This window comes from Rhamphochromis longiceps, linkage group LG15 (genome assembly GCF_057381845.1).
Source record: "Rhamphochromis longiceps isolate RC_006_pf linkage group LG15, R_longiceps_female_GT1.1, whole genome shotgun sequence".
Classification (NCBI taxonomy): Eukaryota; Metazoa; Chordata; class Actinopteri; order Cichliformes; family Cichlidae; genus Rhamphochromis; species Rhamphochromis longiceps.
Genome location: NC_140571.1, coordinates 5,959,948 through 6,032,036, shown reverse-complemented (window position 1 = coordinate 6,032,036; position 72,089 = coordinate 5,959,948). Strand labels below are relative to the sequence as shown.

Sequence of the window (72,089 nt, the reverse complement as noted above, 5' to 3'; positions counted from 1 at the left end):
TATCTGTTAGTGACTATGATAAATATGTTATAACTTCTTTCTAAGATCACAAAAAGCAAGTAACAAAATCTAAAGAAAATGCAAAAGACAAGGAAGTCGCTACACACAACATGGTTTAAAAAAGGTTACATTTGTTTTTAAAAAAAGATTGTCTGACAAAGAACAAAGACACAGTTCTATACACAGAATATACACAGTAGGGTTGATTGGGGGGGAATGAGAGAACTGGGGAAATGAGACGCAGGTGAAACTAATTAAGATAATGGCAAGAAGTCAAACTAAATCCAAACACAGGAGAAAAGTGACAACCAAAGTAAAATAGGAAATGAGTCACTAGACCACTAGAAACAGAAGAATTTGACAGAGGAAGATAAACTTGAGGAAACACAAAGGGAACAACTTAATCCTAATATAAGCAAAAGCTGGAACCACTGACTAAGACTAAAGTACTAATGAATCTACAGAAAAATTAAAATACAACTCTTACGAGCCGGCTCAAAAGCCACAACATAAATATGGATACTAATACTAAAATTTCACCGAGAAGAGGTTTTATTTTAAATTACATAACAAGTTGGCTAAAATAGCTGGTATCACTAAGACAAAGACTGGCGAGCGTTTAAGAAAGCCTGCCTCAGGTATGCCTTTATCCACACCTGACTAGGTGTGGTCAATAAACAACAGCTGAACACTCTTGCACTGCCACTGCAAAGAGATTAGAGGCTGCAGAGGGATGTAACACAACCAAAAACCAAACAGAGAATAGTAAATAACAGGAATTTAAAAGTTCAAAAACTAAAAACTCTAGGTACAAGAAATGGTGCCATGATGGTTTCAGCTGACATTTTCTTATTTATGTAAGAGCAAAGGATGGCAAAGAGGGAAAGTAGACCACAGATTAGTTGAGGGATGAGCCTGCTTCTGCATGAAAGGGAAGCTTGCAGGAAAAATTCACCTATGGTGCAGATTTTGATTATGGCCCTATACATAATGCGCCATTCAGTTTTTGAGTGGTGAAGTCACTTAAACCTCCAGCCATCCAAGACATCCTCTTTCATTTAAAGAAAAACAAGTGCATTCTAGTTTTTTTAGTATTTGCTCATAACGATTGGGCAGCAAAAGGTAGAGTAGGTTGTTTACTAATGTGAAAGAGTATGACTCAAACACTCCCTTCTTCAGCCTGCGTACCAAAATATCCTTGGGCAAGAGACTGAACCCCGAGATACTGAACTCTGATGTATCCATTGGAGTATTAGTGTGTGACTACTAGTAATTGCTTAGGCATAATGCTTGTGTGAATTTGTAAATGGTGCTTGGCGTTAGAAAGTGCTCAAATTGAGTAGAAAAGTGCTGTGTAAATACTAGTCCATTTAACATCGTCCTTAGATTTAAATATTGGCTGAGTTTTGTGTTTGTGACCTGTTTTTTTTCTTCTATGTGGTTGGGTATTAGTGCCACAAAAAAGGTGCTATGATATATGCTGACAGTGACATTAAAAAAACATCCAAGTCATTCATTAACTTTGTATCATAGAATGGAAATAAGTAGTCTATAAATCGAAAAGCAGTGGGGTAAGACTAGCAATCATACACTTTCTGTTCGCCACATTTATTCACATTTATGTTATTGGTATCTCTATTGACTAGAGACATCTTTTAAAAGAGGTTTTTACTTTCAGTCAGTATAAATAAAGCACAATTTTCACATAATTCCAATTTAAGTATTCACTCTTGCTTCATGATGAACAGGGAATTCGAGCTTTGTGGAGGTTTTCTATTATTTAAGAAACAGCAGGGAACATATTTGCTACATAAAGAGCTTTGACACATTCCTTTGGTGGTGAAATATATCCTCATACTTTTGTCTTGAACGAAGCACTTTGGCAAAAATCATTTGAGTAGCAGCCCATGGGAAATCTATCTTGTCATTTTTTCCCCATTCCCTCTCCTCTGCCTCAGAGTGTGGGAGGCGTGCAGAAGAACCTTGCATTAATGCCTCTTGCTTTCAAATGAAAGCCCATTGACTGGGGATGTGTCCTCAGTTCATTTGCTTGATATCTAACTCAGAAGGAGGGATGGGACGTGCAAAGATTAGTAGACAAGACAGGCGTGTAGCAAGGAGATCTATCTGATTCTGTTGACTCTGTGGGATCCCAATAGGCTGTGCGTATACAGAAACGGGGGACGGAGGGTAGAGACGGGGCGGTTGTTGATGTTTGAAAACATACACACGATATGAGAAAACATAAGACGCAAAGGCACTTACACACAGATAAATATTTATATGCACTTGCTGCAGCTGCTGAGCAACATAATATAGTTACAGTCCACACTTATGATAAACTACTAATTTTAGAAGTAGCACTGTGCATCATATCTGTAGAGATAAGCAGATTCACTTAGTAGGGCTGGCTTTGAAGCCTTAACTTATAGAAGTATGCATGTTTGTATATGTGTGATTCCCGCATGCGCAGACGTGTGCATTTGTGTGAAGAACAGCTGTGATACTATATGATCCATTTGGGTGCAGGTGGCATATATTGGCCAGATTTGCTTGTGAGTCGTGTGATCCCGAGCACAGCTGCGATGTGGCAATATACTCAGCACTGAGTTCAGCCACGACTATTCATATATCATCCTCACAGTTGGAAGATCCTGTCATTTGCAAAGATGTGCTCTGGTAACTGGCTCATCTTCAGACCCTCTTGTGTGTCATGTGTGCACTCAACACCAAAATGATGCCTCTGGGGACCCTTTCGAATAAAAGTGTGACAGTCTTCTGCAGCACCTTAACAACGAACCGATTTTTTAAATGTGTTATTTCGTTCAATTCTTCCACTCAAGAATGTTTTCCCAGTGCTTTTTAAAATATTTTTTCATAATATTAGAAATTCAATCAGTATCACAGTTACATGGAGGAACTAGATCAGGGGTGGGCAATCTCAGTCCACGAGGGTCGGTGTCCCTGCAGGTTTTAGATCTCACCTTGGGTCAACACACCTGAATCACATGATTAGTTCGTTACCAGGCCTCTGGAGAACTTCAGGACATGTTGAGGAGCTAATTTAGCCATTTAAATCAGCTGTGTTGGTTCGAGGACGCATCTAAAACCTGCAGGGACACCGGCCCTCATGGACTGAGATTGTCCACCCCTGAATTAGATGCATTTTGTGCATGTGTGAATGTCAATGCAACTGTGCAGATGTCTGGGTGGTTTTTCAGGGCTATGATGAAAATCTATGAGACGGGAAGAACAAGCCCTTTATTATTTTCTCACAGAGATTTATGCGCAATCTTGCACTGAAGCTCAGCAGGGCCTGAAAACGGAAGCCAGTAATCGCAGCCATGGATTTAGTACTAGAGTCGAAAGGTCAACAACTTCTCCATTGAAATATGATGGGTAACCTAGACCAAAGCAGGACACCTAAAATCTCAGGCATATTGTATTTTTGTGTCCATGCTGACAGCAAAAGCCATCATGTGAACTAGTTGGCTCTTCATTTTTTTAACATTGTCTAGAAATATTATTGAAAATAATATAAATGAAGTCTCGTACACCCCCCAAATCATCTGTAATATGTGTCTGTATTCATATTAGCAGTGCTCTCCTTCTCACTTACTACTCTTCCAGTAGTATATTTTGAAAGCCGCCGGGACAATTACTGAGTCACACTGACATGAAAATGTAATTATAATGTAATTAAATGATAATTAAAAATGCGATCATCATAATCCCAGCGGGATCACTAACTCTATATTTGCCATCATGTGACTAACTCGAGGACCTACGGGGCGTTTTAAGCCACATGCTGGCACTAGGGACTGTTGCCAACAATGCAATTAACTCTAAAGAAATTTCTCTCACAAAACACAAGTACGCATAAAACTGCTACACACAAGTATTTCTATACTTATTTAAATACATACATATATGATCTGATAATTAGATCATGATTTGCATGCATATACTGTATTTGTTACTATTTGCACGAAATGAACAAAGTCCATTTTTCTATAGTTTATTTTTAATAGAGAGAGACAGAACCAACAAAAAAAAATCAACAAAAAATACAGAAAAGAACACATTACATAAAACTTTGAAAACATTTAGACAACTAAGAATGACCTTTTTTTTTGACAAATCAAATATAACTGTGTAATAAAGTGTTTAAGAGGTACTAGCAACTAAAATGTTACGTTTAGGTTAAACCATGCACAGACATCCAGATCTTTGTGCATGGTTTGTGTTGTACTAAGCTGTCAGGCGAGTTTTTTTTTTTATCTGGAGCAACCATATAGGTTACTTTCTGATGAGTTAAATTACAGTACATAGATTTTTAAAGTTATTTTTCTTTCTTTGAGTTTGAGCACAAAAATAACTTTAAAGTAGATGATTTTCATTGTCATGGTTACAATTTTTAACAAGGTTCTGGAGTAGCTATTTCTGACTCAATATACTTCATTTTCATGAAAGTCGAAATAGCAAAAAGGTTTAAATATTGGATATTAAACACTTTAAATCACAACCAAGAATATACTAGTTACTGTAGGCTATTTCATCTTGCATTAATATCTTGCCATGCAGTTTCGCTATGAATCTCATGCTTTTGCAAACACCAAACACCAAGTTCTGTGTCAGACTGATGGATTTTTATGTGGCGATTCTTCCCCTTCCCGTGTGATAGTTGGATCCCCAACTATGAGCTACAGAGCAGCGATTTTGTTGTCACAGGAGGGAATGTTGGTCAGAATAGTCTTGTATGAAGCCCTTAAAATGAGAGAATAGGGTTGAAAGTGGTCCAGAGGTGCACCATGAGACAATTTGAGAGTAAGACTGGTCAATTTTAAGCATGTTAAGTATGTTTTGGGGAAAAACAAATGTGGTTTTTGCTATATATAACAAAACAAAAGTTTTTTCTATATATAACGATATTTGCACAGCCTCATCTGTAATCACTCGATCACGCAGACCTGGAGACTGGTCGAAGAGACCATGGCAACTTCTGGTCATGAAAAAAAAAAGTTTATTTCCCTACTGATTGGTCTTTGGTTGCTGGAGGTTGGTCACAAATAGTGGGCAGCACCAAAAACCTCCTTGTGATTGCTTTAATCACATTCCTGTGATCACCTGAAGTTTGCATGGTAGACTGACTTCATTTATATACTCCCTGAACTATTCACTGATTTTCAACCAGTAGTTTGAGAGCCTGTCATATAAATGTGTTGACAGAGGTATAGAAGACCACAGAAGAGTGGAGATGTGTTTCCAGTGAAAGAACAGCACCAAACATTTATACCATCCTGTTTTCTTGGTTTTGTTTTGTTTTTTTATGACTCATACCTCAGACAGTCAGTTCAGACTGGCTGATGTACAGAGTGCAAGTTGTAAAAGGAAGAATATGCTTCAAAATATATTTATGGACTTTTTCCCTTTGTTTTTTCTTCTTACCTGACCCACCCACACCCTTATCTCCCAATGGACAGTTTTATTTACAAAACAGACAACTGGCCAGAAACTACATATCTCATGGCTGCATTAAGTTTTACAACAGAAAAGTTAAGCGCACTACATTGTCTCCCTCGGCTCAATTATAGACTTTACTTGGACTCCGAGGGGTGATGTGTTGACAGCAAGGCCTTGAATTAGCGGAGGAAGTAGTCCTTTCAACACAGCACATATTTTTATCCTATTCTTCTCTATCCATATATTATTCATCACAACATATAACTGTTAGTCTGCACAACACTGCTGAATCACTGAATATGTATGTCTTTTGTTTTCTTATGTGCTGCTTAAAATGTAAATCAGCAACCTGTGGATATTTCAGGATATATTTAAATTTAAAACATCATTGTGAAGCATGGCAAAAATACCGTAGGCTGTTATTTTTTACGCCAAATTATTTTTAAAAAAGTCACAAAATGACAGTGTGTATTCATGTCCAGGTTAGCAACTGATAATAATATACTCAGACAGTCTTTTCGCACAACCAGCTGCCTTTCAGCTAAGTGGAATACAAATGTAGAAGTTCAAAACCGTTTGTGCCTTGTTTTTTAATTTTTTTAAATTCCGACCTCATGGCTTATCTGGCTCCTAGCATTACACTAGGAGCCATGTACCTAAATCTGTCATCCCAAGATAACAGCAGCAAAGTTAGTTTTAGTTTTTAATATTTGCGACTTTTTATATACACTAATAAATGTGTACATCCCTGTGCTAAAGTTTTGATCCACCTCTTATGGTGTTTCCAAGGAAACGGACTCATTTTTGAAAGTGGTCTTGAGCAGTATATGCATTAGTTGCTGTTTTTCTGAAAAGTAATGCAGCATTTTACTAATGTTAAGCCACACTGATGTATGAGCCATTCAAGCATAAAAAAGGCACCTTACTCAAAGGATGAACCAGTGTTCTGTTTATAAATAAGAGGCAACTTCTCAGAAGTTCAATTTTAAATTCTCCCTTCGGACACTTTGTTACTAGCAGCCTATCACAAAAAACATATAATTTATTCCCATTTCTTCAGTTGAATCTATGAAAGACGCTGAAGACAAGAGAGTTAGCGTAAAATAGCATTTTTTGCACTAACACTGGATGTCAGGTGTTGAGTCACTAAGCTAAGATTGTATATAGTTTTTGCCACAATAAAAGTATTGTCACAGCATTACATGATCCACCATGCAATGTCAGCTGGAAAACATGTATGGCTGCATGTAAATCGCTGCAAGTATTTCCCATTTTACTTAAAAAAAAAAAACATAAAAAATAATGGGTGGTTCTGGCTTTTGAGGCTTTTGCACTACCATGGATAGTCATACATGGCCTTTGGTTTTTGGGACTATTTATTATGATTGATGCTTTATTCTTTACCTTATTATTATTATTTACATTAATATTACTGCGTAAAACTGCAGTCACTATACAGTTTAAAGGATTTAGCAGTGGATACTATAAAAAAAAAATAAAGGTACTGAGACATTTAATCATTCCATGCATTGTGTTATTACTAGCTTGTAATAATATATTCTTGTGTTTAATATATAAACTTTGTCATACATTGGGTTTTTGAAAATAATGCTCTTCTGTATGTATTCACATTGTATTAGCAGCAATAAAAGCATGAAGCAAAGCGGCTCGCTCCATCTTTAAGAATTCAAGCATGAAAGGATTAAGCAATTACTATATACCATAATTATTTGGTTCATTAATCACTGCTGAGTCATGACTGCCTGTTTTTAATACTCATATCCCAGAAACGATTAGCTCATAGCTCACAAAATAATAGCAACCGTGACATTCTAAATGGTTATCGGTTTTGTTTGCCCAGCATTTACATTTTACACTCTAAAAGTAGAAGAACCTCAAGGATCCTGTAGGGGTTCAGTCACAATTGCCACTGTGAAGGAACCGTGTTGATTCAAAAAGGTACCTTGAGATACTTCTCAGAAAGGTTCTTCAAGGACTCACCTTGTAAGGAAGATGATTTCCTTACTAGTATCACTTGTATTGTAACTAGTATAGCACTTTAGGAGGACCTTTGCACTTTATTAAAAGCACTTTAACCAGCACTTTATTTAGCATGGCGCTTTAAGCATAGATTTGCACATCGATAACCATTTGCACTCAAGAGGTTTAATTATATATTGAATATTTCTTGAGTATTTTAATAATTAGCAGGTAGCCTTTTGTTCAAGGTCCTGCACAGCTGCTCCTCATTGAGAAGTGTGGTGGTTGTCTGTGAGGAGGAAAGAATTGTTACTGCAGCAAATAAGTTCTACTGTTAAGTATAACGTATGCAAATATCTGTGCAAAGTCTAGAGGTAAGAGTGTTGGTGCAAAGAAGTGCTGTGAGATTACTCACCTGTCTTTTCTGTGTCCTCTCCAGGGTGTTTGGGCAAATGTTTCCCCGGGGTCCGGACACTGTTTAAAGGTTCCAGAAAGGCCAAGAGTTAAGGGAGTGTGGGGAATCTCTGTACAGGGTTTTAATTCTTTTGCAGTAGGGTTAAGGTGTAAGGTTAAAATGTAAAACATTTAATTTTCAGAGAATGGTCAAATGTGTGTATATATTTAATTAGATTTGAAAAACTCACCTGAGAGTAAATAATGTTTTGATCCGTAACAGCTGAGAGTATTAAAGGCTGCCATTTTGTCATTGGACAGCAGAGTGATTGCTGTTGCTGTTAGCAGCTTGACCTGTCATTGATTGTCATGGCGTTAGTTATCTGTGGGCAAATAAACACCTCTTGCTTCCACCATACTTTGTGTCAGTCTTCATCTTCACTGTAAACTTGCTTAGTTTTGTCTTTTATTAAGTCTGTTTTATATTTTAGTTTGGTGGCGTGGTCAGACCTCTGTCACAGAGAAAAACTCACTGATTCAGATAGTGAGATGGTCCAGTGGTCTGAGGTGAGTCAGTCCTGTACTCTAAACAGGTACAACGGATGGCTTTATCAGTTCTTAAAAATGGTTTCCATCCTCTATGGGGACGGAGGTTTCTAGTTCCAAGATGCAGGACAAAGATTTCTAAAAACAGCTTTGTCCCTGTTGCTGTCACTGAATTCAATAAGAATTGTTTTTGATTTGATTCATTTTGTTTAGGTACTAAATATGTGTTTTGTCAGGTTTCATTAGGTGTGTGTGTTTGTGAAGGGATACCAAATGCTATCATTTTTCTGTAAAGCAAAATTACCCTTTTAGCAAAGAACAAGTAGCTCTTGGAGAGCACTGAGTAAAATGTTGGAGTATTGTCTTTGGATTCGGAGAATGTGTCTGCAAAGATAGTTCAAATAGCTTCGGCCAGAATCAGCCAGATATTGACATTTATATATAAATGTACATACTATAATATGAAGGATGTGTGTGCTTTATGTTATAGTATTGTTATATAGTACTCATATTACATACTTTGTATATGCTTGTCAGTGTGAACAGTGAGTGATCAGGGAAAGGAAAGTGATAGTAAAAGGGATCAACGTAATACAAGAAAAATCATGTTTGCCAAGTCCAAGTGGTGCTTTGTTAGTGTAGGCAATTGCTTTAATAGTTGGACACACATATTGGCATGAGCTCGAAAATGTGGATGGTGTCAGGCATTGAGTAGCTCAGCTGGGATTGTATACAGCTTGTGCCACAACATCAACTTACTGCCACTTACCTGCTCTATTGACTGTTAAACAACAGTCTGTAGTAACAATGGAGCTTGGAATGTGGAACAGCTCAGGGTCTGCACAATTTGGTAGTAAACAGGATCTGCCTCATTTCACAATCTTTAAACCAGTATGGCTACTGGAACAGCAGACAGCAGTATAGTTTGCAAAATGCACATGATGATTATTGTTCATTGTTTAGTCTGTAAACAGTCGAAAACTCAAGTTTAGAATTGAACAAAACAGAGAATAGAGGCCAGCTGGCACGTTTAGGAAGCTTGGTCCAATAAATCTATGGCACTGCACTTGATAAATGGGCTAAACAAAATGTAATGAAAAGTCTTTTCAACCTATTCTGTAAAAATCGACTTATTCTTTAAACCTTTAAAAAAAAAACATCTATTCATGGAAAACCAAAAATAAGTGTAGATGTAATAAATATGGCTGCTACTATTTCATATTGCTTATTTGGTTTTTAGAAGTACAGTTACATACTGTCATTCAGGTGATCGACTTTCATCAGGAGGCTCTGCAGTGAGACCGCAGAGTGAGTTCCACTTCATCTATTTTTTTATTTTATTTTTTTACTTTCTGAGTCTTAATTTTGTTCCAAGATTAGTCAGATTTTGATTTTACAGCATAAACCAGCACACAAGGAGCACCTGGCCCTGAACGGATCCCTGTTTTTTGTTTTTGTTGTTTTGGGGGGGGGAGGTTGAGAAAAATTACCTTGGGAGGCCTTTTCATAACACGCATTTACAACAGATAGAACTAAGAGCCATGTTTCCATGGTAACATAGATGGCTAGAGTAACCTCTTAGGGACACGCTGTTGGGGCTTGCTCAACCCCAGAATACACTGCGTTCTTTTAATTGCTTAAGGCACCCAGAAACCAAACAGCGCTCTCGAGCTGAAGTGACTGGTTGATTAACCAATTAAAAAATAGATTAATGATGCCAAAGTTCAGCTTCTCAAATCTGAAAATTTTCTAGTTTTCTACGACACTAAAGTCAACATTTATTAGTTTCTGACAGCTTGTTAGAAAACACACATGCACATGCACACGCTCGCACGCACACACACACACGTGCACACACTTTGTTTGAGCATATTAAACTTTTTTGCTTCCTCACAGTAAGTAAATGATGAAACTGCCTGAGGTTTTCCTTTTCTTTTTTGACACAATTTAACAAAACACTGCCTTTAAAAATAGTCACAACATCAAATGTGATAACTGACGATAAATGAACTGCTTCTTATATAGCGCTTTTCTACCCTACATGAGCACTCAGCATTTTATACAATATGCCTTTAAGCACTTTTATCTATGCATAAATGCTGTCTAGCATTCAAACTCTGATGGATGCATCGAAGAGCAACTTTAGGTTAGTATCTTGCCCAAGTATATTTGGCATGCAGAGTGGCGCAGGGAAGGATCGAATTACCAATCTTCTGATTAATAGATGACCTGCTCTACCCCCTGACCTGCAGCCACAATTAAGGTGTTACCACTAGACTTATGAGCTGTTCCTCTACACATGTCAGTAGACCCTAATGATATGGGGGAAACTTGAGGCTTCTTGGAGCCCTGGTAGTTAGGGTAATCCAATCTTTTTTTTGGTAAGAATGAATGATATTTGCTGACTTTTGACAAATAACAAAAAGTGGTTAAAGTAGTGCTAAAAATATTGGGTCTCGAAAACTGCAATGCTAAGAAACAGAAACCACAATGACACCTTGGAAGCTCAGGATGTTGTCAGTTGGCTTTTGCTGCGACTGACTGAAAAGTAGAAGTAGTCCTGTCATATCAGGAAGCCAGTATTTTGTTTTTTCTACTGTAGCACTCTCCTCTTGTCTTTCCTAGTGATTCTCCCTTAGAAGGATTGAACTGCTTCAAAAGGCACTTCTTAGTCTTTTCATAGAGTTGCCTAAAAGAGAATAAAAGCAGCATTTGTGTTTGGTTTATTCAGTCGAAATACTAGAACCTGTTTGCTGACACATTTGCATGATCAGCGTATCCTTTATCCCGGATTAAAAATTTGATTGAGGATTACCGGTTTTTGGGCACGTAGCAATTCTAGTACACATACAAACACACACACACATAGAACTGCATAATGAGTCTTAAGTTCATCCTTCTTCTCATTTTTTTTTTCATAAAAAACAATAAGTTGCACAATATCAATAGTTTTCTTTAAGTGTCTGTAGAGGGTCAACCCACCAATGAGCTGCATGTGTGGAAGAATAACAGAGGCAAATGTAAAAGTAAACAGCTGCAGGTGGTAAGAGTATTAGAGGAGATTATACAGGTAGCAGGCTGCGAGGCTGCCCCAGCCCCATTAGCATCAATACCTTCCTGGCTTTGGAGCAGAGGTGGCGTGCTGCTCCTAAGCCCTGCTTCTGGGGCTCCTAACTCCACTCCAGATGTTTGGCTCCACTAAGCTTGACTTCATCCAGTGCAGGGTGATAGAGGCTTAACTTCCCTCTTTTAATGCTGGGTTATGTGTGTGTGTGTGTGTGTGTGTGTGTGTGTGTGTGTGTGTGTGTGTGTGTGTGTGTGTGTGTGTGTGTGTGTGTGTGTGTGGGGCAGCAGCATAATAAAATTAAAGTTGTGTGTTTATTTTGTATTTTATCCGGTGGCCCTAAGGGGGAAAACACAATAACTGTTGAGGTTTATGAATTAGCTGGCTGAAATTTGGGGGAATCAAACCTCCAGCAGCCTCTCCTCTGTGTGCGTGATTTCCTGTGTAACACAGTGCTACCAGATGAATGCAAAATGCCACATGAACATTTGTTCCAGCATTTGACAATCTGTGCAAACCTTTTCATGCGGCACACAAAGTGCATTGGTATAGCTTAGAGCAGGATTTGTGCTGACTTGTTTATGTCAAACAGGGTGGCGGTAAGTATTTAGCTTGAGTGAATTTTAATGACACCCTTATCTTTCACAGCGGTGCTACTTATTTATTTTTTAATAGAAAGACATTCATAAAGAAAAGACACCAAGGGAAGAGAGGTCTTCAATTTTCAGGATTTCTCTCTGGTTTTAGATTGATTGCCAATTAGATAGGCAGACTCTTGGTTCAAGTTTAGGGACAGGTATTGAAGATATTGACGCCCCAGGCCCTCTCCCTTTGCTTTTGTCTGGTATTTTTGATAGGGTGCATTTGTGTTACAACAGGGGCATAGAAATGAACCGATCTCTTATTTGCACTCCTCTGTTCTCTCGGAGGGAGCTGCTTTTTGAATGCTAAACAGTGTTGCTATATCTTCAAAAGGCGACAGTGGATTGATACCCCTGAGCTACAGAGGACTTTTCCATCAAATCTGGGATCAATTTACCTCTGTGCCCCACCCAGCATCCTCTATCTGAAAGTGAAAAAGCAGACCTAATTTCAGATCAGGATCCAGGCTTGAAATTTACTGAGAAATTTACTTTTGTTCAGTTCTTCGGAGGTCGTTGATTGCCTATTCAGAGCATACTATGCATGAAGAAAATAGGAAATTGCAAAATGTGTTTTCATTTAAAATGTATGTATTAAAATGAACACCAATTCAAACAAGCTAAATTCTTTCTCTGATGTATTTCACAGTCTGTAGAAAAAATGTAATGTAATAAATAACTGTGGCTTTTTAATTACAGTATTATACTAATAAGGACTATAATATTGTAAGTTTATGCAAATGATGATTAGTGACTATTTGAACATCAGCATTGAAGTATCCATAGAGGCCACTTATGCTGTGTGAAATACCACCGCACACAAGATACAAATTGATAAGATTATTGCATTTTGATTAATTTGTGTATACATTTTGGTCATAATTCTTTCTTTCCAACTATCTCATACAGGACGTTAGGTACAGTAAAAACAAATACATGCAAATATATTCAAAATCTGTCAGAAACTTGTTGAAAGCTAAAAAATATATTGAGACAGAGAGAGGGAGAGAGAGAGGGAGAGAGAGAGAGAGAGAGAAAGAGAGAGAGAAAGAGAGAAAGAAAGAGAGAGATAGAATTGTACTGTTTTACAAAAAAGCAGAAGAAAGTAAAGAAATAAAGACATTACAGTCTCTGCTGTGTGATTAAATGTTGCTGAATATATGCTAGAGGTATTTCTGGTCTTTACATTCACATTTCTCCATATAATGAACTGAAACTCAATGTCTCATAGTTACTATTTAACAACATAAACCTAAAGGTTACAGCCCCACAAGTGCTCCATGTACAACACAAATCCCTATCCTAATGAGTACACATGTGATCTTTCTATTAGTATTTAGGTATGAACACTAAGTTGACAGCACGAATCAAAGGTGAAAACCAGCACAATAAAACTTTAAAGCGATTGTCACAGTGATTCTACTGTAGAAACATGAGCAGATAGAAACAGAGGCTGCACCCTGACTGCTCATAACTTTGTTACCTGTTGAAGTTCAGGGTCTGGCAGCTGGGCTGGCGTCGGTATTCACTCAGCTTTAACATTACTCTGGGTGCTTGGCTAGCTTAGCATTGGCATGCTGTCTGTGCAGATGCTTGCAAAGTGCCAAAGTTGTGTTAGCAGCATAATGCGATTGTTTCCATCCTGCATGCAGTTTGCAGTTTACCATCACACGCTTGCCTTAGGATTAGAATTGAACTTTATTGTCATTACACATGTATAAATACAGGAAAACAAAATGCAGTTTGCATCTAATCATAAGTACAATGTAAGTGCAATAGGAGCATAATATATACAGATAAAGGTAGCATAAAAGGTGGGAATAGTTATGAACAGAGCAATGAAAATAAAAACAATGTCATATCAACACGGTAGACTGTGTCACTATTTTCCTACATTGGCACATGAACTGATATCATCTGATTGTAACACAAGTGGAAGTGGAATGGATAAGTAGAATCGATGACAGGTCACTCTCGTCCATCATTTTCTCCACTCCACCCCTATAGCACACTGAACATCTATAGTAACACAATATCTGCTGTCATGTGTTTCCTGAAACCTTTCCTACAAAGTCGGGTGGCTAGGTGTATTTTCAGTGCCACACCTGCTACTAAACAATCATAGAAATATTAAAAAATAAAGCTATATGAATATCATGGGAATGTGAAGGCAGCGATCCTACGTCAGCACCATGGACAGCGTCACGGGTTCCAGACATCTAGCTAAGGCACTGATTGCCTTAGCACTGACTGCATCTTAGCCTAACAGCAGAGCAACGAGTGATAAATGCAGTTTATTTTATAGCTCGGTAATTTAGATTAGTGATAGTCATGGCTTAAGGGAGACTGCACCCTCATGCGCATTCATAGGCATGTTTGAGATGTGTGTGAGCGAGAGTGATAGACAGGGTCAGAAAGAAGGTGGAGTAGTAATTACAGCCTCGCTTTTTACAGGCATCTTGTGTTTTTAATTATCTGAACTCTGCTTTGTCAGTTTTTCTCCTCCTGGACCCATGGGCTATTGGTCCACCCACACATCACTAACATGTTTCACACTCAGACTGGAGGACAGCAAAAGACAGATGGTTTTGAATTCACCTTAGGAGTCTTGATCCAGGGAGTTCAAAACCATGAATATCTTTTAAATCAGTGCTTCAGGGAGTAAGGCTTGTCTGTTTGGCTGTCTTTATCCAGCAAAGCATGCCCACAAATCAACCCAAGCGCACTCACAAATTAATCAAACACGTTAAAAGATTGTATCTCACGCAAGTGCTCCGTGTACAAATTTGCCATAAAATATAGAGTGTTTTCTCCTCTGTGGCAACATCTGGGCTCTATACTGGACTTGAAATATTTTTTTAAAGAAGAATAAATCACATCTGTAACTCAACTAACGAATTAAGCAGGGTAGAATATTCAAGTATCTCTTGAATTTGCGTACCACTTTTAGGAGGTTGATGAACTTTAGAGGTTTTCTAAACCTCTTCTGAAGGAGTGGGTTCAAGTGGGTTTTGGAGAGGCCACTGAGTAAAATAGTTTTTAGAGTAAACATCAAACTTTTAGAGACAGGACAACAGCAGAAGGTGTGTTTTGCATAATCAAACACTTGAAGGAAGGAAGAGACAGAACAAAGAAAGAAGAGATGACTAAAAGAGATAATGACCAGAACAGGAAGTAAATCCAGGCTTTATTTCTCAGGGACAGCTTAGTGCACATATTAAATATTTAGATGTATATGAATATAAGCTGAAAAGGCACAAAAATATGCATGGACAGGCTGGAGATCCTGGTTTTCTTACTTTATTATCACCAGATGGGTTTTATAAACACACTGAAAATGGTGTTTCGTTTTTACAAATGCCAATGATGCTGATGTTTACAACCAATCATATTCAACTGTAACACAATGGTATCCTAGAACAACAGAAAGTATAACTAGACCTTCTCAATATTTCTTATTTTTTGCTATGAGAAGAAAGACGTGTGCTTTGTGGAAGGGAAATTCCTGCGTATCTTTCACAGGCTTTTCTTTTCATAGAGGTTGTTCAGTTTACTCATGAGAAGCCATTGTGACAGTCAGTATTGTAGCTCAGACAGTAACAATAAAACTCCTTTACCATTTTTGCACTCTTCTGCTCTTTTGATGTTCTCTGCATCGCTGTATTTATCTCATCTCACCCTCCTCAGTGACATTTGGAAAATGCTACTCACAGCAATGGTGCATTTCTTAGTTCAGAGACTCAAATCTGATCTGTTCTTTGAAGTTCAGTCTTTGGAAAGATTGAAAGGAGAAAAAAATTTAGGACTCATTTGACAGTCTGCAAAGTAATTATGTTTTTTTTTCTCTCTTTTTATTTGGGTGTATCTCAAGCCACTTCTTTGTTTTTCCTTGCTGTTGTTTGGAAGCTGTTGATGCCTTGGTGGATATGCTGCACAAATAAATCATACTTTCATAGAGTAAACAAAAGCCGAGTCATGAGACAAAAAACAGGCTGGATGAAAGGAAACTTTACCCTGTTTATGCTTGAAATTCCTGAGAGCACTTGACGGAAAACATTTTCTAGACTTTGACTGTTTATTTATTTATGTTCAACAGGTAAGAGACAAGACAAGATGACAATGAATGTTCAGTGTTTCTTAGGGGAAATGAGACTATAGATATAGGCAATGGATGTATTACATTTGTCTGGTCTTCATTAAGAGCTGAATAAATGGATTGCATGAATTACTTTTCAAAGACAGAGGAAAGTTTGGAAGACATTGCTGAAAAGTATTCAGCGTTAGAGTCCAAGGAGGCTCTTAGGAGGAGACAGTTTCATATCTAGTGCTTTAAACAGACTTTGATCATAAATAATGATAAATCATAACCTTCATTGCCAAGAGTTGGAAAGTTCCATAGCCTACAGTAGGCTAATTAAATGGCTATAACAGGGAGTTAGCTTAGCCCACAGCAAGTGGATAACTAGATACCATCTGCCTCTCTCCCATGGTAACAAAATCCACTTTTTTAAAAAAAGTACACATTAGTTTGCTATCGAGGTGCCATCAGACAAGTGTTGTTAGTTCACATTCAGACAGAGGGTGGCATGGTGGTACAGTGTTTAGTGCTGTCGCCTCACAGCAAGAAGAGCCTGTGTTCGAATCAGTGATAGAAAATTCTACATGGGAGGGCAAAGGAGGGGCAACAGGTCTGGGCAGGGTGGCACATACCTCTTCAGCGAAGCATGTGAGAATCCCCTATATGGAAATGGAGTCAAGAAAACATCCACAAAAACACTTTAAGAAAACAAATCTTTTGAACAAACAAGCAATTTTACAAGTATTTTAAGGACATGAAAGTTGGGGGGCCACGGCTCTCAGTTGCTCCCCTTTGCCCCCCTGCAGATCCGACCCTGGTTTGAATCCATTCTGGGACCTTTCTAAGTGGAATTTTTGTGTTCTTCCCATGTATATGTGGGGCTTTTCTAGGTACTCTGGCTTCCTCCCAGAGTCAAAAGACATGCATAGCATTAATTGGCAACTCCTCCCAGTCTCAAACCAGAAATCTTTTTCATGTTAGGAGAATCTGTAAACTACTATATATCTAAATGTCTAAATCTTGGCTAGAAAGCCAATGCTATTTGTTACAGTTTTACTGTTATTGGGGTCTTTGTTCAAAAGTGCATTACTCAGAACATTACCTCCTGGCCCATCGATGCTAAATGATTTCTTGCCTTAAATGTATATTACACTTGATTGGAGTGTTTATTATTTTTCTTACTCAGAGTCATCTTTATTTATATAGAATGAGAAATTGGTTTCTGAAGCGTCTGAAGTTGATGTCATCGTCTTGTTTTCCCTTCTCCCTCTAGAAGAACATGGATTGGTGATGAGAAGAGCTGATTAAAAAGCTATAAAGCTACAGAGGAAGAGGGAGAAAAAGCGACAGATTATTTATGACAACGAAATAGAGACGGTGAGGGATATTGCACTGGGATCATCTCCTTGTGGGCGGACTTCCTCTTGAGTATTGGTTTTGATAGCTGAGTGAGAGTTTACTTGGAGAGACACTCGTGGCTGATAATGAGTAATGCAGTCAATATTCTCGTGACAGATTAGACCTGGATACATAGCAATGCAGCACTGCTCCAGCTGCATGCTTCAAATGAAAGATCTGGCCCAGGGGATCAGTTGGTCATCTGTTGCACGGCTCCCAGAGTTTGTTTCCAAAGCTAATCAGTCAAGACAGATTGAAGTTCCAGCCGACAGGGAAAAATGCCATTAAATTCAGAGTTAATGAAAACAAAGCAACTCCCTCTCCTTACGTTCTGTCCTCTTTGCTTGCTGTATTTATAGAGAAAACACATAATTAATTTTTAACCAACTGACAGGCCAGCCAGATTGCTTTTGGATCATAAAAGCAGATACAAGTATATCAGGTGAAATATAATATCATCTGGATGAACGTCTTTCTCTTACAAAGAGTAAAGGGAAAAACTCAGCAAAAACTGGAAAACAAAATGTAACATAAGCCGACACTTGAAGAGAAATTTTGGGTGAGATTTTAATTGATTCAATTTCAATTACGGTCATGAGTGCCTTAGCCCATCCTGTGCTTTCAACCTTCTGATATCTTCTTAAACGTCACATGCCTAATATCTAGTAAGTTGGTACAGATGACCAGTCTAGAGCGTGTTCTGTGCATTTCCACCATAACAGACTGGCGGCAAAAAAATAGCATCATCGCAAGAGCATAAAATTGGAACAGTGGATGTTTGTGGGTGTGAGAGAGATTATTGCATTCCAACAATTAGCAGATGTAGCCCATGATTTTCTTCTCATTGAAATCACCATAAATCCTGCTATGTAATGCTAAACTACATGCAATTGTTTCTGAAATGACACCCAGACTAAACTGTGCATGCTTGTACAGGGTCTAAATTCTCCACATCATCTAGGCCAATTAAAGTTTTTATGTTTTCTGTCATTAACAAAGCAACTTCCCATCAAGGGTAAATGACCCGCAGTTACAATTTGAATAGTATCTGAATTGCAAAACTGTATCCTTCCCATTGTATCCCAACTGTGGCTCTTAAAAGCATCAATGAGCTGTTATTTAATTATAATTATTATATAAACAATCATGCAAAACTTATTATTACTTATTATTTATGCTAAGCCTTTCCAATCTCACATGGGTCATACACTATATTGCCAAAAGTATTTGCTCATCTGCCTTCAACTTGAGTGACATCCCATTCTTAATCCATAAGATTTAATGTGATGCTGGGCCTGCCTATGCTGCCATAACAGCTTCAGCACTCCTGAGAGGGCTTTCCACAGGGTTTAAGAGTGTTTATGGGAATTTTTGAGCATTCTTCCAGAAGTGCATTTGTGAGGTCAGACACTGATGTTCAATGAGAAGGTCTGGTTCGCAGTCTCCGCTCTAATTTGTCCCAACGATTGTTTATCGAGTTGAGTTCAGGACTCTTTGCAGCCAAGTCAAGATCTTCCACACCAAACTATCTCATCAATGTCTCATCGGTGGCACTTTCAAAGATTCAAGATTTAAAGTGTTTAGAGTACGGGGCTTAGAGTACGCTTGGGGAGTGTGATCGTGTGTACAGCGTCTCTTTATGTCTGTCTCCACGTTGGTTGAGTGTGGAGTAAGTGTATATGAGAGCATGAGGGTGGAAATGGATGTTTGTATATGTGTGTGCCTGTATTTCTGTGTCTATATGTCAGGTTGGGTGTCAGGCGCCACCTCTCTGGGGACATCTTAGGCCCTCCAAGGTATGGAGGCCTATCTCCCCCTACCACCACTTCCCCTGCCAGTGGCGGACTCCCTCAGACGTCGGTGCGTTGGTGGTTCTTTGTGTCCGGGGATGGGCGTCCAGGAGCACACCGGCTCACTCCTTGGCGGCCGCTTATCGGGGCCTGGAGCCTGGGGCTTGCTCGGGCCACTTCGGAGGTGGGGTGCCCCCGGCCTCTCGGCCTGGGGCTCGGTCACTCAGGCGCGTCACTGCAACTCCCCCTGGCTTCTGCTCCGCGGCTGCTGAGTGAGCCCTCATCTGGGACTCTCCTCAGCTCTTTCTGGGACAGTGGGGCGGCTGCCCCTCTGTTGGTCTTCCTTGGTCTCTTGTGTTCTGGGGGCCTCTGGATGTCTGGAGTTTTGATCTCCTCCATACCTGCTTCATGCCCTGGAGGACGGGGCTGTGGCCCCCCCACACCCTCTAGCAGATCATTACATGAAGGAACCTTTTAAAAAACAAAAAACAAGCGCGTCCATGCTCACAGGTGTACACACGGGTGATCACACCCACAAACTACACCCTTTTTGGCTCCTACCTCAAAGCACACTGTGTTCTGTTGATCTTATGTGCTGCACAATAATGTTTAATATTTAGTATTTACTGTCATATTCCCATATATCATTGTGATGTTGTTTATTCTATTACTCTTGTTCTCTTCTGCTTGTTTTCTTTTTTCTTTCTCAGCAGGTGACCCAGGTGATTGATATATGCATTTTTTTTCTTTTTTTCTTCTTTTTTTTCTTTTTCTGCTCATTCTGTTGGTTTTTGTCTTTTGCCCTTCTCCCCCGTCCCTCTTCTCAGCTGTTTCTCTTTCCCTCTTTCTTTCTCCCCTTCTTTCCCCCAATCAAGTCTGTCCCATATTCAGTAAGTGAAAATAAAATAAACAATAAAAGGTGAATCAAATGGACCATTATGGCAAGGCTGGGATGGTCAATTTGGTAAAGTAAATCCGTTGGGCATCTTTCTTTGCCTTTAGACAACAATTCTGATGGCAAAAGAGCCAAACGGGACAGGCAAAAAAAAAAAAAAAAAGATTTAAAGTGTTTATTGTCATGTGTCACAAGAGAAAAGGCATTTCTCTGTGCAATGAGAGTCTTTCTTTGCTGTCCACCCACAGATGCCGATGCCCAAAGCCGACCTTGCTTTGGGCACTGGTGCACAGTCATGTTGGAACAGAAAGGGACCATCCCCAAACTGTTCCCACAAAGTTTTGAGCATGAAATTGTCCAAAATGTATTGGTATTCTGACAGAGGAAAATTTAGCAGCATGGAAATTTCATAACTGGACATGTTGCACAGGTGACATTCTATCGTGGAATGCGCTGAGCTTCTGAAAGCAATCCAAATCTTTTACAAATAGTACAAATGGTGCTTGTTTACACCTGTAGCCATGGAAGTGCTTGAAAGACCTGAGTCCAATGATTTGGATGGGTGAGTGAACATTTTTGGCAATATGGTGTGCACACTTTACAAAGAAAACAAAGGGTCTTCAAATTTTAAGACACTGAATTGTGCACCAAGCTAATGAGAGTAATGCTGGCAGCTCTTAATTCTGAAATGGCTCAAATAACAACTGCTCAAGATTGTAACAAATCTTAATTTCACAAGTTGGCTGAATAAAAATGAACTTTTTGTTTAATTTAGTGAAAAATATTAAATTAGAGACAAAAGAGACAAACAAAAATGAACTGAAATGAGCAGAAAATTATCTGTATGACCACGTTTTCTGCTGCTTCAGACCAAACTTATATAAACACCAAGTAAAAAGCATCAAGAGCAAAATAAGCATTCCTTGAATCTTCAAAAGAAAAGGAGAGAGGGAGCTGTGTTTTAGTGCACAACAGGATTAAAGTCGGCATAAATGCTGAGCATATTTCAGGCTTTGATATGAGAGGTGAATTAAAACTTCAAGAGTACGAAAGTGGAAGCAAAACTCTCACCCTACTACTGTGGGTAGCTTTTCATGTTTGTTCCTGTATTTGAGGTTTTGCTGAGACTAAAAAGAAAAGTTTGCCAACCTTCCAAATCATTTTTCATAGCTGCCCTCTACAGACCTCTGAAAACAGCTTCAGCATCTGAAGATTACAGTAAACACACCCTCCCTTTGAACACCTCAAAATATTACCCAAAATATTTTCTAAAATATTTGCTGATGCAGCAAACCCAGAGCAGCTCCGCACTCCACCTTTTCTTACTCTTCGTCTTTGCCTCCCATTAAAGTAACATGATGAAATCACAATATCTTGATCTCTGTATAAATGAGAACATGGTGTGCTCAGCAAGCGTCCTTCCCAACATGAATCCAGACTTTTATCTTTAAAAAACTTTTGTGTTGTTCGCCCACACCCCTCCCAGCACCCACATCTTTTATACAAACCAGCAGAGTCCTCTATCCCAAAGCACATTTTTAATACATCAAAAACATCAGAAGCACTCCTGTGGGTGACATTATATCCATAACTACCTGTGCAACATAGGAAAAAGTTTTTAAAGTCTTCTTCCTCCTTAGTGGGTATAAGAAACAATGTGGTCCAATTCTCTAGATACAATCAAAGAGTTCTGCTTTTAGAGCAGGCAGATGAACAAATGCACTCAGACAGAGGATTTGGGACTCCTCTGCCTTTGTGTGAAATATTACAGACCTGATTGGAAGTGACACAGCTATAATTCAGCAGTGTGAGAGGAACCATAATTCAGTGAGAAGAACACACACACACACACACACACATGTATGCACGCACACACACACTCACAGAGACCATATGGGCACTTCTAAGGTACAGATAATTTTCTCCTGTTTTACTCAGTATATCTTTATACAGCAAAATCACTTAGAATTTTACAGCCTTCTGGCAGGATGATAAAGAATGGAAATAAGAAATAATAAACAGCAAATGTAAAAGGCAAACAAAAACATTAGATGATGGATGGATACTTACACAACATTTGGTGATGAATTAGACTAAAGCGAAACAGGACTAGTGTGTTTTACCCTTTAAGCTCATTTAGATTCTTTTTTCTTTTTTTTTTGCTTTGTTTTTTTTTTTTTTTGTTAGAGCTATGAAATACACAGTTGATCTTAAAGTACATTGTTATTAAGCTAGAATATATGGAAAAAAAAATCTTTTGTGGCTGATGCTAATGTCAGAATCCAAAATGCATACTGTTAAATCCCAAAGGCATCAAACAGAAATCCAGATCCAAAAGGAACAGGTGCTGAGACAAAGACTGAAGGGAAGACAACAGTATTTATACACAAAAAAGTAATCAGGGAATTGAAGGGTAAAAAGACAACAAGACTCAGGTATAGATAATCAAAGACCATTAGACAGGATGGGTAAGTAAAATTAAACATAACACAATACAGACAAATAACTTCAAAATAAAACAGCAAGTGAGAAAAGTAACCACAAGGGGTAGTGAAGACACACAAATGAACTACACATAAAGGAACCGACACAGGAAGATGAGGCAGGATACAGTGCAGGAACTTTCTATAACTAGAACTGAAAATGCTAGAAATAACTGAGAATTCAACACCAAACATCAGATACAGGAATGAAAGACTCACAATAATATCAATAACCTAAAACTTAAAAAGAATAACTCACAAAAGCAGAACAAAGCCCACAGCTATGCAGTCTGCCTTTATAAATGTTTGTGAAAGAATGGCTTGTTCTAAAGGGCTCACTGTGTCCAGGTTTGGTAGTGTAACAGGACACCACCATCTCACCAAGAAGTTCTGAAATTCTTTTCCTCAGTGATATTCTACGATCAGCTGTAAGTGGTATTATAGCAAAGTGGAAGCATTTGGGAACCATGGCAACTCAACCATGAATAGGAAGACCACATAATGATAAGGTGCATATTGGGTAAAAGTTGCCACTCTGCTGACACACTAATGCAGAGTCCCAAAAGTTCCTCTGACATCATGATCAGCACAAAAACCGTGTACCAGGAACTTCGTGGCAAGGGTTTCCATGACCCTTGCCACAAAGGCTCATGGTCTTGTAGGTGTGACGTGCAAGTGCGCCAGTGTGTTTGTCGATCTAGTGTATGTTGTGATTCAGGACATTTTTACAACCTTTTAGATGGACTTGCTATTATGAAACAAAGGCACTTTATGTGCATTCAGGGATCTACTTTTTCTTCATTATAGTAATACAGAAAAAGACAGACACCATGCTAATGTTCTTCTAATCTCCTTGGATTAATTAGCTTGTGAAATAGGCCAGGCCGTACTGAGTTTCTGGATTATGTTGAAAGGAACATAAAATAATGATTTCCTGTGAGTATAAATAATACATAGCCCTGTGTTGAAATTCCTGAACACAAACACATGTATACTTGCAAGTGCAAACACACACACACACACACACAGTGGACTAAAGCGCTCACGGAAGCCGCTCTGTAGAACATTTAGTTTGTGAGTGAAATGTATTTCCCCAGAGTGTACATTTTAGATGTAGTTGGGGGAAATTTCTTTAATTACTGCAACCCTGAAGCAGTCTAACCAAAGCTTGAGAGGTTGTATGACTAAAGCAGGAGCAATAATTCAACGTAATATACTCTGCAAAGGAGTTAAATTGACACAGGGGATGATTTGTTTCATCCAGCTTGAGCTAGATTTGCCTGTAATTTTATTAAACTTGAATCTTGCTTCCAAATTTCGGTAGTGTCAAGGTTTAATTTTGCTGCATTGTGATGTAATATCCTGATCCCAGAACAGCACATGTCACTATCAAGTTCCTGAAAACACCTGTAACCCTCTGTTCCGGGTTTGTTCTTTCCTCTAATCACTGTCTGAAGATGGAAACTTAAAAGCACAAGTTGCAAAGCTTGGTCATTTTAAATCACATATGGAGGCAGTTAAATCATATTATAATAATGAATCCTTTTATCTCGATATACCGTAGCTATTCGGTAGAGTAGGAAGTAAAGCGGTGATGATTGAGAACAATTAGACTCTCACTGAGCATGTTCTTCCTTGTCATAAAAGAGAATGACTTTATTATTCTGGGTTCTTTTTCATTCTCACTTAACATTTGAAATAAAACTCACAATTGTCACAAATGCTAAAGTTTTCACTTAAAGTGTTTGCCTCTACTTCGTAAACCATCCAGCCAGTTATTACTCAGACTCTAATTTCCTGCCCCTCCTTCATACTTATTCCCCTGTACGTCACTCTTCTTTTCTTGTGCTGAAACAAAATCTAGCTATTAGCTCTTATCGTCTCATTCTGCAGACAATAGCTGCACTGAAATGAGTTCATGGTTCATGGTCGCTGTGCTTTTAATCACAACCCTGGACATTAGCCATTAGAGGAACCAACAGCTGTGCTTACACCCACCAAGCTCACAATAAAACCCAGATGGCTATTATGGGAGGTTCATTTGGCGAGGCTGAGGTTACTAATAAGGCTCTCTTATTAACATGGGGGATCAAAACAGGGCATTAGCCGGGATATGGAAGATAGTTTCCCTATCATTTTGACAAGCAGGATTATCCGGCCTTCAGCAGACACCCAAGAAGACACACAGGCGCTGAGTGTTGTAATTATCTTAGGGCTTTTGCCTGTCACATGTTCTCCTTATAGCAAAGACAACAGTGAAAACATGGTATTACATACAGATGAGGACTGAATTATTAGGTGTCCTATGACAATTTCATTTTTGTAAGTATTTCTCAAGCAAACTTTTATTTTGGATGCTTACATTATTTTTACTTTGCACACATAAACAAAGTTATTTCATAAAACCTAAAAAAAAAACCAGGGTCAAAATTGTTAGCCCCTCTGATGCTAATAGTAAATTGTGTATCCTTTTTGCTGGATAACAGCCTGTAGTTGTTTGTTATAGTTCACAGTCATCTCCTGATCGATCCCAGCCCATTCTTCTTCTGTGAATCTATCAAGTTCCTCCAGATTTGATGGCCTTTTGGCATTGACCTTGGTCTTTAGTTCAACACACAGATTTTTAATTGGATATAATTCATCATTGGGGTTACTGTCGTACTGGAAGATGAACCGATGGCTGAGACCCAGTTTTGCTGCTGACTACTTGAGGTTTTCTTTCATAATCTTTATAAGATTCTCAGTTCCAGACACACTGATGCATCCCCACAGTGTAATCCTCCCACCACTGTGGGTGTGGGTTGTCACCTCTCCCTTCTTTCTTTAAACATAAACAGCAGCTCCAAAGAGCTCCAGTTTCATCTGATCTAACCAAAGGACATAGTTCCAGTACGCATAATCTCACTCCAGGTTGACCTTAGTTTACTTCAGTCTGGCTTGGATGTGTCCCTTCTCCAAAAAGTGTTTTTCTTGGTCTACAACCTTTTAGTTTGTTCCTGTTCAGCGTTCCAGTGATTGTCTGCTTTGAGACAACAATTCCCAACATGGCTAAGTCATTCACTGGTGTCCTGGCAGTTATTTTGGGAGTGTTTAAACACGTGTCTCAGGCTACGTCCACACTAATGCGTTTTCATTTGAAAACACATAATTTTCTCTCCGTTTTGGCCTCCCGTCCACATTGAGATGGCGTTTTCCTCTAAGGAAAATGCACTGTTTTTCAAAACGCTCTCGAAAACGAATACATTTAAAGACTGTGCTTATGCGTCGCAGTGTGGACAGTGAAAACGGAGACTTTGGAAAACGATGAGGCACGTTAGTCATATGATGCAGTCATGTGACCAATTAAACAAAGCTAGCGGAGGGCAGTTGTTTGTTCTCAATTTTGACAGCCCTATTAAAGATTATTAATATCACTTTGTACATGCTTCAGATGGCTTTTCTTCGAATTCTTTAATTCGTCCGTTTCAATGTGGACGTGGAGCGTTTTCAGACGAAAACTCAGTTTTCAAATCTATCCAGGCTAGTGTGGACGTAGCCTCAGTAGTTTCTGTCCACTGTCTTTGCAGTCTTACACTTCCTATGTGTGCCAGGTTTGTCCTCATCTGGAATATTCCTACCTGGAATACTCCAGTACTTTAGGTCACGTCACATTCTGGATACCTTGAAAGTCATATGTCAGAATGAGTGAGGAAAAACGGGATTTGTTTTTTTGTTCTTAACAATGAATAGCCATTCAGGTATCCCTGGCAATACAGCATGATACTTATTTTGTTGCACTTAAAACAGCACTGCAGCACCTTCATGGATAGAGCCTGGTCAGTGCTCTGCATGTGGCTTATTTAATTAGTCACAAACACACAACAGTGACAGTACAGATTGAAAGTTTTACAGTTTTACTAGTGTTTATGTTCAGTGCCACCATCTTGGATTGTTAGCTTGGAGTTGTTGGCCTTTTTAAATGTGAAATTTGAGTTGAGGGAGTCTTCCAGATTCAAACTGACTGCAAACTCTGAAATTCCGACTTAGACTTTACAATTTTTCCCTAGTCAAAGGTGTGTAGACTCTTAAGCTGCATGTATTTCAACTGTTGACTCATGCCACTGCAGCAAAATAAGGTTTTTCACTTCACCTGCAAAAGGTTGTTGATTCCAGCTAGAGACACAAAGGAAGAGCATCTGTTGTGCAGCTCCAAATAAAAACATGCAAAGCTGACTCCCGTGGCAAAGGAATACCTGAAAGCAGCTTTCTTGTCTCGTTTTATTGTTGTGGCCAACTATCACCTGACCACCCGATTGTTACAAATTCCATCCAATGTTTTATAGAAATGAAATATATTTATCTTAAAACTATGCTAGAAAAGTGCTGTCTCAGTTTTGGTTTGGAATACAGTTATGCTAGTTGTTCTTTCTTTTCCAGTTTTTATGCTAACCTCAAGAGCTGCTGATATTGAACCAAGAGTGATATTGATCTCTCATTTTGCCAAGGGAGCAAAACAACCTTTTTTCTCGCCGAAACTGACAGTTGTAGCCAGGAGAGGTTTTAGTCAAAACATATAAAAAAAAGTTTAAAGAAAAGTGTAGTATAGCTAATTATTGCTTTCCTTGCACTTTTAACTGAAAATTGATTTTCAAAACGGAACTAAGACTTGTGATGGAGGGCTGGATGCCCAAGAAGATAAAAAAGATTTTCCCTTTCACCTTCTTATCTCCAGATCCAACTTTATTGAACTTTGCAGTTCTGCTCTCTGGCTCTCAGGAGTTGCATTGCAGTATCAAGCCTCTCGCTTTTTATCAGCTTATGTTGAAACTGAACAAGTGTTAGAAGTTACAAGACCACAAAGCAAACATACACAAAGGATTACTTGAACACAAACAGGGATTACCCATCGAGGTCTTTATGTATCTGACCTTTGACCCTGATTATCATCTGTCAACATGTGGGAGAGTGCACTAGGAGAAATTGTGATGGAGTAGTTGTTGACTGCATTGCACTAACAATTCGTCGTTGCATGGACAGACTCACTGTCTCTCACTCTCCTTTCAGAGAGCCCCAAAAAAAAGAATGATTATTGATTCAGTGCAAACAAACAATATAAAAATTGATGTGGGGAAAGTGAGTCTGGTTTTGTCACTCATTGGTTTGCTTTTCAGTGCAGGTCCCCGATTAGTGTGTGTGTGTGTGTGTGTGTGTGTGTGTGTGTGTGTGTGTGTGTGTGTGTGTGTGTGTGTGTGTGTGTGTGTGGAAATGAAACAGGAGGTGCTGGACAAACAACAACAACTAGAAGACTGCTGTAAATCACTAAAATAAATATGAGAGGAAATTGATCAAAGCCATGAGGCAGCAGTAAGTAAATACAATTCCTACTGTATTAACTGATGCTTTCCTCCTCAAGTTTGTATTATTTTTTTTTTTTTTTTAAAGTCCTTCTTGCCATGCCCTCAAGATCTGAGAAATCTCAGACAGAGCACGATGCATAATTAAGCATAAAAATGGCACATTACTCATGGAAAATTCACAAAAAGCTTTTTTTCTTCTCGCCTGATGTGAGCGCTTCAAAACTTCATCTCACATCAGCCTCATTTTCAAGTCAAATGTAACGCCTCATTGTTCCTTTGTGAGCATCTTGGTTTAAACTCTGCAAACCCACTTTGGTTTTTCTGCCATCGAGTATTGAAAATTTAAAAAAAAAAAAGCGTGTTCTAGTGCTCATTAAAAAAGTAAACTTCAGATATACTTTTTTTTATCACCTAACGTGACAAGGTGCTGATTCTAATTATGCTGGGCCAGCTCAAAATGACCAAAAATTGGATCTTTTTTCTGAGGAGTGAAGGACTTAAAATTGGGAGCCTTAGTTCACAAATAAGCCATCAAAGCTCAACAGGTAATTCTGCCATTAAAATAAAACAAAGACCAAATGTAAATGTCGCACATGAGGGTGAGGTGGCACAGATGTGCTATATGTACTTAAATTAAAAATACTGCAAAAAAATAAACTTAATGATGTTACCTCCATTCGGGTGGTCTTTCAAATCTTTATCTTTATTTCGGAGATTGGAAACAAAATGTACCGGGGTGATGTGAGCCATTGTGATTTAGTGAATCCCGGACCCATTAGCTGATCTAAAATCTTACCTTTAGCTCTCTTGGGGGGCCCTAACGTTTGAGGCAAAGTGTTGATTCAAATGTTATTTTATTTTGGGGGTTGAATTTCCATGCCGGAAATAGAAACAACCAATCAAGTGTTCATGCATAAAAATAATCCCTGACTGGGTCTCTTAGGTGTTCTTGTCTCTCCATGTTTTCCTTCTTTCTTCTTGCACTGTTTAATCTGGCATTAAACAATTTGTTTCCCAGATGTTATCTGGTTTCAGCATTAGTTGGCTGCACTGTAGGATTATGTTTATTAATGGAGATATCACAGGAGAAATCTGCACTGAGCACCCTGAGCAGTGCAGTAACATATTGATTTTTGTGTCCAAACCAAAATGTGTGTGCCTGAAACCAGAGGTGTGGACTCGAGTCACATGACTTGGACTCGAGTCAGACTCGAGTCATTAATTTTATGACTTTAGACTTGACTTGAAAAAATGTTCTAAGACTTGTGACTTGACTTGGACTTTTACACCAATGACTTGGGACTTGAATTGGACTTGAACCGGTTTACTTGAAAAGACTTGATATTTTACCCCAAATATAAAATTTAACATGCATATTATATAGAGATTGAAAATGTGACGTCATTCACGGGTAGAACCGCAAAGGATTCTGGGAACTCGTGGCAAGAGGTACTAGCGCACGCAGGCTTTCAATTGAAATCAGTCACACAGCGATAAAAAGAAACACAAAAATGTCAAGAAGCTGTTGTATTATTAACTGCAATAGCCGGTCGCATGACAGCCACGGGAAGCCGACGGGTAAAGAGATCGGTTGTTATCGGATTACGTCGTTGAAGAGAAATTGTTCGAGCCATGTTTCCGAAGTGACAAAGACGTGGCCTGGATTGCAGCCATTCAAAGATCAAATATAACGTCCCAGAACACTCCAGCTCACAGGTTAGTCTGCTCCAAGCATTTACACAAAGGTCAGTCTGCTGTTGTAGTTAATACGTCATTTTCATAACATAATTGGTGATATAGGTTACAAGCAAGTCTGGCGCTGAACAGAAATGGTCGCGCTATGCTCCTTTATTTATTGTGCATAAATAGTGAATTGTCCTGACACAATATTGCGTTTCGCTTCTGTTATTATGGTACATTGACAAAAACATATACTTTTATTCACAGGATAAAACAGGTTTTTTGTATCACTAATTGCCCAGTACGATTACAGCATACAGTATTATTGTCACTGCTACATTTCTGTGATGGGTACCAGAAATTATTTCCACTACTAATTAATTACCGTTGAGCTCAAAGGTCCTATTAATAAACGGTTAAGGAATGTGTATTTATGACAACAATTTGTGAGACTGGTAAACTTATGATACGTACGATGGTCTTTCGTTCTACACGGTGCATTTCAAGGTCCTGCACCCATCCGTCGGTAAACTGTACCTGGGCTTGTTGCAGTGACCGGAAGTTACTAAACTTCATGAGTGTGTGCACTCACTCCAAGAACCGTATAATTATAAATATGCATATAAATATGCTAAGATGAGATAGCTGACTTCATCTAACTAGCAAATGTTTTCAAGGCTACGTTGGTGATGCAGTTTTTTTTTTTAAATGATATTTTAAAAAAATATATCATTTATTTATGTATGATATTTTTGTCATGCGATTTCAAAGCCGGTCCTACAACCGCATCCAAGAATAACATGCAGCTTATCTCAGAACTGTCGGTGAAAATTATTCTTGGAGCTAGGTTTAATTGAGCTGCATTTTAAAGAGGTGCAATTTCACAATTTGTGTATATTTTCTAAGTTCACTATTTTGTCATGTGTTGAGAAAAACACAGATTAAAAAATTACATGGTCTAATATTTACATTTAGCATAACTGCAACATGCTTTTTTTCGTTTTTTTTTTTTTTAAACTCGAAAGGACTTGAAATTCAAAGTTTCAGACTTGAGACTCGACTCTGACTTGCCTGACATTACTTGAGACTTGACTTGAGACTTGAGGATAAAGACTTGAGACTTACTTGAGACTTGCAAAACAATGACTTGGTCCCACCTCTGCCTGAAACCTTTTCACAAAGGGAACCAAACCGAGGAAATTTTCTTATGAAGCAAACCACTGCCACCAAGTGGGCAAACGTTTTAAATGCATGCTTTGGTGGATGTAGATCAGAGCTGTTGTTAAATGAAGGTGGCAGAAAACACATGATTATCCTGTGTGGCACGGCTCAGTTTTGAGTAAGGAAATGAGATCATAATGACTATCTGGTAATTTCTAAAAGTCATCAGGGTTGCAACATTTTCAGTAATAACTCACTTTCTTTACTTCCTTTCTTGTAGGGTCAAATGTCAGATTGCGTCTGCATCACCATTCTTGTCAGAGAATAATTGGCAGAAAACTGGAAGCCTAAAGAGTCTCACAGGCCTGTTTTGTTTACTGATAAACCTGGCATCCTTGAGATGCCTCTCTGCTTTATCGCTCTGTCTTTCTGAGGCAACTGCAGTATGCTAATCCTTGAAGACTTCAGCTCCCACCTGCCAGCCCTCATTATTTTCATGCTATTTTTGAGATAAACAATGCAGAGTAGCTTAGTGCCAGCGAGATTTCCCTCCATCATACAGTAATGAAGATAGAGATGGCAAACAGGCCCAAAGGCAAAGAAAGAGACTTCATCAAATATTTGCTCATATCAAGGTCAGTTACTTTGAGACTGCACGATGCCGATCACATTACTATTTAAAATGAAAAACTTTTCAAATTTTTATGTTTAAGCTGAATTGCACATGTATTATATTCACCAGCTTTTGATTAGTGCTACATTGCATTCCGAATCATTTATTACAGATGCAGAATATGGTTTGGAATCCACAGGCCCAGACGTCATCACCCACATCACTAAGGCTGTAAACAGCAACAATGGCAAGAACAGTTTTTTGTTTAGATTTCATGTAGGGGAGACCGGGGATAGTTGTAACGTGGGTCAGTTGTAACACTTCCAATTTCTCCAATCAGGGCTAAGTTTCAAATGATGTGATTCATCCTGTACATGCCCAATTCAGTTCTGCTATCACATGTGAAAAATCAGCACATTTTGTCAAACACAGACAATTTAACATGAAAAAAATAGTAATTTGTATGCCAAAAAGTAAGTTTTTCTACTTTATTTCAAACAGCATTATCTGCTTTGCAGTTAAACTCATCAAACTTAAATTGTGTTATTTGTATGCCTATGGGGATATATTCTGTGTAGGTCTTTAGTGCTAATGTTAGCTAGTTCATGGCTATAGGAGTCTGGGTCAGTTGCAACAGCAACAGTCTGGGTTAGTTGTAACAATAATGCAGATGTTACAACTTACCACACTATTACTTTAACTTATATTAAACAAGTTGTGGATATGACATCAGCAGAGAGAGGTTCACTGGTCACCTTTGTATATGCGGTTAATGCCATGGCAACACAATTCCTCCACTGTTTGTGTTCCCATACATACATTATGCAGACCACTGTGTCAGAGATGGACCAGTAGGACTTACTGGTAGTGGAAATAAATCAGGATGGGTGCAAGAAACAGATTTCCTCATCTTTCTGAAGCACTTTGCAAACCACACCAAGGTAAGCCATGATAAAAAGTAATGGAATTGCGATGCTGGTGAACAACTACATTTTTTCAACTTCATTGTTATGTTCAAAATTGGTGCAAGAGTTGTAAGTTATAATGCCCACTGAGCCAATGAGGCCAAACTCAAGGAAGACCAACCAAAATGAATGAAATATTCAGTTGCAGAAAATTCCATAATTTGTCTTTTTTGGGGGGTTGGAATATGTTCAAAGGCTAGATTTCTGCATTCTGTCACACACACACACAGCTACATAAATGGCTCTAAGTGCATTCGTGTGTTGAATAAAAAAAGATTACATGTTAATGTTTTGTCAGTACCCTTATTTCATTGTGTTACATTTCACCCCAGGATATGTTACAACTAACCCAGACTATGGGGTTAATTGTAACATTTCACTCTTTGTGTTTGAGACCATACCATGCAATGGGTAATTGCGCTGCAGAGAAAATAGCTGCACTATTTAATAGCAGAGACATGTAAATACTTTGCATTACATTTTGAATCCACTACCTTAAAAGAGCTCCAATTTACAGACAGAAATGTCAAAAATGTTACAACTATCCCCGGTTTTTATAAAGCCTTCTTAAGTTAACAAATTGTTTTGCTTCCAGACTTGATGTCCAACCACAGGGCAAGTAAAATCACTGAAGAGTATGTAAGAAACATTGCGCTGGAAACTACCTATTTATAATAACTTGTGAATTTCTACTTGTAGTAAAATTCCAGTGTGGCATCAGCTATTCATTACAAGGGGTTAAATGCTGATTTTTAAACACAAAAAGCTACACAGAGCCCTTCTTCCTTTTCATTACCTCCATCCCTCCCCCAAACTCTTGGATCTCTTGGTCTGATCTCCAACACTTTTATCCGCATGCATACAATTACCCCCTTCCCCCCTTTCGCCCTCACACTTATGACCATTAACATGAGCACAATAGCTAAAACAGAGAGGAGGCGGCAAGCAGAAACCACAAAACCAGTCTCAAAGCTCATTGTTATTCTTTAGCCACTGGCTCGGTTTGACCTGCTCGTCTGCGGTTATATAAAGGGATTTTGTTCTTTATTTTTGCCTTGCTTATGTTTTGCACAGCATGGAATTTGTTAATATGAATATACTGCCTATGCCTCACTTCCTCTGGGTCATGACGCACTGTGGAATGAACAATTTCACCTGTTAAGTGGTCCAATTCATTCTACCAGACAATCAAATCAGGATTCAGTTGATGGAGTACAAGATTAGATATGCTCAGAAAGGGGTTGTTGGTATCCATCCAAAAACTTGGAAGGATGACCAAGTTATTTAGAAAAAGTAGAGGTATTCAACTATTTCCCCAATCTTCCATATGTTTGCAGTAAACAAGGGGTGGTTTTAATGCTTTGCACCAGGTAACCCGTGTTCATGAGCTGACATAAAGCACTGCACTTCTTAGGTTCATATGCAGTTAAAAGAAGCAAAACCTGTGCTGAGAAGAAAAACAAAACATGCCAGCATTCTTAACTGTACACTTTTCAGACGTAACAAAAAACAAATGCTCAGGTCAAATTTAGACTAAATTTATTATGGGGAATCCATAGGGTGCACAATACAAAAGAGTAGCTTATGAAAAGAAATCTTCACAGATATTTTACTGATGTAGGTAGTTCTAAAATTGTGTGCACAACGGCACGTCTTCATACATTCAATTTTTAGCTTGTTTGGTTTTTTTTTCTTTTTTTTTTTTCACAAAATTAGATTCAGTTAAAAACAAAAAAAAACAACAACAATAAAATAATAAAATACTCTGAAGTACATACTCAGAGTGTGTATCACATTCTCATTGCTATGGATGTCAGATACTGCCACAAATCACTGGTGTGCCAAAAATATGCACAAGATGTCAAGAGAAAAGTGTCACCCTAAATGGAAACCTCCTCCGATTTGGTCTGTTAAACATGATTTTTTAGCATACAGGAACCTTTTTAAGGTGGCCATTTAATCCAAGAATGTCAAGATCATTTCCTCTAAATCTAACCCAGTAGTTAAATGGAGTGGAAAAGGAGTCAAGGTCTTCTGGTTGACAAACCAGTGCTGAATTACACCACTGTAACTCCTGCCTCAAATGATGCATGGAGGCACGAGGTGAAAAGGACACCATGTGGATGTTTCTGCAGTATCACTGGCCTATTGATAACATGGCAGTAACTGACATGCTGGGAGATGGAACTAGATGGTGTAATGACTCAAGTAATACATCCAACAGTGTACTGGTACTATTAACTACTAAGTTCCTAAACAAAAGTCAAGCCAGCATGTCAAAATCTTAAGATCATTTAAAAACTACCTAAATTGTCAGCTCACCAATTCGCTCGCTAATTTGTAGTACAAAAAAATAAAAATACACAACAACAACAACAACCTGAAAGGAAAATGCAACCCTGTTTTTTTATAACGAAAAGTAATCTTATCTGAAAACTAACACTGTTGTTTACATTCAAAGAAATAAAAAAAAATTTAAATTTTTTTTAAAAAAAAAATCATTAAATCCCCAGGCCAATTACAACGAAAAACTTACACTTAAGCATTAAGAATTAAAGAAAATAAAAAAGTTAAAGAAAAATAAGGACACCCGAATTATATAGTGGGGATGGGGATTAAAGGAGAATGTAGGAGATGCAGGTTCAAACAAAATGACACAAAACAAAAGCTTTGAACTGCCTTTTGCCTGGAGGGTAACATGCATGGTTTGAATGGACCCACAGCTCAGTTTCTTTTCACACATGTGCATGTGCAAATGTCCAGGAGGGAGGAATGACCTACTGGGGTGGTACTGGGGGGAGGAAAGGACAGAATGCATTTAAATGCTAAGCCCATGTATACAATCTTTTAGAACATTAGAACATAAGGCAACAATGTGTAGGTAGTTTGTTTAGAACAAAACGCTGCGGTATGAACGTGACATAGACTAGCAGAGCTTTCATTTTGCTCCTGAATGCCAATTTTTAAGTGGCACAAAAGCTTTTAAGCGTGAATTAGTGACACCCCGTGATGCAAGGCTCGCTTCCACATGTAGTAGGTCGAGCGAGGGGTGAACGGGAAGTAGGACCTGAATTCTTTAAATGTGGGGAAGGATTTCTCCTCAAAGCGCTGCTGTAGGAAGAGCTTGGCCTTTGCCTTAAAGTTGGCCAGAGTCACAACATCCATCGGAAACATCGACTCACCTACAGGTGCCTTTCTGTGAAGGATGTGGGTGGGGACAAAGGGGGGCATGGTGGGCCTTTCTAGAAATTTAGGGGTCTCAACAAATGGGGCTACATGCTGACTCTCCACCCTGCTTTCAGTGGTCTGGTTTTCTGTACCTGTGCTCTCCAGCGTCTTGAGGACATTGGCCTCTGTGTTCTGGGTGACCATTTTCTTTTTGTGGTTCTGGCTACTACGCCACAGCCAGTAGAGGCAAGTTGACATGGAGGGGAATTTCATCTTAAACTTTGCCAGGGACCATTTGGCCTTCTGGACGTGCAACTTTGCAGCTTCTCTGAGCTGTTTTTTGCTTATATATGCAAGCCTGTAGCTTCTGTGTTTTTGTCTGTAGATCCTCATCCTTGCCAAAACAGGCTGGCTGACATTGCGCAGCTCTGGTGACAGACTTTTGGGGCTTTGACTCTTGTCTGAGCTATCCTCACTGCTGCCAGTGCTGCCTTTGTACCCTCTGTTGAACAGCATGGCTTCTCTTCTCCAGTTGTAGTAGGTTGATCTTGAGATTCCTGGAAAATTTCTTTTAAAGATTCTGAAGGGCAAGGATGCGTTCATGGCAATGCAATTTTGCAGGCAGCGCTTAGCTTCCTGCATATGTGCAACATTGTGAGCACGTTCTGCATCCAGCTTGCCAAGGTTGAGGCCAAACATACCGGCAACGCTATCATTAGGATCCAGCTCATCCTGCTTTGCATCAGGTGATGACCAGGCTTCCTGCTCTGTGCTATCTCCTGAACTCGTCTCCCCAGTGGAAGAGGTGGTGGAGAATTTTCCTCCAGATTTCATGAGCTCATGCTTCCAGTTGTAATAAGATGACCTAGAGATCTCGGGGAAGAACTGTTTAAACAGGTGCAAAGGGATGAGCTTGCCTGATAAGTAGCAAGCTTGCAAGAAATGTTTAGCCTCATACCTGGCGGCTGACTTTTTGCAGTGTTCCTGCGTCTGCCTCTTCCAACGATAGAAGGTTCTCTTGGTGATGTTGTACTTGTCTTTCAGACTGGGATAAGAAAGCTGGGGGTCCTGAATTTGCTCGTCACTCTTAATGGCTGACACACTCTGTGTGTTGTTAGGGCTTTCAAATGTAAGGTCATTTGTGCGGACTAATGCCACAAAATGATTGGGTCTGAATGATGATTCGGACTGCAACTCACCAGACCACATAATGTGGATGGTTTGGGGCTCAAAGTCTTTGGGGCAGGTCCTCGGGCGTATGATTCTGTTATAATAGGGCCTGATTTTCAGATTGAACATGGGGTAGATTGAGTAGATGTTGAACTGAAGAACTGATGACAGGGCGTACACATGCCACATGTTAGCATAGGTGCCAGGGAAGCAGGAAGCTTTAACATCTGCATCAAAGATGGCCTCCAATACTGTTCCAGGCAGTTTTACCATGTCCTCAGACTCTTCAGCACACAGACTGAAGCGAACAGCCTGCAGCATCATTTTAGAATCTATCATCCCAGACAAGTAGTATCTCTTCCACAGCGCCATTTCCACTGTGGTTCGTACCTGTGAGGGACAACAACAGGGACAAAGAAAATTTTTGTTGTTGTGCTTCTGTTCACCAATTTTAAAATTCAAGTGTAGACTTTCAACTTTAATTCATGGGGCCATTTTGCATTAACTGCTGATGAATTGCAATTTTTATACGTAGTCCCCATTTTCACAGGCTCAAAACTATTTGGATAATGAACTGACAAGTACTTCGATGGCCATGTGAGTTTTTTTGCTTGTTATTTCATGACAAATGGCAGATATAATTTTGGAAGTATTTTTCATTTTGACTGTAATTTTAAATATGACACACAAAAGACATGTCAGTACAAGTGAGAGAGGCTAGTTTTGGGCTGAAGGAAAATAAAAGGAGTGACCAAATCAACAATCTGGTCTATTCTTTACAAGAATAAATGTACTGCTTGGCTCAGAAATACCAAAAGGCTTCTAAAGCCTGTATTATACACAGTTACGGACATTGTTAGCTGGCGACCCAGCAACCAACCAGTCATTCACGTTATACTTCTTTGAAGTCCTGGGTTCATGCATAGTTGGTAGACTGTTATGTAAATTCTCCACTGACGAGTCTGTGCAATCACAAAAAATAGGCAGGCACGCAGACATCCACATAGACCATTGCTCTAACTGTCTGATGACAAAATGAAAATGAATGTATGAATGAGAAGTATGATCCCCACCTAAAAGACCCTGCATAGCGTCAACTTGCTAACGGAGATTTGATTTGTTAATCCTGATATTAGAGAACTTCCCTTTTTTTGCATGAAGCAAGCCTTAAGGTTTGGTCACATATCTATGGGGCGCCGTTTGTAAAGTGAAATATGCTGAAATTAACGGCAACATTTTTCCACATTTAGCTCAAAACAAGTCATTTTTTACAACATTTAGTAAAATATTTGTAACTTTTCATATTTAAAACAGGATTTTAAATGTTAAATATTCAATCTAAATGTTAAATGTTAAATCTAAATGTTAAATGTTAATAATAATAATAATAATAATAATAATAATGGATTGGATTTATATAGCGCTTTTCAAGGCACCCAAAGCGCTTTACAATGCCACTATTCATTCACTCTCACATTCACACACTGGTGGAGGCAAGCTATGGTTGTAGCCACAGCTGCCCTGGGGCAGACTGACAGAAGCGAGGCTGCCATATCATATCGCGCCATCGGCCTAAATGTTTAGGCTAACATGCAAATTTATTGCACGGATCAGCGGAAATACCAAAATAAAAGCTTTCCGAAAACCACCGGTGCAAAAGTGTGCCGGTAGTGGTCAGACACGTTCTCACTCCCAAAGCATAATAATTTTCGCTAGGTGACAAATTGTCAACATTTTATGCTTTCGGGTACCCAACACGTTCCTAAATTACGGCATCGGAAAAAGGAGAGCACATGAGAACCGTTTGGACTCAATCTACACGTTTGTTCATTTTCTAAAAATCGCTTTGGGAAACACTATTTTACGTCATTTAACTGCTAGTAAAGGTTAAGAATAAGGTTATAGTTAGGGATAAGGTTATGTTTAGGGCTGGAACGTCTATTATGGCGAGACCGTCATTCCACTGGAATTCAGCCATAACCCGGCACGGATCAATGACTGTATAAAAGTCATTTATACATTTATACAGTCATTGGCACGGACCATGAGAAAGCACGTCCGGCGATTTAGCTGAAAACATCGGAAGATCCGTTTCGTCGGCCATCCAAAGGTTCAGCAGTAGTGCACTCTTAGCAGCTGCAGTCTCCACTTCACAATCGCTGCAGCAAATGTCCAGCAAAATCGCTGGACATGCTCGTAGGCAAGAAGTGAAGCAGCACATGGCGGGGAGAAGTGAGGAGGAGAACAGACACAATTTTGCACCGGAGGTTTTCGGGAAGCTTTTATTTTGGTATTTCCGTTGATTCGTACAATAAATTTGCATATTAGCCTAAACATTTAGGTTTAACATTTAAATTTAACATTTAGATTTAATATTTAACATTTGATGAAAAGTTACAAATATTTTACTAAATGTTGTAAAAAATTACTCGAAAAAACATGTTTTTGTAAGGTTTTGAGCTAAATGTGGAAAAATGTTGCCGTTAATTTCAGCATGTTTCACTTTACAAACGGCGCCCCATACATATCCTGGTCACTCACTCTGAACCTTAACCGAAACCCCAAACTGCTTAGCTTATATCCTTTAAAAAAAATGACAAGACATTTAAGGACCACTCGTTTCTTATGAAGCTTCTGATATGATCCATGCCACATGAACTCATCCTCAGTTTGGAATAAAAGCTATACTTCTTTAGAGTTCTCTCACTGCGTGGACATTAGGACTGCTAGCAGTCAATACCCTTACACTGAAGCACAAGAGACACTGATTAACAGTCATTCCTCCTGCTGCACAGATTAAATATTCTTTTCACAGTTGGCATCATATGATTGAGATGATTGAGAGCATTTCTGAGTGAGGATGATTGTGGTTCTTACTCCAGGATGTTTAAGAATTTAAGAAGTGGTCTTTTAAATACAGACTGCATTCACAGTCGATTTGTTCTGACAGCATCATATATTGAAATGATTTCACAATGAAAATTAGTTGCTAAATGCAGACGAGACTAAAGTTTGAGAGTACAAAAGATCTGAAAATGTTGTGCTGACATTGATGCAATGCTGACACCTTTGCAGGTGCAAGTGGAAAACATGATTAGTGGGGGGGGGGAATGCCATTTGCAATTTTTTTTTTAAAAAAAAGATCAGTAAAATTGTAGGTTTTTATCTTCAAACTTTTTTGAGATACCCATGCTCATTGCTTCATATTTCAATCTGAAAAGAAAGAGGCCTGAGAGTAGGTGGACAGGTCTTTTAAAAAATATATCTAGAAATGTAGTTGACATATCATTGTATATGTCAAATTTTTAAATACAAAATTTCTGGCAAATTGGAGGTTGTTTTAACAGAGATGTTCTAAAAACATGATGATTTGAGATGGAATAACCTGATCCCTATTCGCTAATAATGTTGATGATTTTAAATCATGCATTCAATATATGACTGAAGTGCACAATTTCAAGTGGTTTTATAAGAAAAATTGGAGGACATTTCTAGGAATTACAGCCATTTTAATATATATAGTCCCCCATTTTTAAAGGCTCAAAATTGATTGGACACTTGACTGACAAGCAGTTCCATGGCCAGGTAATGTCTTTTTAATTGTTATTTCAATTGAGGGGACATAATAACTGAAAATTGATTCAAAGTGTTAAATTACATTTTACAGATTTTCACTCTAATTTTAAATTCGACATCCAAAGACATGTCAGGGCAAGTGAACAAGCACACCAGTCAGCTCTGCAACACACACACAAAAAAAATATCCCAAAGATCACAGAAGGCAACTAAAAGTACAAAATGAGAGAATTATTTGAGTGTTAAGAAAAACCAGGTTGAGCATTTCTAATGAAATCAAGAACACTCTTAAGGAGCTTGCCACATCATTTTAAAAGTATATAAAAGAGATACATTAATGTCAATATGAAAGGTTTACAGTGAGGTGCAAAGCACTGGTTACACTGAAGAACAAAGGGGCCATATTAGACTAAAACAATCTATCAAACCCTGCACCTAGTTGAGATGAACGTGTATCAATATGATGGGAAAAAAAACAACAACCTCCCATTATATGTCAGACACAGTGGCAGCGTTATGGCCTGGGAGTGTACAGCTGCTAGTGTAACAGAGTCCCTACAGGATCACCTCTGAAGTGAAGCTGATCAGAGTGCTTCAAAGTGCAAAAAAATGATGACCCCCCCAAAAAATTCCAAAAGTAACACAAAAGTGTATCAAGGAAAGGAAGAAATTAGATATTTTTCCACCGGTCAAGTCAGTCACCAGGTCACAGAACATGTGTTTCAGTGATGGAAGATAAAACAAAAGACAGATAAACCCACAAAAAAGGCCTAGCAGCACATCTCAAGGGAGGAACTCCAGCACTTGGTGGTCCATGTGTTCTAGACTTCAGGAAGTCACAGCAAATTATTTTTATCCAGTGATTAAAGACAATCCTTATATTTAACATTACATAGCTTTGCTAATTAAATTAAATGAATGAAATGAGGCTGTGTATAGAAATGACTGTAGTTCTTAAATGTTTTCCCTTCCACGAAAACCAGGGGTAACCTTTTTGAACCAAGGCAGTAGATTTAGACCATTAGCGCACACGATCCTGCTTACCTGTAGCTCCAAGCTCAGTCCAGTGTTGCCCACTAACAGCAAGCTGATTGCATCAAACAGTAAGTTGCCTTCTCCATCACAGTTTAGAGGCAGGAGGCCCCTGGGTGCATCAGCTGGGTACAAACCATGAGCGGCATCGTCAACTCCTGCCCACTCAGGGAAATCCTGACAGGTGGTCTTGGGCAGCTGAAAGGCAGCGAGGACTTGCTCCACCTTCTGGGCCACTTTGGTCACTGCATCTAGGCCAGGGCTCTCTGTGGCCTCCTGGAGCTCTCCCAGAGCAGACAGCATGACCTCGTCCCTCTGAACCATACCTGTGGATCACACCAGAGATGCAAGGAAGGAGGAGGAGATAAGACCTAAAGGAAGAACAGTGGGGGGAGAGAACAATTCCAGATCCCAGGAAAACTGAAGATTATTTGAGATTTAATTATTTAAACTGTTAAATAAAATATGACCGGTAAATCTTATCCCAATGCCTTTATCACAAGTAAACTACATTACTGAGATTACTGTGGCTGAAACATGTAAAAGCAACAACTACAACAACTTTAATCCTGAATTACCAAATGCTGTTAGTAACAAATAACTCCACACCACCTCCTCCTTAATTAAGGAAAGGCTAACCTGGAAATTAAAGCATGTTTCTACTACTCATCTGAGCGAGTGTTATTTAAATGTAAAATTATTGTGTTTTCAGCAGAAGCGCAGCGTATTCACGTGATAAAATGTTGATTATCAATTATAAAATTAAAGCGAGCCCAAAACATTGCTAGAAGCTCTCACCTGCAGCTAACAGGCCTGACCCCTCCTACACTGAAGCGAGGGGGTCAGCACAGGTACGATACAGTTACATTACAAACACTAAAATCTCCTAATGCGTCAAAGCTAAACCAAAATAAAACTGGATTAAACTAAGCAGGTCCTATGCATCTGTGAAATAACACCTTTTAATTATTGAAAGTTTCATAAAACGTTATGTTTAAAATTTAGATATAGTCCCGTTAATTGAAAGAAGAAGAACAACAAAAAAACCACTTTGTTTTAACTCAAATGAGTGCATCACACTTCCGTAAATTTACAGGTCGCCTAATAAAAATGCAATCAACAAAAAGTCTGTAAAATTGGCCTGGGTCATAGTGGCCCGTGATGAATATTATTTTTGTTTTTATTAAAATAGAGAAATTGTTAGCTACATTATTTAAAGGACAAAAAGAAAGAAAGAAAAGAAATCTGAACAATTTCAAAGTCATTACCTAGTATATGGCTCAATTTGCGCTGCGTCATGGCCTGTTTGTTTTTGGGGGTTTTATTTACCCGTGTTTTTGTTTTCTACCAACGCTTATTGATTACTTAAAAAAAAAAAAAAAAAAAAAAAAAAAAAACATACCACTGACGCCTTCTTAGTCACCAAAAAAAAAACCCAAAACCCCCCCCCAAAAAAAAAAAAAAAACCCTGAACGAACGCCGAACAGTAACTCCACATCACAACCCAAAACAATGATGGAAGCCATTATCTTTCTTACCTGAGCGCCTAGTGACCTAAGATGAGTATCAATGAAAACCACGTACTCTTACTGGTATCTTACTGGAGGGTTTCACAGATCATAGATTGCTTTCACGCTGCGAGTGTTTTAGTCCATTGCGTCCGTTTAACCTCTGGGAGTCCTGTTCTCCGGTGTGCAGTTGAGATGTGGACATCGATTAACGACACCTCCCTTCAGGAAACAGTCCACGGACGACCCTGGACGCCTCTCGCCGTCCCTCCCCGCGAAACACCTCCTCCTTTTCTCGTCTTCCCCGCCTGCTCCTCCTTACGTCGTGCCAGGGTCAATTTCAAAGTGAAGTGTTAACAGGAGCAAATGTGTTAGGGGCCATAAGAAGAAGGTACTTGTAGTTTTTTTTTTCCTCAACGCGTTTTGGCTTGTTTTTGTTCACACTGAAAAGTTCATTTTCAAGGTTATTTGTCAAGTGCTTTCGGGTTAAGAGAGCAGCAGGGCCCCATTTTTGCTTCATTAACTGACCAACCTTACGTTTATGCTGCATAAAAATACACGTTGACAGTTTATTTTTTTATTATATTTTTTCCACTCAGAAGACTACAAATCAGTTTTAGGTTGTCCAGGGTAGACAGTAGTGTAAGTGCTACTTAGTTATTGAAGTGGATATGTGTAGACAGGGTGTTGACATGAGAGGAGAAAAAGGCTCCAGAAGCCCAGGTCAACTTGTTTCTATACTGTATCACTTCTAACACCTCCTCTCCTGCCTTTTGCAGGATTTCAGGGATCAAGGCCTTTTGTTCCACACACACAGAGACACCCCCCCCCCCCCCCCCCCCCCCCACACACACACACACACACACACACACACACACACAATCCCAGTGACTCTACCCTAACCCCCCACAGCTGGAGGACACCCTCTCTGGAGGACTTTTTTTTAAACCTCCAAAACTCCCCCATTGCATCCACACACCAGGGGACAAGAGCATTTGTCCCCTGGTGTGTGCATCCACACACCAGGGGACACACCAAAGATCTGTGCACTCCAAGTTCTGAGCAGACTCACTGGTGCCTGAGTTCACCGGGGTTCAAGGCTTTGGTCTGAAGCTTATCAGCTAATTGGTCAATGTGTGAATGTGGTTGCTTGTGTGGGGGGTTTACAGTAGAATGGGCACATTTTACACTTTGGTTTGTATAGTTAACACTGCAAATAATGCATACAAACACCCACTTGTTAAAAAGTGCAGCTCTAGGTGTGTGGACAATTTCTTTTCCTTTAGATTTGCATCCATTGTCTTAGTTTAAAGTCTAAAAACATGTGGACATCCACAGAAAGGGTTCACTAAAATGTAGATTTTGAAAGATGATCGCTATGGTGATGCAGAAATCACAAAGTGAAACAGGCAAAGAAGCTTTTAAATACGCCGCCATATTTATTTATTTTTTTGGCCTGAATAATCTATAGAAGGAACTGAAACTGTCAGATCTGGATACTACAAGGAAGTTTACCCATATGGAAAAGAAATAGTAAAAACTTATAAAAGACTTGCATAAGATGTGGGCTACTTCATATAGTGAATCATATCAGGCTTATATGATTTACTCATGAAAGTGGCCACTTTCTCATTACTTTTATATATTGTTTTAGTAAGTATCCAAAACATACACGTTTCATTTATATAATTTTTCAAGGGATCTTACATCTGTTTTCACTCTTGTATGCTATCATACAAGTTTCACACAAGACAGATACAAACTTTGTAAGATTTATATATACCTTTTCCATATGGGTAGGTTGGTTTCAAAAGCTTGAGAACATAGTTCTTTTGGCCAATAAAGCTACTCTGAAATTCATTTGAAACTGAATCTTGTTTTTCCATAAGATTGCATATGAGTTGGATTTTGTCTTCCCTAGGTTGTACAGTGTGGCAGTGCCATTTTGGCAAGGTCCATCTGGAAATGGTGATTTTTGATCTCAGGAAGGCTCCACTTGGATGAATAGAGTGTGAGAGACCACACACCACACACATCATTACAAATTTGACTGAAAAGTACATTTTATGTAGTTCTAGTTCAGTAACATTTTAAAACATCTTCATGTCTGCTCTTAAATTTCATCTGTACTTTAGTGGCTTTCAGGCAATTGGCAGAAAAGGTACTCTATCCATCTTCACTTCTTGCATTCCTATGTTTGACATTAAAATAATCGTACGTCTTCAGAATCTGATAAAGATATTTGCTTCTACTTAACATTGTATGGAATAAGTGCCTTTAGCCAATTCCAGTGAGGCTCCTCATGTGTATTCATGCCACCTTTCTTGTCAGTGTTTGTCTTTACCATCTCCTCAACCCCCGCAGACTCCTGGCTTTAGCCTTAGGTGTGTAGATTAGCTGTGCTGCGTTGCGCTGTGAACACAGTAGTGGGCTGGCTGCAAGTATTTAAAATGTAAATAGGGCAGCACCAGGACCGGCTCCAGGAATTTCTTACCTGCTGTGGATGCATGTCTGTGTGTAAGTGCGAGAAAGAAGGGACAGAGCTTTAGATTGCATCTAACATTGCACTCTATACAAATTTAATTAACATTCATGGCACAAATTGCTGAATGGTCAGTTTCTTGTACTCCATCACTTGCATGAACATGCGACTCTGCTAAACGATTCAGTTAGACTTGTTGTGCTTGTTGTGCTTTTTATGTGTTATCAATCCAGTGTTTTGTTTGTGTACATGTGCTTCAGTTTCTTCCCAGTTACTCCACCTGGTTTGCAGAGCAATTAATTCAATTTAACAAGTACTACAATTTGCATAGGAGTGGCCAAACATGGAACTGATTTGCCTAAATCTAAATATTTTAAAATATTTAAAAAATTCAGTTTTCAGTGTTTTTGAACTTGAGATTGTACAGCCAGATAATTCTGGAACTTAACATATAAAGCATACAGTGATTAACAAGTTATTTGACCACCACAAAATGTATCGTTTACATGTTGGAACAGCTCAGTACTGTGTTTTATGTGTTATGCTTCTGTAATGGTTAATCCACCAATATGCCCAGGCTCTTTAACCAAATTGTTGTTCTTATTGTTAAAATATAATTACTGTTGCTATCAATGAATTTTTAAAAAAAATATTGTTTAAAAAGCACATTATTATCTTTGATTAAGTTTTTTACTTGCATTCCTAAACATAAAAATTAGTTTTAGAGGTTGAATGTGTTGAATGTGCTGGTTTAAAAACATCTACTTACATCTCTTCAACTTTCTTCTTTTTCTTATCTCACTTCTTGCCTCATTTTCTTATCACTGATCCTACTGCCCAGCTGAAAGTTGCAAAAATTTCTTATTCCGGGTGTCTTTCTTTTGTTGCACTACCTAAATACCCTTGCCATTGTTTAACATTAACATGTGTATTTCCTATGCTGACTGACCTGTTTGGAGCTTGTCTACTGTCCCATTTCAAGGGATTCTTGTGTGGTAGTACACAGTAGTTGATATATTAAATCTTGGTGATTTCTCACTGCTCATCATTTAAGAGCTCAGCCCCTACAAATGAACTCAGTGGATTTTTTACTAGCTTTTCTTTTCTTTTCTAATAATCACCCAAGGGTTTTTATAACATCCAGACTTGCTCCAGACTGGCTGTTATAATACTGTAGGACAAAGTTAAATTTGATTTGTTCTGCTAGCTGCGTCCTTTTTTAACTGATACTTTTTTCAACAAACCTACCTTTTTGCTGGATAGCTTTCTTTACCTGACCGTTTGTTGTTCCCTACGGAGCCACAGTGGCATTTCTAATGCCTCAAGCATATACTGGTGTTGTTTTCATTGCCCCTAAGCAAATCCTCAGAGACAAGCCTGAATAATATTCAGGTGTGACGATGCCGACTTGGCTGCTGAACCATACCCCACACATTGATTTCCTTTTTGCCCAGACAATCTATGCATGCACATATATTTTAATATTGCAGTATCAGCTTCTCGTTCTTGCCCCACCACATAACCCATGACATTACTGCCGTTCTAACTGTATTACTCATATGCAGTGCATGCCGACTTTTATTAGTGATTTTTTTTTTCACATTTAGAATCTAATTCAGTTCCCCATGTTTCCACTTTCCACCAATTTGTCCACTTTCCTATCATTTTTAAAAAAATGATATCTTCAGTATATTATTCCATTATATAAAGTATTAACCTCATTCAGTGCAGTTTGATCATCAAACTCTTATTTCTCACCACTGCACACGGTTTCCACATCAGATAACACTGTAGCTGCTGCCTGTTAATTAACCTGGGCAGAAGAGGTGGTCCAGGGTGGAGCCTGCTTTGAAGAAGAGGCCCAAGAAAAGAACTAAAGCATGAGACTTGACAAACAGCATTTGGGGGTGGGGAGGTCTTTTTGTAATGAATTCTAGTCATTGTCTGTAGTTTTCCCCTTTTTGCTTGTAGACCAGTGCATTTCCTATATGCTGTTTTTGTTAAGTCAGTTAGACGTGGGTAGGCAGAAAATCTCTTTGTCCAGAGGAAACCAAAATTTGCAATTGCCACTGTCACTTCCTATACTGCGAACCAGGTGTCATCACCAAATCTCTCAAGTTAATAGCGACCATCCATGTCAGAGTATGACTCTGACCTAAAGCACAATTATCATCCATCTGAACCATGTTTGTAATCTTATCATCTGTGTATTTTAGATTTAAACACACTTTTGCACCTTAAATTTTAAACCTTAAATTACATTTACATGTTTAGGAAATACACAGAAGAAAAATCACTGGATTAAAACTTCAATCTCAAAAGGAAGCAGATCTTTTTTAATATATCAAACACATCAATGCTGAGAATATAGTGATATATAAAGGGAGTGCAAAATTATTAGGCAAGTTGTATTTTTGAGGAATAATTTTATTATTGAACAACAACGATGTTCTCAATGAACCCAAAAAACTCATTAATATCAAAGCTGAATGTTTTTGGAAGTAGTTTTTAGTTTGTTTTTAGTTTTAGCTATTTTAGGGGGATATCTGTGTGTGCAGGTGACTATTACTGTGCACAATTATTAGGCAACTTAACCATAACACAAATATATACCCATTTCAATTATTTATTTTTACCAGTGAAACCAATATAACATCTCCACATTCACAAATATACATTTCTGACATTCAAAAACAAAACAAAAACAAATCAGCGACCAATATAGCCACCTTTCTTTGCAAGGACACTCAAAAGCCTGCCATCCATGGATTCTGTCAGTGTTTTGATCTGTTCACCATCAACATTGCGTGCAGCAGCAACCACAGCCTCCCAGACACTGTTCAGAGAGGTGTACTGTTATCCCTCCTTGTAAATCTCACATTTGATGATGGACCACAGGTTCTCAATGGGGTTCAGATCAGGTGAACAAGGTGGCCATGTCATTAGTTTTTCTTCTTTTATACCCTTTCTTGCCAGCCACGCTGTAGAGTACTTGGACGCGTGTGATGGAGCATTGTACTGCATGAAAATCATGTTTTTCTTGAAGGATGCAGACTTCTTCCTGTACCACTGCTTGAAGAAGGTGTCTTCCAGAAACTGGCAGTAGGACTGGGAGTTGAGCTTGACTCCATCCTCAACCCGAAAAGGCCCCACAAGTTCATCTTTGATGATACCAGCCCAAACCAGTACTCCACCTCCACCTTGCTGGCGTCTGAGTCGGACTGGAGCTCTCTGCCCTTTACCAATCCAGCCACGGGCCCATCCATCTGACCCATCAAGACTCACTCTCATTTCATCAGTCCATAAAACCTTAGAAAAACCAGTCTTGAGATATTTCTTGGCCCAGTCTTGACGTTTCAGCTTGTGTTTCTTGTTCAGTGGTGGTCGTCTTTCAGCCTTTCTTACCTTGGCCATGTCTCTGAGTATTGCACACCTTGTGCTTTTGGGCACTCCAGTGATGTTGCAGCTCTGAAATATGGCCAAACTGATGGCAAGTGGCATCTTGGCAGCTGCACGCTTGACTTTTCTCAGTTCATGGGCAGTTATTTTGCGCCTTGGTTTTTCCACACGCTTCTTGCGACCCTGTTGACTATTTTGAATGAAACGCTTGATTGTTCGATGATCACGCTTCAGAAGCTTTGCAATTTTGAGACTGCTGCATCCCTCTGCAAGATATCTCACTATTTTTGACTTTTCTGAGCCTGTCAAGTCCTTCTTTTGACCCATTTTGCCAAAGGAAAGGACGTTGCCTAATAATTATGCACACCTGATATAGGGTGTTGATGTCATTAGACCACACCCCTTCTCATTACAGAGATGCACATCACCTAATATGCTTAATTGGTTGTAGGCTTTCGAGTCTATACAGCTTGGAGTAAGACAACATGCATGAAGAGGATGATGTGGACAAAATACTCATTTGCCTAATAATTCTGCACTCCCTGTAGTGATATTAAACACATGGCAAAGGTTTTCTTTTGTTTTGTACAGCATGCTTTTTGTGTTTGACACAGGTGTATTGTGTGGATTCGCACTCTTGAACCCACAGTGTGTCTTAGACTGCAGAGAGATTATTGTCTGCATGCATCACATCATCTACATTCATCACCTAAACAAATAGACAAATAGACATATTTATTCACTTTAAAAGCAGGTTAGCAGTTTACATTCTTTGAAGACCTACATTGATGGAAGTAATTGCGTTAGATGGGTCATTAAGTAACTGAATTCCTACAAAAATAAATAAATAAAAAACACATGCATTCATATTATTGATATGATTGCATGTATTGTGTCCTTTGAGGTCTGAAAATAGAGATTAGGTACTTTTTAAATGTTGAAATAATGTTCTGCAATGATGAGACATGTTCTTTAACACCACATCTAATCTTAAAGAATAAGAGTTAGAAAATAAGCAATGCTGATATAGTGTCTTGGTCTATTTCAGCTTTACTAGGTTTTATCATCACTATTATAATCGGACCACTTCTAACTAGCTCTCTTTAATTGGGTCTCTTTAAGCGAAGTATGAAAAATAATTTAAACAGATTTCTGCCAAAAAATAAATAAATAAAAGTGAAATACACTGGTTGTCTTTTGCTGTACTTGGGATGATGCTCACAGGTGTCTGAGCTGGTAAAAGCAATGTTTACAATGCCCAAATGGTGGTTTTAGAAAAAAAAACAACTTCAAAATAATATATAGATCTTGCTGGATTATCTGAAATATGTAAATGAGGATTATAAATTCACCTATGCAAAACAAACCTTTTTTTTTATTGTATATGAATAAGAATAAATCTGTACTTAGAGGTTCAGGTTCTTGATCCACGATGAAGCCTCTTTCTCTCCCTTTCAGTGCTACAAAAATACATTTGTTATTATCTTTTCTTTTACTTTCAGTATGTCAGAGTCTACTGCAGGGTTAACAGTTAAACAAACCTGACACCCTGACCCACAGCTCCACTGACATTTTGGCTTGCTCATCCACAATCATCCAGCACCTGAATTTCTTGTTTTGGGGACTTTGAAGAGTGACAGTCAGAGGTATATCACAAGCAGTCTGCTGCTTAATCTGATACTGAGCGTCCTCTTGTATTTGAGCACCAGTTTCATGCACCCACGTCTGAATGATCAGCTTTTGTTGCTGTTTATATCAATGTTTTTGCTTTGGGTAGGTGAACAGAATATTCTGTAGTGACAATGTTTCATCGGGCATGAGGTTATGAGAGAAACAAGAAAATGTGTTAATTGCATAGATTCGTTACTCAGGGCTTTCTTGTTATTATCCTACAAAAAGGCTTTCATGTTGCTAGTGGATTGGATTAACGGAGATGTTCGCGCGGCACGGAACACCGCCTTTGCCTCCGCGAACACATCGGACTACAAACACGCACATTACCAACTCCGGAAGACGATCAAAGCAGCCAAACGTGAGTACAGGGACAGGGTGGAGCAACAGTTTGACAACCCTCGGAGTATGTGGCAGGGACTAAACACGATCACAGACTTTAGAGGGAAAACCAGCACACCGCAGACCACGGCCTCTCTGTGTGAGGATCTAAACGTATTCTACGCTAGATTCGACACAGCGAACACCATGAGACCGGACAGTGTGCGCACCGCGGATGACGTCAGTGCGCACACTGTGTCTGAGGAGGATGTGCGGAAGTGCTTCAGGAAGGTGAACGCACGCAAAGCTACTGGTCCGGACGGGATTCCCGGCCGCATCCTCAGGTCATGCGCGGCTCAGCTGGCTGGAGTGTTCACGCACATCTTCAACCTTTCCCTCTCTCTGTCTGTAGTCCCAGCCTGCTTCAAAATGGCCACCATCGTCCCTGTACCCAAATCCTCCACCATCTCCTCATTGAACGACTGGCGACCTGTAGCCCTGACCCCCATCGTAAGCAAATGCTTCGAGAAGCTGGTCAGGGACTTCATCTGCTCTGCACTACCCGACTCACTGGACCCTCTACAGTTTGCATACCGCCACAACAGGTCCACTGATGATGCCATAGCCCTGACACTACACACTGCCCTGTCACACCTGGAGAAGAGAGACACGTATGTGAGGATGCTGTTTGTAGATTACAGCTCAGCATTCAATACCATCGTTCCCTCGAAGCTGGACAGGAAACTGCAGGATCTTACGTGGTCAGTACACACAAACAAAACAGTGAAGAAGGCCCAGCAGCGCCTCTTCTTTCTCAGGAGACTGAAAAGATTCGGCATGAGCCCCCGCATCCTCAGGACCTTCTATCACTGTGCCATTGAGAGCATCCTCACTGGATGCATCACCACCTGGTATGGCAACAGCACCGCCTACAACTGCAAAGCTCTCCAGCGAGTAGTGCGGTGCTCTGAACGGATAATTGGAGGTGAGCTTCCCTCCCTCCAAGACATCTACAGGAAGCGGTGCCTGAGGAAAGCGGGGAGGATCATCAAGGACTCCAGTCACCCCAGCCATAAACTGTTCAGACTGCTTCCATCAGGAAGGAGGTTCTGCAGCATCCGGTCCCGTACCAGCAGACTGAGAGACAGCTTTTTCCATCAGGCCATCAGACTGCTGAACACGTCATAGACACCTCAGCTTCACTACTGGAACTTCAACATTATGCACTCCACACTGTATATAAATGCCACTTGTTTTGCACATATTCAACTCTGTATATTTTATATATTATTATTATTATTATTATTATTATTATTTTATTTATTTATTTATTTTTTTTTACTATTTAATTTGTAAAAATGTGTATACACACACACACACACACACACACACACACACACGTAGGAAAATATTTAGTATACACATCCAGAAATGCATACACTATTATATATTGTACATATATTTATTAGTTTCAGGTTGGCCATTCTTGTATTTTGCTCGTTTGTGTTGTTGTGTTTGCACATCTCTGTTGCTTGTGGGGCTCGCACACAAGAATTTCACTCGCATGTGCTGTGCCAGTGTGCCTGCACATGTGATGTGACAATAAAAGTGATTTGATTGATTTGATTGATTAGTGCTTGCTGATGTGAGGAGAGTGACAGTGGTGATGTCCAGCATCTTTCACAGTGAGATCTTTGATTCTCAGAATGCATTTTGACTCATCATCCTATGATATAGATGCCTGGATGACTCCGTTTGGTAGTACAGCATTGTAATCAGTTTCTATTTTTGTGCCAAGATTTTATACAGTGAGGAAGCAGATAAAATCTTTTGCACATGGAAATGTAATATTATAAACTCGTTCTTAAAATATTGAACAATCTTTCCCAGTTACACCTGTGGAAAGAGGAACAAGAGGCTCTAAGATCCTGGAAATAAAAGATTAGATTATCAGACTGAGATAGCATGATGAGACTGGGTTCATTTGTCTCTCATTCTACAGTGGGGCAAAAAAGTATTTAGTCAGCCACCGATTGTGCAAGTTCCCCCACTTAAAATGATGACAGAGGTCAGTAATTTGCACCAGAGGTACACTTCAACTGTGAGAGACAGAATGTGAAAAAAAAATCCATGAATCCACATGGTAGGATTTGTAAAGAATTTATTCATAAATCAGGGTGGAAAATAAGTATTTGGTCACCTCAAACAAGGAAAATCTCTGGCTCTCACAGACCTGTAACGTCTCTGTAAGAAGCTTTTCTGTCCCCCACTCGTTACCTGTATGAATGGCACCTGTTTGAACTCATCATCTGTATAAGACACCTGTCCACAGCCTCAAACAGTCAGACTCCAAACTCCGCCATGGCCAAGACCAAAGAGCTTTCGAAGGACACCAGGAAAAGTATTGCAGACCTGCACCAGACTGGGAAGAGTGAATCTACAATAGGCAAGCAGCTTGGTGTGAAAAAATCAACCGTGGGAGCAATCATCAGAAAATGGAAGACATACAAGACCACTGATAATCTCCCTCGATCTGGGGCTCCACGCAAGATCTCATCCCGTGGGGTCAAAATGATCATGAGAACGGTGAGCAAAGATCCCAGAACCACACGGGGGGACCTGGTGAATGACCTGCAGAGAGCTGGGACCAAAGTAACAAAGGTCACCATCAGTAACACACTACAACGGCAGGGAATCAAATCCCGCAGTGCCAGACGTGTTCCGCTGCTGAAGCCAGTGTATGTCCAGGCCCGTCTGAAGTTTGCCAGAGAGCACATGGATGATACAGCAGAGGATTGGGAGAATGTCATGTGGTCAGATGAAACCAAAGTAGAACTTTTTGGTATAAACTCAACTCGTCGTGTTTGGAGGATGAAGAATACTGAGTTGCATCCCAAGAACACCATACCTACTGTGAAGCATGGGGGTGGAAACATCATGCTATGGGGCTGTTTTTCTGCCAAGGGGACAGGACGACTGATCCGTGTTAAGGACAGAATGAATGGGGCCATGTATCGTGAGATTTTGAGCCAAAACCTCCTTCCATCAGTGAGAACTTTGAAGATGAAACGAGGCTGGGTCTTCCAACATGACAATGATCCAAAACACACCGCCCGGGCAACAAAGGAGTGGCTCCGTAAGAAGCATTTGAAAGTCCTGGAGTGGCCTAGCCAGTCTCCAGACCTCAACCCCATAGAAAATCTGTGGCGGGAGTTGAATGTCCGTGTTGCTCGGGGACAGCCCCAAAACATCACTGCTCTCGAGAAGATCTGCATGGAGGAATGGGCCAAAATACCAGCTACTGTGTGTGCAAACCTGGTAAAGACCTATAGTAAACGTTTGACCTCTGTTATTGCCAACAAAGGTTATGTTACAAAGTATTGAGTTGTATTTTTGTTATTATTATTATTATTATTATTATTATTTATTGTCATTGTCAAAGAACAATGAAATTGCGTTTGGGGCTTCCGTACAACCCGTAAAAAAAAAAAAAAAAACAGCAGCAGGTGGAAAAGGTGGCGCGCAGGGTGATGTTGGTCCCGCAGGATACTGTGCACCCTCCTCAGACAGCAAGTGGGGAAGATATTACTAATCTCTGGCAGAATTGTTCCAATAATTCTGCCAGCTTCTTTCACCACCCGCTGGAGTGCTTGCTGGTCGGCCTTGGTGCAGCTGGGGAACCACACTAGAAATCCATGCGTCAGGACACTGCTGATGGCACAGTTATAGAAGTTCAACATCAGAGGTCTGGGAATGTGTGCGCTCCGTAGTCTCCTCAGGTAGTAGAGGCGCTGTTGGGCCTTCCGTGCAACTAAGGTGATATGGTTGCCCCAGGACAGGTCCTCGGTCACAGTTACCCCCAAGAATTTAAAACTGCTCACCCTCTCCACCGCCTCACTGCCAATGAAGAGAGGCAGATGGTTGTTATGACCCTTCCTCCGGAAATCTACAATGATCTCCTTGGTCTTTTTGGTGTTTAAGACCAAGTTATTGTCGTGGCACCATGACTCTAGTTGTTGCACCTCTGTCCTGTAGTTTGTCTCATCGTTGTTGGATATAAGTCCGAGCACTGTGGTGTCATCGGCAAACTTAACAATGAGATTGGACGCGCAGGAGGAAATACAGTCATGGGTGAAGAGAGTGTATAGCAGAGGGCTCAGAACACACCCCTGAGGGGCACCGGTGTTGACCACAAGGGTGGAAGAGGTGTTCTTACCCACTCTGACACTCTGTCTGCGGTTAGTGAGGAAGTCCACAATCCAGTTGCACAGAGAGGAGTTGAGTCCCAGTTGGTGGAGTTTGGGACGGAGTTTATATGGCCGGATGGTATTAAAAGCCGAGCTGTAGTCTACAAAGAGGAGCCGTGCATAGGTGTTCCTGTGTTCCAAGTGCTTCAATAATGTGTGCAGCACTATGGCGATCGCATCCTCAGTTGACCGGTTCTCCCTGTATGCAAACTGGTGCGGGTCCAGAAATGGTGGAAAAGCAGCTCTGATGTGTTATTGACCAAATACTTATTTTCCACCCTAATTTATGAATAAATTCTTTACAAATCCTACCATGTGGATTCATGGATTTTTTTTTTCACATTCTGTCTCTCACAGTTGAAGTGTACCTCTGGTGCAAATTACTGACCTCTGTCATCATTTTAGGTGGGGGAACTTGCACAATCGGTGGCTGACTAAATACTTTTTTGCCCCACTGTATGTGTTCTGATCAAAGATAAAAGCAGCAGCCACATAATAATATGACATTACCAACCATCCCGTGTGTGAATCTATTCACGAAAAATTCAGGTTTACTGTCATTGCGCTTCAACTGAAATTGAATTCAGTAGAACGCTGTAATACAGCCTTTTTTCTAATTTCTGAACATTTACATTTAATTTAGTGTGTTCAGTACCTATATAGTATATAAATACTTTATGAGTACAGGAGAAGAATGGATTAACAGGTGGAGATAAAAGAAATAAAATTATACTCTGCACAATTTGGCTTTCCTTGGTAATGGATGTAATCCATGCAGTTGGATTATCTAAGCACTAAGATTCTCTTATCCTAACTTTTTATGAATTCTGGTTCACACTTGAACTCATGACAGTGTCGACTGAGGTCAATAAAAATGAAAACATCCAAGGTTTTTGTTTTGTTTTGTGTTTTTAACTATAACATCACAAGTGTGCATTTTGTGTGTTTTATTTTGTATTCAATTTTGTGTCTTTAGTTGTTTTGCTTCCCTTGTTACTCTTAAACTGTGGCTTTCATTTAGTTTTATGTATTTGTTTATTGTTTTTATGTCCATGGTGTAAGTAGATCTGTTCTGGATAAAAAAAATATGCAAATACCTTTAATATGAAATTTCTACCACATTCTACTTAACTATCAAGTAAATAAATATACAGATGTTATTCTGTAATGCTGTATTAGTGCTAGTTTTTATCAGCCATTGGTTTGGTTTTGTTAAACAGATGTGACAAAACTGTTTATGATGGTTTACTACAGTGTAACTATTTGCACACATGCCTTGTTCAAGTTTTAGCTCCTCATCCACAACCTTGTGTCGCCCTCAGTGTCAGACAGTTAGTTCAACTTCTCTTCTTGTTGTTATCCTAAGATGTAATTTTCCCTGCATTTGGTAATCGGTTAGAGTTTAGATATAGTTTGAAAAACAATGTGAAAGTTTAAATGAAAATATCCATCACTGCATGATTTATGTGTCATTTATAGTGTAACACTCGGGCATTAAAGTGGACTGGAGGGATTTGAAACAGCGTTTTAAGTGCTGATGTCGATAAGTTGTGGTCGTGGCACTTCAGCATCCAACTACCACTGCAGAAGAGGAGCGAGTGCAAGCAGAGCAACAAATATCAGGAAAACACACAAACTTTCTGCAGAGTTTATTGCACAATGTGTCTGCTAGCTAAAGGAACAGATGCTGGATTTATAGAGGTGCAAAGTAATGAAGTACAAATACTTCATTACTATACCTAAGGAGAATTTCCAGGTATCTGTACTTTACTTGAGTATTTCATTTTAATTTTACTCCCTATATTTTTACACAAATATCTGTAGCTTCTACTCTTTACACTTTAGGTTTAACACATTTTCAGGATGTTTTTATTGAAGGATTGAGCCTTGGTGGTTCCTGTGTAGTTCCTGAACATCTTAATCAGTTTCCTCATAAAAGGATGAAAGTCTGGCCCTATAACCTTGGCAAAGTTACATCCAAATAACTTCTAATTGCAATTGTTTAAACTGATGATCTTGGAATTTACAGTTGTTTAGAAATGAAAGGGACCTTTTCTAACTTGTTTGCCTTAGATCTTCACAGAGTTCCTTGCACTTTCTTATTGTTCTGGTCAAACCAGTCCTTTTTCATGCTAGCAAAGAGACGCTACAACTTGTACTCAATCACGATCACTAAAAAGTTAATATGCATCAGCCCTGTCAACTTTATTGACTTTGTTGAACCTTCAGCAGGGCTGGAATGCCACAAAAATTGGCCCTGGCATTTTGACTAGAGACCGGCCCACCAGGCATTATAGGAAAAACAATAAAAAGGCTTTGAATGAAAAAAACAAAACAAAAAAAAAAACAGTCTTGTTGGCATATATGAATGATTTCTATACATTTTACATCAGATAATTATTTAATAAAAGCTAGACATTTTAAATAAGAATAAGAAAGAAAAGTATTTCTTTGTGCCCCACTTTCCCTGTTAATGCCCTACCTGCCCCCCTGGCAAAACTCTGCTAGACCCGCCCCTGCACAGTTACTAGCTGTCAGCTACTTAAGAAGGACAAACAACACCTTAAGAAGGTGTTGTTTGTCTCTCAGAAACATTTCATAACTTCCCTTCAACTCATTCATGTCACCTAAAAGATAAACCTGTTTCTCCATCACCTGCTCAGCTCAGTAAGGACATCTCCTGGTTTCATCTTCATATTTTCCTCTCACAAGACATCAAAACCGATACTAGGACCAGCAGCGTTTACAGACATGGCTCCAGCAAACATCAGCTGATACTAGAAAGTAATATAAAATAAATTCTAACAACAGCTTATCAAACTTAAACGTGTTGTTTAGCGCGATATCCGCTGGTTTCCTCTTTCTGACGCAAAGTGGGCGATAAACAAACAAAACACGGGACTTGCGTCAGAAAAGCTGATCAGCTGATCATTGATCAGTAGCAACAGGAGAGGGAGGGGAAAGACTGAGAGAAGAAGACACAGAATAATTCAAGCACTGTGTCTTTTTTTCATTCTAGCTGAAGTACGGGACAAATCACGTTCCTTTTCACCTCCACACTATTTTCTTCTGTTTGACTGTGATAAGACTGCTTTCAGCGCCCTTGCCCAAGCAAGGGGGAGGGTGTATCCGACCTCCTTGCCCAATCCACCACATTTCATTGTTTATACCGCTACAAAAAAAATCACCATCGGCCCATCGGGCAATTGCCCGGAATTTTCCACGGCCAGTCTAGCTGTGACCTTCAGCATCACTTATTAAAGATTTAGGGGAGGATTTGTATATATTTGAGCCCGCATGTATACTCTTGATCTATTGTGGATTAGAGAAATCCCAAAATAAATTTGTGCACCCAATTCTCGTTTTTTAGTTTTTCTGGAAAAAAGAACAATTCAAAGAAATTTAAAAAGAAAACATTCACGCACAGATGAGTGGATGTAAACTTCTCAAAACAAAGGTAGGTTGTCATCTAGTGACGAGTCAGTGTAAATGCAGGTTGTTGTCGTTGTTTTTTAATTCAACACTGAAGCCTGAAAGAATGTGTAATGTATTTGTTGTTGTATTTAATGTAGTAGTATTTCAACTACACTTTGATCAAATCGGGTTTGGCCCTTGAAATCTATATCTCCAACTCAAGTAAAGAAGAGGTGTGATTATTACTGTTCAGAAAATGCATATGTGCTAATCGCAGAGCTACAGACACACAAGCAGTATTGTCTGATTGTCAGGAATCTATTATTGTAGGGTCTTTACCTTACAGTATAAAGTATCTTGAGGTGACTGTTGGTGTGAAGTAAAGATGAAAAACTGCATTGACTAAGAAGACTGAGATAAAAGAAACAAGCAACTATTGAAATTATTTTTATTTACCCAGTTGTACAGATCTTTACTGCCAAAATAGACAAATAGGTTCTGCATGGCAAAAATATCACGTCTCAGCTTTTTTGTGAAAATACACCAGGTACCTTAAACTGATTAAAGACAGTTTAAACTTAAACGTGGTCATTCAAGGCATTGCACTGCATTATTACTTTAGAATAAAAAATATATAATATATATTTAACCAGTCACTTCAAAACAATCCTGCATTATCAGAATTATATCCTGTAAGTATTGTATCTTTTAAAGAGCTGGATTAAATAAATTAAATATTTGTCATGTAATATGCTTCAGATGTACTTTATAGCCACAGATACCAGTCGCTGTTTGAGAAGTTGAATATAGAGTTAAACAAAAGCAACTTTTGCATACATGGCAATCATGCTTTCATTCATCACCGCCACCACAACACAACTCTGTTTAAGTGAAGCATCATTGAAAGACTCCCCCAAAATACTTAACTCTTAATCAATGAAAGCTTTAGGTTTTATAAATACAGTACAGTGTGTTCAGTGAGCTACCAGAATGTTTTCTGTAATTTTGCACATTTACAACTTAGAAAAACAGAGGTTCTGTTGAAATTGCACTTCTTTACTTCATATTAATATATCTCATAGATTAAATGCGCAGTTAAACAGAAAGTGGAGTGTCACTTGTCCGGCCCATTTAAGATGAAAGTGGACTGCGTGTGGCCCTCAATGTAAAATGACTTTGAGATCCCTGACCTAGAGTAAAAACAAGAAGCCGCATGCCTGCAGTAACACATTCACACGTTAAACATGAATGGTCAAGAAAATAAGGAACATCCTCAATCTTGTGTTATTTGTTGGTTTCAGAAATGCAATTCTAGCAGATTTCTTTAAAGTGCCCCAGCATGAATATCTGGCCTTGAATATCAGGCACACACTTAAAATCACCTTTAAAAAGAAGATAATGACAAACAAAATAGCAAGGTTTTATACTAGACCTTTAACGCAGCAGTGAGTAACAATAATAAAACTTGATATTATTTGGAAGAACACAACACCCACAGGCAAAACAATAAAACAAAAACGGCAACCGCAACCTCGATTCACACCCATACGTTTTTCATTCGATCCCTGAAGAGCTGTTAGACCTGATGCTTTTTGCTTGCATCCATACTGGCATGTGCTGCACGGGCTAATCGTGCAATGGATGAGACTGAAGCTGTGATGGTTTTTGGTTTGAAAGCAGTTTAAATGTGAAAAGTTGTGCACCCTTATCACACGCTACATTGGTTCCCTGTTACTCACCCAAATCTTCAGAGGATACACTTCAGGTGCTTTAGCTTCCTTACACAAAGAAAAAAACATTTTATAAGGCAGGAGAAATTCTTTAGATATACATTAAAAAACGATTCTCTGGAATATTTAAATCCAAATAAACCCTGCAAATTTGAAGATATATGTAAATAGAGATATTAATTTCCAGTGCCTATACCATACACACAATCTAGCCATACTGTCAGGTTTGAGGCTAAGTAACAAATCCTTTTCTTTTATACAAAATAATCCAAAGGATGAGGTCATTTCAAAAGCTGTAGAATCTGTCAGCTTCTATTTCCCCCACCTTATTAGAGGTATATCAACTTCTGCATCTACAGAAGCAAACACTAAACTTAAATTATTGCTAAAAGTAAAGATGTTTTGCTCTCCTTTTTGCTCCATAGAAAATAAAAAGTGCTGATATAAAGTACAAGTATATTTGGATTCAAAACAAGGAATGGCTGATGTGATGCGAAACCAAGTCAGAGTAACAAAAAGTTTGAATATATATTTTGTTTTGCTGTATTCTTCTAAAGTGCCTGGGTTGAGGATGAGCACTGTATGCTGTCACAGGTTGGTGGGCCGGGTCTGCTCCTCTGTCTGTGTCGGGGCCGGCTCACAGTCTTTAGGCCCTCTGTCCTCACCTTGTACGTACATGAGGAAGAGGGTGACGGTAGCAAAAGTGGCAGCATTCACAGGGAAGGCTCTTAGCAGTGTGGAAGTGAGGCCTCGAGTAAACACCATGTAACCCTCTTTTCTGACACTCTGCCGGATACAGTCAGCAATGCTGCTGTACTGGTTCACACCACCCATCCCATCTGCTTGGAGTCGTGATTTGATCACATCTACGGGATAGTTGCAGACCCAAGACGTGACGCCTGCCATACCCCCAGCAAAGAGCAGTTTGGGAATCAAAAAGCGGGCATCTGGCTCACAGCCGAGGCTGCGAGTCAGCAAATCATACGACAGGAAGTAAACCCCGAAGGCAGGTGTTTCACGGACAAGTGTAGTAACCATGCCCCTGTTTACACCTCGCAGACCCTCGTGTTTGTAAATGCGTAGCAAACAGTCAAAGGAGTTCTTGTACATCTTTTTATAGCCCGTCTTTACCCCTGTACCCTGCATTTGCATGCGGGTTTTGGCCAGCTCCATGGGGCAGCAGACCACAGTCTGGATGGCTCCTGCTGTAGCACCAGCAAGGAACTGGTTCCTTGGGGTGTCTTCCCCCAGCCATCGCATTGTATTTCCCTGAACACCAAACACTATAGCATTGATGAATGTAAGGCCCATGATGGGGGATCCAATGCCTTTATACAAGCCAAATACCTGTGGTAAGCGTGAAAGATAAGACATACAGTAACACATCACGATAAAATGAAATCAGGGTAAAAGATAAAAAGAGTTTTAATTAAACAGTTTCTGTTTTTTCCTTGTTACTTAATTTTAAATAGCATTAATATCCAATAATAATTTTAATAATCATTAAAAATAAAAAATAAAAAACAGGTTAACTCGCATTTTCTGTTTTCACAGAAGCCCATATATTTCAAGCTAACACTATAAATTAAAGCCTATATGTATTCTTGATAGCTTTTTCATATCCCAGACCTATAATATATTGTTCCTTCATCACAATGAGGAACTTATCTACACTTGTCATTACTTCCCTGATCTCAGTTTGAACAGCTTTTTCTCTTGAGAACCAGAAGGGTCAGAAAAAAACACCTACATTACATCTTATAAAGTGATGGCAAGAGCCATAAGTTGCTTTATCTTTCAAGGCAGTTAATTATTTTCTACATACCATTCCCTATGATAAAGCAGCCTGCAGTACCACAGTGAGACTGATAACATGCATTTGCATAACAAATCTTACACGTGAGAAAGTGCACCTTTGGACAATGACCCACTCTGATTCTCCTAACACTGCCTGGTGTTAGTGTAGGGATGGGTATTGATAAGATTTTCACGATTCCAATTCCATTTTCGATTCTGTTTAACGATTCGATTCTTTATCGATTCTCCTATCGATTCTTTTTAAAAAAGGAGAACACTAAGGTCGATTAGCTCAGAACTTTGTTTTTTATCTTCTCTTTGAATAAGATAGAAATTTAGGAGTAACATGGCCTTACAAACCCAACAGTGAGATCTTAAGAGATCCACAGCCTACGGCTCTTTAACGGGGTGTCACAGGGTCCCCAGGAAAAAAGACTGCAGCGAGAACTGCCAGCATCTGAGCCAGACTCTGTCTGTCTCTCTCATCATGGTCACCTAAATGCACAGTAATGGCAGGTTTTGTAATAAGGCAGATCGCGCTAACATAATATACACTGTTAGTTGATTATTTACCTGCTGCATTAACGGGAGAGGACGTGCAAACGCTACCGCTGCTGCTGGTTGAGATTCACGAGTCCGGAGCGGAATTAAAAACACGACATTCATTTAAGGTTATCACGTGTTTTGTGAACAAATGGCTTTTGCATATTCGTAGTGTTTCCTCCCTTAAATGAAGTATCTACTTTGCAAGTATTGCAAGTTGCCCTGTTGTCATCCGTTCTCGTAAAGTATAACCAAACTTTTGAGCGTTTGAGCCGCTTAGGCACCGTGTTTCCTGCCAGGTAAATGACGCTCCGCAACGTGGTGACGTCATTCGTGGCGACTGAATTCGATAAGGGAATCGTTTGCAAAAATGGCAAACGATTCCAGGGAATTGAAACAGTGGGAACCGGTTCTCAACAAGAACCGGTTTTCGATACCCATCCCTATGTTAGTGTGTGAAAAAGAATCAAGCATCACTTAAGTCTACACGTCACTTTGACTTTATTGACTTTAATCTAACAAGCAAGTTATATATATTATATAAGCTATAATATATAACTATGATCTCTGTAATCATATTATAATGCATACTAGCATTAGATTGATCTGTGAAAGCAATCTGCACGCCCTGCGATAGATTGGTAACCTGTCCAGCATGTTCCCCGCCTCTTTCCCTATGAGAGCTCAGGTAGGCTCCAACCCTGCACTGGATAATATGAAGAAAATGAACGACTAAAGAAATCCACATACCGACTCCTGACGTATGATGGACTGGAAGCAGTGGAAAGTCCCACGATAGAGAGGTTTATCAGCATTCTGGACCTGCAGTCTAACCTGAAAGACAAGATGTTTGGAATGATCACCTCAACACTGGAAGACTAGAATCATGCATGTTTTACACATTATAAGCAACTGATTTCACTTTTAAAACATGCAAGGAGAGAGAGTGGGGGGGAAGAAAAAAAAAACGGGAAAAAATGGCAATAACGTTGTTATTACCTACCTTTACTGTGTCAAATGGGTGTCCAACCAACACTCCAGCCGCACCTACAGACAATGAAACAATACTGGAATAATCATTTGGTTTTAATCTGGAGCAAACTGAAGCAAAAATAGGAAACCCTGAGAGAGGCACTCTCTGATTACACATGAGATATCCTGCAATTCATATGTAGCTATTCATTTATTATTCATATGTTTCTATTTAAAGCAGTCTTTATAACCCATATGGCCCACTTGACCAGTCTTTGAAGCTCAAAAACTCTTGCTGCAGTTGTGTCATTTTAGAGTCTACTGCCATCGCCTCTTCAGAGCCACCTCTCTGAGCATCAACACTCTCTAAAACTCTCTTCAGCATGCCTTTGAATGTTGCGTAATCTGGGCCTGTAAAGCACATGTTCCATGTTAATTTAAGCTACTGAATAATAATTCTGGAACACAGTAAAGTGAGTTAACCACATCTACATCCATAAATGAACCCAATCAATCGGTGGAAGAGGCATTAATAAAATGAGGCTCAGTAATGCAGTTTCTTAGAAGCGAAAGCAAACTTCAGTGTCATACCATTAGTGAAAGTTAAACTACAATATTTCGTGCGTCATATAATCACACATTATGTGTGTGCATGCAAACAAACAAAAACATCATAGTAAGTTAGTTTTTTTAAATGTATATATACATTTTTTACACACGCACACACATCACAGTAGTCGTTTCTAAATACACACACACACACACACACACACACACAGATAGATAGATAGATAGATAGATAGATAGATAGATAGATAGATAGATAGATAGATAGATAGATAGATGTGTGAGTGTGTGTGAGAGAGTGAGAGTATATAATCATATTTTTTAAATACGTTTTACATACACGTTTTTATGTATGATAGTTTTTTTAAGCTGCTCAGTGTTTTGATGGTTTGCTACCATGACAAATATCAGGAACCGCAGTGGGTATCTGACACGGTAAAAACGAACAGAAGTGATGAGTGACTTACCTCCTAAGCATCCAGCAATGAAGTCCATCAATAATATCTAAAGCACACCAAAAGGTTCTCGATGTCTTTCTGTCTTTCTCAGCTTTTCCCCAAACAACCTTTACTTTAACGTTTCCGAAACGTGTACCTAAGCGTTTTATCTAGCTGATGGATCACTGCTAAATGATAATATCAGATAACGTTTGTCTTAGCTACCATTAGCTAGCTTGTAACGTGCCTCTCTCTGTTACAGTCACGAATCCTGCTAATAGTATTTTCTCTCTTTGTGCTGGTAAACCTCTCCTGTTGACCTACGCGCTTTATATGAACCTTTGCGATGTTTACAGTCAATGCAGACTTCCTCCACACTGTCTGTAATTCAGAAGTTCATTACATATGTATGTCAAAGGAGCTTGCGTCACAGGAAGTTGCAGGTAACGGTAGGACGGCCCGCATAGAATTGCTATCCAATCAGGGGAACAGACACCACCGCGTATCTTAACATTTAGAAAACAATAAATAAATAAATACACACTACAGCTTGATGCTACGGGTGATATGAAACTATATGTTTTTACTCATGTGGTATATATCGCATTTCGCACATTTTGAATGCTCTCTCGTTGAATAAAACAGAATTTCTTCTTTTAAAATGTGATAAACACGTTAAAGCGCGGTTTCCCGCATGGTAAGTTGCATCCACAGAAACTGGCAGGCGTAATCCGAGTTGGTACTAGTCAGCAAGATTTTGATTTACAGTCAATGCAGACCTCCTCCTGAATTTTGGCTAACTGGGTTTTCTGTACTACGAACGTGGTTCGCTTCTTACCGAGGTATATGGTAACTTGTGACCCAACCTGCTCCGGAGATGTTCTCCAGAAAATAGCGTCACCTGTCCTGGAAGGTCCCTCGGACCTCTCCGAGGACCAAAATTTTTTTTTGCTTGTGTTTCTTTTTTCTGTTTGTTTGTTTTTTAATCGCATACAAATACACATATTTGTCGCATATTTGTCTTTGTGTTTCCCCTTTGCGTTTTAGTCACAAATAATATCGATATTTAGACGCAACTTTATTCCTTATTTCGTTCTATTTGCAGCAAAACAACTTCACAACAGTAGTTGCTCTTAATATTTCATAGAACAGGACTCCTACACTGTTCTTGCTGATCTGAAGTTTCATTTCTGCTCTTATGTTTCATTTTTACTCTCTAAGCCTTAAATACCGCAGTCTGCAGCGAGAAGAATAAAGCTGTCAAGTTATTTTCCGTTTCGCTTTCAAATCAGCCGCAAGCGCTACGCCATTTCTTCAAATAAAGCATGTTTATTATAGAGTCTTTGCTCTGCGAATACTTTTACATGTGCAATTTGTGAAGCTGTACCTTATTAAAACTGTTGTCACGGGAATGTGCCCGTATTAATATGATTATTCAATCACATTGATTTCACGTTGTTCTGCGACAAACAGAAGGGATTTCCGCGTCTTCCTTATCAGACTCTGGGACAGTAAGCTTCAATGTTAAAATAAATCCAGTAAAAAAAAAAAGCTTCAAAGCTCTAATGTGCAGCCCAGGGGCGTTTTTAGCCCATTCCTTGTTGACACTGGATTGCCCAATTATATTTCTAGAAGATCTTGTTTTCTTAGAAGATTTAAATAGTTATTAAGTATTTATGTGGATATTTTGTTGGCTCCATGCGGAGTTTCACATACTATACTGCAGTGATTCCTGAGATTAGGGACAAAACAGGTTTCAATTTTCTAAAATATATTTTTTGATTTTTCAAAAACATATTTACATATAATTGTTACACAAAGTTTTGGCTGTCTCACCATGTTTTGGTACAATCTCCCAGGTGTAATTTTTTTTTAATAATTTATGTTTTTGCTGGAGAAGTGCAAGGTTTTTGTCAACACCGTCAGACACAAAGAAATGCAAAAATATATATTTTAAATTAAGTTGTTTCAGCTATTTTGACTATTAGCAGATTCTCTATTCTATTGTTTATGCACATATGTTTTCAAAGCAAGTATACCACATTTAAAAGTAAGATTGTTTTGGCTTTTTATTATTAGAGTTACAGTCATACATATTTTGGGACTTTGTGAAAGAAAATCACAACAAGATGACATTCAGGAGTATAAATTGGTGTTTTGAAGATAAGAGTACAATGACATTGTGATTGAGCTTTAAAACAATTTTAAAAGCATACCAAGAAGGCCTCGACATCAGACTCTGCATGCTGGGGAGATCGCAAAGCTGTGTCGTTTTGTGTGTTCTGCCGGAGTGGCGAAAGGTGCCGAAGCGGGGGCATTATGATGCCTGCTGTCAGTGGGCTGGGGGAAAGACTGTGGAGTGGTGAGGGCTGTTTTAAAAAAGACCTTGCTACCCCTTGTAAAATGTTGTAGATCCGCCACTGAGGTGGGGTAAAACAATAAAACGAAACTAAAAATAGATGCGGCACAATGTGACAAATTAACCATCATGTTAGATGCTGTTATAGCTGCTGCACCGTGACAACAGTATCAGCAACAACTAGTAACCAGGTCTTACACTCAGAGGAGGGAAGATGAAGTTAACGTGGTAAAGAAATGGATGGAGGGACATCATTAGGAAGGGTGAGATTCGAGGATTCAGATAAAATGAATGGCAACTTCTACCATGAGTCACTAATAGCTAAAGTGTAGCTTTTAATTGTTGTCACATGTGCACTGTACAACTAAGAACTAACCCAACAACAGCTTTACCAATCTGAAGATATTTACCTGTGTATGTTGAGCGAGCTTCACAGTATAGCGCCCCACTCTTTTTTAAAGAGTTTTGGATCTCATAAAACCGAGCAGGACTGCTCCTCCGTGTGTTTTTGTCATTGTTTATCTCAGACAAAGTCATACTTAAAACACTCTCTTATTTCTCTGACGCAAGAATCAATCACAGCCAAGATTCCATCCATTTCAGGAAGAGAGTGACATAGAAAGAGAGTTTAGAACTTAAAATCAGTTTCAGCTGGTAAGACTGAATTTGAAAGTTCATTTTGAAAACTTCTTCCTGTGGTATATGATGACAACTACACAGATTATTCAGTTCGATTGAAATCAATTTTATTTAAGGTAAGCTAAAGACCCTGCAATAATACAACAAAATTCCCAACAATCAAACAGCCCTCTATGAGCAAGCACTTGGCAACAGTGGGAAGGAAAAACTCCCTTTAAACAGGAAGAAAACTCCAGTAGAACCAGGCTCAAGGAGGGGCGGGCATCTGCCGGGAGGGGAGTAAGATGGGGCAAAATGCACACTGTGCAAGAGAGCCAAAGATCAATAATACCTAACAATTAAATGTAAAGTGGTGTATAAAAGCAAAGATTGAAAATGCTAATTAAAGTAGGATTCAGGATCACTGGATCCAGCCCTAACTATATGACTTATCAAAAAGGAAAGTTTTGAGCCTAATTTTAGAGAGTAGAGGGGGTGTCTCTATCACAAATCCAAACTGGGAGCCGCAGTCACAAAAGAGGGGCCTAAAAGCTGGAGGCTCTGCCTTCCATTCTAGTTTTACATATCCTAGAAACCACAAGATATGCCTTCAGTCTGAGAGCGAAGTGCTCTGTTTGGGTGATATGGTGCTATGAGGTCTTTAATACAAGACGGAGCCTGATTATTCAAGACCTTGTAAGTGAGGATTTTAAATTTTATTCTGAATTTTAAAGGGAGCCAATGAAGAGAAGCCAGTATAGGTAAAATGAACTCCAGCAATGAATATTAAAACAATAGTCCATCCTACAAGTAACGAATGCATGAACTATTTTCAGCATCACTCTGAGACACAATTGTTCTACTTTTAGAGATACAGTGCAATAGCAAGAAATCAGTCCTACATATTAGGTTAATATGCACATTGAAGGACACATCTTAGCCAAAAATAAGACATGAGTCAGAGACCATACAAAGATCATTCACTAATGCGGTTTCGAAACTGTGATGAATTATGAATTCTGAGTGAAACTCTTCCTCTGCAGATGATCAGTTAGCTGTTTGACAGCTTCTCTGTTTTTGAGGTAAAAGGAAGGAGTCCTTGAAATTTAAAATGAAGTTGAAATGTAAATGAACTTATAAAGACATGTACCCTGTGTTGAAGGGTTTCAGTTCTATTCAGTCAGAAAAACTCCAATCATTTCACGGTCACCAATTAATTCTGTCAAGTCTGCTGTGGCAGACGTGTGGAGGGGAGAGAGAGTGTGGACCCAAATGCAGACACGAGCAATGGACTGAAACTGAAAACGTGCCTTTTACTGAGGCAAAACAAAAAAACACAAAAAAATCTCAGGAAGACTGACAAAACCTAAACAGGGAGGAAACTCCAAACAAGTATAAAGAAACTAAAAAACCTGAGATGTGAAAACTGGACCATGGGAAATGCAGTGGGTGAAATACAGAAAATCCAGGAACAAACAGAAGAAGACAATGGGCTTAAATACACAGAGAGATAAAGAGGGAATGAGATACAGGAGGAGAGCTGGGGATAATCACACACAACAAGTCCGGGAGGAAGCAAAACTGCAAACACTAACATAGGACGTAAAACTGTCAAAGTAAAACAGGTAACAAGAGACATTCACAAAGGCAAAGACTTGACACTGAGACCTGGAGATATGACTGGGGAGGCACAGGAGATGCACAAACATAGAGACCGGGGTGACTAGACATGAAACATGAGGGTGTCCAGGACGGATGGGGTGCCCACAAATAACACCAAATCAAATAATATAAATTAAACAACAAACACAAAACACTGGGTCATAGACCCAGTATTGTGACAGATACTAATTGTTAACATCTGAACTATCTGTCTACTGAAGAGAAATCCACTCAGTCCAGTCAGAAAGAACCTCAAAGTAAAATCTGCCAATGACATGATTTATCTCTAATACAAATCTATTTGAAATTACCAACTGAAAATAACTATCAGAATAGAATCACAGATGAGTTGAACTGCAGTTATTGTTCCCACGGTGTTATCTCCACTCACTGTCATGCTGAAAACTGAAAGGTTTTGCTGTAGCTTAAAATTGCTAAACCTCCTGTAAGCCAGTTTTTACAATAAATGAAAGCTGATGTTTGTTTTTAAATGTAAGACCCTTTGTAATGTCTACTTTTAGAAAAAAGAAAGAAATATGGAAGTGTCAGTTAAATTCACCTAAAATAACCAGCTGGAATTGTTTCTAACCTTTAGCTGTGTTGTTGTTTTCATTTTAAAAACCCACAGTGGGGACTTGGTAATCAGCTGTTTGTATGTTATAACTTCTGTGTTTTTTGCATGGCTGGATAATGGACCAAGTACAGAACAAGCAAAAGCGTTGCAGTCTGCTGGTAGTCCAGGAAGGAGCCATCTGCCAGATTATAACTGTTGTTGATGGAGGCAGTGTACAAAGTATATGGCGCTCCTAGTCTGTGGAACATTCTTGTCTGTGCTGTTTTGTGGGCCGTGCAGAAGAAGGAAGTTGAAGAGATGAAGTGAAACCGAATGTTAAAAACAAAGAAATTTTTCTACTGCAGCCATGGGTACTCTTAATGCTGTACTTCTTTTGTGGTTTTCTCGTTGACCTCCACTTTTGCTCCTTTCCCATTTCTGGCCCACATATCAGATGACTAACATTCGATCAGAATTCATGGTTCAGAACAGATGGTGCGTTGGCAGTCTGCTGAACAGTCTAGTTGGACCTGCTCAGATGAATCTGTTCTTACCATTATGGTAGATTGGTAACACAGATATGGGAGTGTTTTAAATGTGACTTTGCAAATGATAAACGGTGACAAAAAAAAACACCTGGATAGTCTTCTCCTTAAATAAACATTTGTTTTATGACATCCGTGATTATTTAAAGAAACATCCGTGTCCCCACCCAGGGATGCACACATGGTGAAAATAAAAATGAAAGCAAAACTAAAAGGAAAAAACCTGCAAAAACATTCATTAGGCTGCAAAGGCACACAAATCCAGTAGGATTAAAATGCAAAATAATCTGATTGATGTACATTCTCTATTCTTATTATCATCATTTTTATTTATCTATTTGTCTGTATATCTATCTATTTATATCTCTAGATGGATCTGCCTACATTCACACATACACAAAGTACACAGCATGTACTTGGATATGCAAGGTATTGTACACATACTCTAATTACATAATATGTAATTATGTATGTTGTTTTGTTTGTTTCAGTCTGTGCCTTGTTCCTGCCATTTGTTTTGTTGTAAGTTTGGTGTCATGTTTACTATAAAATAAAAAAAATAAACAAAAGATGTAATAAAAGAAAAGAAGTGCTTTCTGTTTATTCGTTTCAAGCAGTCAAAGCAACATATTCTCAAGAGGTGGGGTATAGGTAAAATAAGTATTGAACATATCAACAATTTTCCAAAGTGCTATTGACATGAAATTTTCACCAGATGCTGATAAAAATCCATATGATCCACACATACAAATAAATCAAACAACAGATGTCCATAAATTGATTATGTCTAATAATGAGTCACAGGGAAAAGGTATTGAACACGCTTAAAATAATTAATTTAATACTTTGTCACAAAGCCTTTGTTGGTGATGACAGCTTAAAGACACCTCCTTATGCCTCCTTATGGAGGAACTAGTCATATGCTCCAGTGTGATTTTGGCCCATTCTTCCACACAGTCTTCAGATCTTGAAGGTTATTTGTGCCCCTTTCATAAACTCTGAGCTTTAGTTCTTTCCATAGATTTTTAGTTGGATTCAGGTGATTGGTTGGGCCATTATGGCAGCTTTAATTTCTTTCTCCCAAACCAACTGAGAGTTTCCTTGGTTGTGTGTTTGGGATCATTTTTTGCTGAAACGTGCACCCTCATTTCATCCTTATCCTCCTTGTAGACGGCAGCAGATTTTTATCAAGAATGTCTCGGCACATTTTTCCATTCATCCTTCCTTCAGTGATATGACACATGCCAGTGCTGCATATTGAAACACAGCCACACACCATGATATTTCTGCCTCTAGACTTCACTGCTGGTATGGTGCTTTTGGTATGACATGCAGTTCCCTTTCTTCAGCACACTTTAAACATTATTCAACATGGTTTTTCTTTAGCAATGGAGTCTTGCATTGTGAGCGTGGCACTTAAATAATTTGAAGTAATTGTACCTGCTGATTTGAGGTCTTTCTGTAGCTCTCCACATGTTGTCCTTGACTTCTCGACAACCCCACGTACACTTCTAGACATGCACTAAAGAACATGCTGGGGGAAAAAATATGAGGAGGAGAACAAGGCCAAGACTAAGCTGGAAAACTTAGAAGGAGTAGCCTGACTATGGACACATATCTTGGAGTTATTTGCAATTATGTGCTTGACAATGCAAACGTGGCTACAGTAGTTTCAGTAGTGTTGCCCCTCCCACAAGATGACACTGCTGAAAACATTGCAGCTGCTAATGATAATCACACCCTGCCCTAGTTACACAAACACCCCCTTTCTTTACTGCATTACATAAGTTTACAGAATCAACAGTCTGAATTACCAGTCAGTGCACCTTTCC

The 72,089-nt window shown here is 39.1% G+C and overlaps 2 protein-coding genes and 1 pseudogene across 5 annotated transcripts; all 3 read right to left on the bottom strand.

Moving 5' to 3' along the window:
• Nucleotides 1–34,161: 34,161 nt before the first annotated feature.
• On the bottom strand, nt 34,162–43,222 carry vrtn (vertebrae development associated). 4 transcript variants are annotated; one of them, XM_085382954.1, is made up of 3 exons: nt 42,971–43,222; nt 41,445–41,803; nt 34,162–37,214 (listed from the first exon to the last, which is right to left on the bottom strand). In XM_085382954.1, exons 2-3 carry the CDS (start codon nt 41,754–41,756, stop codon nt 35,469–35,471), a joined length of 2,058 nt encoding a protein of 685 aa, XP_085239080.1. In that variant the 5' UTR covers nt 41,757–41,803; nt 42,971–43,222; the 3' UTR covers nt 34,162–35,468. The 4 variants fall into 4 exon arrangements, with proteins under 4 accessions (XP_085239080.1, XP_085239079.1, XP_085239081.1 ...); XM_085382953.1 differs by having other exon boundaries at nt 41,445–41,758; nt 42,971–43,221; XM_085382955.1 differs by having other exon boundaries at nt 41,445–41,758; nt 43,017–43,221.
• Nucleotides 43,223–49,805: 6,583 nt separating this feature from the next.
• Nucleotides 49,806–58,259, bottom strand: LOC146651889 (uncharacterized; annotated as a pseudogene).
• A 676-nt stretch (nt 58,260–58,935) lies between these two features.
• Nucleotides 58,936–64,912, bottom strand: LOC146651888 (mitochondrial basic amino acids transporter-like). Its single transcript, XM_085383089.1, has 4 exons — nt 64,551–64,912; nt 63,548–63,591; nt 63,295–63,378; nt 58,936–61,551 (listed from the first exon to the last, which is right to left on the bottom strand). The coding sequence occupies exons 1-4, from the start codon at nt 64,576–64,578 to the stop codon at nt 60,793–60,795; spliced, it is 915 nt and encodes a 304-aa protein (XP_085239215.1). The 5' UTR covers nt 64,579–64,912; the 3' UTR covers nt 58,936–60,792.
• Nucleotides 64,913–72,089: the final 7,177 nt, after the last annotated feature.

Excerpts from the sequence above, each read along its gene's own strand:
- vrtn (XM_085382952.1), bottom strand. The coding sequence starts at position 42,731 with ATGACGCAGCGCAAATTGAGCCATATACTAG. Across the intron at positions 41,759-42,700 it reads CAAATTGAGCCATATACTAG|GTATGGTTCAGAGGGACGAG; the intron begins GTAATGACTTTG and ends TGTGATCCACAG. Across the intron at positions 37,215-41,444 it reads GACTGAGCTTGGAGCTACAG|GTACGAACCACAGTGGAAAT; the intron begins GTAAGCAGGATC and ends TGTCCCTCACAG.
- LOC146651888 (XM_085383089.1), bottom strand. The coding sequence starts at position 64,578 with ATGGACTTCATTGCTGGATGCTTAGGAG. Across the intron at positions 63,379-63,547 it reads ACCCATTTGACACAGTAAAG|GTTAGACTGCAGGTCCAGAA; the intron begins GTAGGTAATAAC and ends CTTGTCTTTCAG. Across the intron at positions 61,552-63,294 it reads CCATCATACGTCAGGAGTCG|GTATTTGGCTTGTATAAAGG; the intron begins GTATGTGGATTT and ends CGCTTACCACAG.